Source organism: Scaptodrosophila lebanonensis, unplaced genomic scaffold, assembly GCF_003285725.1.
Source record: "Scaptodrosophila lebanonensis strain 11010-0011.00,11010-0021.00 unplaced genomic scaffold, SlebRS2 tig00000096-arrow-pilon, whole genome shotgun sequence".
Classification (NCBI taxonomy): domain Eukaryota; kingdom Metazoa; phylum Arthropoda; class Insecta; order Diptera; family Drosophilidae; genus Scaptodrosophila; species Scaptodrosophila lebanonensis.
The window spans coordinates 2,683,049-2,755,137 of NW_022060567.1; the positions used below are offsets into that span (position 1 = coordinate 2,683,049).

At 37.8% G+C, this 72,089-nt stretch overlaps 1 protein-coding gene and 2 non-coding genes across 3 annotated transcripts; 2 read left to right on the top strand and 1 right to left on the bottom strand.

The window, feature by feature from the left end:
* Nucleotides 1–28,036: 28,036 nt before the first annotated feature.
* On the bottom strand, nt 28,037–28,108 carry Trnat-cgu. The gene has a single exon. It is a non-coding gene; the product is annotated as a tRNA-Thr (tRNA).
* A 459-nt stretch (nt 28,109–28,567) lies between these two features.
* On the top strand, nt 28,568–28,639 carry Trnap-cgg. Its single transcript has one exon. It is a non-coding gene; the product is annotated as a tRNA-Pro (tRNA).
* Nucleotides 28,640–29,628: 989 nt separating this feature from the next.
* LOC115627521 lies at nt 29,629–44,646 on the top strand. The gene is given in 4 exon segments (XM_030523221.1): nt 29,629–30,020; nt 30,114–30,511; nt 31,199–31,324; nt 42,062–44,646. Coding segments are annotated over 4 exon segments (1,695 nt in total). The 5' UTR covers nt 29,629–29,672; the 3' UTR covers nt 42,885–44,646.
* The last annotated feature ends 27,443 nt before the right edge of the window (nt 44,647–72,089 follow it).

Sequence of the window (72,089 nt, forward strand, 5' to 3'; positions counted from 1 at the left end):
TCAGGATAATAACTTGGCACCTATTTAGACGACCACTTCTTTTGGCACTATTTTTATGCTTCTTCTTTTTTCTGAATCCAGCATTCATTATAAATTATTATTTAAAAATAATCGATCGGAAACAGCTCAATTCCATCGTTCTAGCCCCCTACTACGTCAACCTATACGATTAAAAAGTATGTCGGAAAGAGAAACTATATTTATTTAAAAACGAACTCCTATGCGATGTAAAATCTACATTCGAGCAGTGGAGAAAAGTAATAAATTGTAGGTTTAATTGCGATATAAATGGAAGTAACGATGCAAAATTTTGGTACATTATTTACAAGTACTTGTAAATATAAGTAAGTACTTGAAATGTAAGTATTGATCATTTTGATGGGATTTGAGAAAAGTGTATATGTATATGTACTTCTACTTTGCCTATAAGGATAAGAATAAAAAATTAGCGGCATAATATGTACATATGTACATAAATTTTTACAAGCTATTTCCTTTTTCATGTGTTTTATTGAGTGATAAATATGAGCATCTTTCAAAAAGTTGATAAGTAATTGAACATTTTCTTTATCAGGGTTGGAGTAAGGGGAAATGGGGCTTATAGTAGTAAAGTATTTTGTTCTTAGAGAGTTAGAGAGTTGTCTGCATACTTAACTGAAGAGGCCAGCAAAATTGTATGCCAGCAAGAGCTGTGATGGGAACAGTGCTCGTCTCCATGTAACTGTTCCGGGACTGTTCCGTTTTTGAACTGGTTCGCCTAATCAGGCAGCTGCGAGGATTAGTGGCGGGGTGTAGTGTGGTGTGGGAGAGTTTTTCGGTGGAGCTGTCACCCTTTCTTGCGTCGCTCTGACAAATTATAGTTATTTATAAATGAAATGTTTGTGAAACAATATGCGAACCTTTTCCCTCACACACACACACACACGCACACGCACACGAAGTGCATGCAAATCAGCGCGTAATTAAATCAAGTTCTCCCCCTCATGCTAACGTTCACATGTGTGTGTGTGTTTTTTTTCTCGTGTTCGTGTGTGTGTGTGTGTGTAGCTGCCAGGGGTGGCAAATGCGTGTCACAGCTGCTGCCACCACACGCTGTAAAAATGTTCAAAAATGCTCGACTTCGGCCACGCTCGAACATTTTTTCACACACCCTACCATCCTTCCGCTGTCCTCCCCTCCCTTGTCCTGCTCTCCTTCGTCCTCATCGCGTCGTAAATTTCGATGTGGCATAATTTTTATTTATATTTTTGTATTTTGTTTTTAATGCCTTGGTTGCCTAATCCGTTGAAGCTGAAGTTAAGCCCCGAGGGGTTGCTTGCAACTTGGATTGCGTGCAACCCTTTCAAGACGACAGCGAGGCACGCAATGCTGTTGCTGTCTCTGTTGCACCTCTCTAGGCACTTGCTTGCGTGTGTGTGTGTGTGCGAGTGTAGAACTGCACATGATAATGTCATAAAATTAAATGGCCACACTTGTTGTCGCCGCAACGTTGTTGTTGTTTTTGTTGCTGTTGTTGCTGTTGTCGTGCTTTAATTAGAGTTTCTTTCTGCCGCTGACGCTGCTCGTTTTTATTGCCACACACACACACTCATATACACAAACGCACACACGCATGCACTTGATTGCTGCAAAAGAAGAAAATTTCCTTGTACTGGAAACTGCAACAGTACGCCGCTATAAATATTATAATTATCAAAAAGTGCAGCGAAGTCTACAGCCAGCAGCAACAACAACAACCACACGACGTCTCTGACGACGACTCTGATGATGGTTGGGGCGGGGGGAATTGGGGGGCAAGTGCGGCAGCAGAAATCGTAATTGAGTTAATTAACACGCCACAAAAAGCGACGGGCACTAGCTGTGTATCAGGGGAGGGGGAGACAAAGGGAAGAGGATGGAGGGGCTTGCGAGCGAGCAGCAGGCATTTAATTGCTTGTCCAAAATATAATGCCAACAACTACAAGAATAATAACAACAACTACAACAACAGTGCCAGGCTGAAAGGGGAGACTTGTCGTGGCCTTCCGCCCAAGCAACATGTTGCTAAGAGTAACAGCACTTGCTGGCAACACGCAATGTTGCAGGTGTGCGCGTACTGTGTATGTGTGTGTGACAATGCGTACAGATGCAGAGACAAAGACACTTAACCCCAGTCCGACCAATGGGGCACAATTATACACGTTTCGTTTTCCGCTATTTACGTAAATAAAAAAATTGCTTTTAAAGTGTTAACAAAAAACTAAAAAGAATAATAATATAACATATTCATTTTAATTTGTTGTTTCCTCTTGATATACAAAAATGAAAATGTAGTTAGCCACCATTGAACACATCTGCAAATAGAAAGCTAAGCAAGTGCCTGTGAAAATACTTTCAAAAAGTCATTTAATAAGATAAACTATAGGGGTACGGATACATACCGCATATATGGATGCGCTCTAATCCTTATCAGCTCATTGGAAAAGCTGAGATTTTCCATCACAGTTAGAACTACTAACAACATTCTGAATACATTTCCATTCTTATTTGGTTCCCATTTACATATGTATATCAAAAAAAAATCAAATTATATCAGTTTGTTTCTAGGGCAGCTATACTTGTATGTTATAGTGATCTACATATGTGAAAGCTCCAAGACTGTTGGAGAAGTAGTGATGGATACAGATAGATGGGCAGAGCATGCTGACAAAAGTTCATTTATGAGAGGAACCGTAGATCCAGGATTTGAAAAAGAAGTACCGCCATTTAAGCAATCATAGCCAAAAATGTAAGCGGCATGTTGCATTTGTGAAAAGTTTTATTAAAAGCTAATGAAAGCAACAACAACAGCAACGCCCAAAAAGAGGCAGCAACGACAAGGCCACAAAATGATGACTCGTTCATGCCTCTCTGCCTCTGCAGAAAGACAAACAACAACAGCAGGAATGACGACAACAACGACAACCGACGACATCATTAAAAGTCTAAAAGCTGCTACAACAACAACAACAACAACTACAGCAGCAACAAACAACAGCACCAGCAACATCAAGTACAGCAAAAACAATTATGGAACTCATTGAAGCCAATTATTAAAGAAAGAAAAAAAACGCCTAGCGCGAGAGCGCGCTGCGGCCATGAGATCCAAGTCGACTGCGCCACCTCTCTCTCTCTCTCTCCCTCTCTTTTCCTCTCTTGCTCTTTTAGCAACATACTTGTACGGTGCCGGCTGCACAATGCTGGCAGCCTTCGTATGTCTGTTCCAATAAGCAAGATTAGGAGGCAAGGCGGAAATATGCTTGAAATAGTCTAAGAGTAAGGGAGAATGATACACTCGAGCAAAGCCGACTGAGAAATACCCTACATCTTCCAAGCAATCTTCCCAAGCAGCTGCAAAAAGGAAAAGAAGGCGAGATGGAATTGTTTCGTTAATAACTTTTCTTAGCTATAAGCGATTTTAATTAGTTTTCAAATATACACAGATCGCGGGGGTAGATTATTGAAGAAATTCTTTGTTGTTCCTTATTTAATCTATTAAAATTTTATATCGAAACATTATTTATTGTGTTCGCTTTCTGAAAAGCTATAGGGCCTGAAATGAAAATTGTTTGCATACATGAAAGCAACATTTCGTTTCGAGTACCATGCGAGTAATCGCCCTACTTTCAATACCAGAGATATTTAATTCTGGTTGCTCCTCAAAAATTAGAAAACAAAAATAAATAGGTATACATAACATAATTATCTCTCCTCCTACCACCCGAAGCCTTCAAAAATCCTCCTGTAGATGGCTTATAAATTTATTTCGATTGGCAGCACTGCCTTCTGCGTGCAACAAGTGGCTGATAGAAATGAAGAGAGAGAGAGAGAGAGAGAGAGAGAGAGAGAGAGCGCGGGGCTGAAAAGCAGCTCCCTTGTCCTTGTTGTGCGCAGCACAGTAGCAAAAAGGGCTACAACAACTATTACAAAACAGCATTGTTAATGAAGCGGCTAAGGAATTTTGCTGTTGTTGTTGTTGCTGCTGCTGCTATGAACAGACCAAGCGAGCCAACAAGAACAACGACTTGGGCGTAGTGCGCGCAACTTCACACATAAATGGGAGCACCGGCAACAGCAGCAAAAGCAGCAACATGTGGCAACAGCAACATGCTGTGCCGTGGCAGCACAGTGCGACAATTAAGTTTATAAAACATCACATAAAAGGCAAGAAAGATGTCGTCGGCGCAGCAATAACAAAAACACATCATGGGCAATGCTAAGCTGCTGCAGAGCTTAATAATGTCATAAAAATTAGAGCGGCGTATTAATTGGCAATAGCAAATACACTCCAACTACACTGGCACACTGGCTCAGAAGCGAACAAAATGTCTTCTTATATGAATATACTACCAATTTCGAAAATTTCTAAAACAGACACACCAAAAATGCCAAATAGCTTCACAGTTGTTCACGGTAGTCTATGTGTTAACCCTTCCCTCCGATAACTTGGATGTCAAATTGCGCAACGGAGCTCATACTTATAGACGTCTATGTATGTACAGTGAAAAATCGCTCAATGGACACCTCTTTTATTCGGACACTCTCTTAGGCGGACACTTTTTCTAAAAAAAATTAAAATTTTTATTAAATAATGCCCGATGCATTTAAAAAATAATTTATGCATATGATCGATGAAAAAACTTCAACAAATCCAACGCAGATCCATCTTAAGGCGAAATAGTGCGTCATAATAATGAACGTGTGGTCGACTTTATATGGAAAAATTTTTTCTAGGGGGGGGGGGGGGCAACGGCCCCCCACTGCCCCCCCCCCCTGCGTACGCCCTTGGTATAATTGTTATTTAAGTATCCCCTTAAGCGGATAAGCGGAAAGTCCCCTTGGCTGGACAAAAATTGGCCGACCGTGATTGGCCGTCCGGCCAAGAGAGTTTTCACTGTACATACTCGTACATTTGCATTTTCAGCGGGCTTCATGTGCTTAATGCACTTCAAAAATACACAAAAATACTAGGACCTCTTGTCTTAATAATAATAATTATCATCATAAATGTTTTGATAAGCCATTGTTTAGTGATCATTATTTTTATTGCGGTATTCTGTATCGCAATCAACAAAAACTATGCATGTAGAAATATCCTGACCAATTATAAAATGCAGGTTTCATTTGTGAGCTGCACAATTTTCAGTTTTTTGAATAAAACTGGTGAGCCTTCTTAAGATGATGTTTCTGTACCCTACTCTAGATTATATTTTTTGGTTGTTTTCTGATGACTTTAAAAATACGTTTTCGAACTAAATCCTCTTGTCTTAAAAATGTTAATTATCACAATAAATAATTTGAGATGCAATTAATGATAGGAGTAGGATTTGTAAGCCTCACACATGTCCACATGTATTTAGATGCATGTACACATGTATGCAACCACTGTGCAGCGCAACAGCTACAGCAACAGGGACGAGCTGCGTGTGGGAGCCTAAGCAACATGTTGCCATTGCCTAGAAGAGTCATTTCATTGTTGTTGCTGCGACTGCGACTGTGGCTGTGACTGCAGCCTGTAGATGTAGCTGTTATTTTTGTTGTTGTCATCGTCGCTCAGCAGTTGGCGGCGCACAGTTGGGATTTATTTTTATTTGCTGGCAACTGCCTTATGTATTTTGTTACTGTTTTTGCGCTCTTTCGATTTTGTGCTGTGGCATTTTTTGCGCTTAATAAGTTGCAATTTCGCGCAAATAAAATAAATTGGCAGCCAATTAAGCGCATGGCGCATGGCGAGGCAGCGGCAAACAGCAAACCAGCGACAACAACAACAGCAACAACAACTGAGCCGGCAGCATATCAGAACAAAAGCATAAAGGCAGCAAATTAAATATAAAACCAAAACAAAACAAAGGAACAAAAATCAAAGCAAAACAAAGCAGCAGACAAGGCAACTAAAATAGCGGAAGCGACGCAAAAGCAAACCGAAAATCAAATTTAATTAACGAAATGAAGTGGTCTTGTCGATAGAGGTGTGCTAGAGGGGGGCAAGGAGAGCGGGTAGTGTCGAATGTATACAGTGAAGAGCCAATTTTCTCGTAATTTTAATTAAATGAAATCAAATAATCAATAATGGCAATGGCATATTAACAATAGCATCAATAAACATTAACAATTAAAGGCCACAATGTGAATTCATAAATGAGTCTGGATTAGCAACATGCTGCCGCAACATTTCGAGCGTGAATGTTGAGAGTATGTGGCAGTCAGACAGCCAGTGTGTCCATCTGTCAGTCAGTCTGTCTATTTGTCTGTCTCTCTGTCTGTCTGCTTGTCAAGTTAGTCAGCTGGTCAGCTAGCTATGTCAGTTAGTCAGCCAATTACACGACAAAATCTTATGATCGTGCAAATTGTATTTTTATTGGCAATTATTTATTTATTTCGTCAGTTGCATTCAATTGACACTCGCCGACAACGGAGCGTTCTCATAATTTGGCCACTGAAGCAGGTATGTACCTTTTGAAATGGATTTCGTGACATTGGCGATCATGGAACCATTAGTTATTAGTCTCTTTTGAATAAAACAAAATTGAATATGAATGTGAATTATTATTATTATTATTATCAGACCATTAACACTATAATAGCGCGATACGCTAGAAGAAGAAGAAACCATTTCCCCTCACTCCAAACATTGAGTTTACCTCAAGTTCTCCAGCACTACCGATCATTCCGTAAACAATGAAGCTCATTAGAAATAAAAACAATTTAAAAAGGTTGTTATTTTAGGTTATTATTAAATTAATTACTTTGACAATTTTTAATCATGTTTCTATCATGGTGGTTGCGGCGTGATTCGAACCGAGTGCATACTCAAGGAACAAATTCACAATAAATTAAAACGATTGACGTGAAGTGCTACATAAAATTCACATATTTTCTCAAACTAAAATAATAACAATTGTAAACGATTTAAAATTACATATCCTTCGTCACAAAATAAATCTATAAATGTTTTTTCTGTTTGTCAAAAGCTTTGACGAAAACAAGGGTAGAGTTAATAAATAAATATAAATTTAAAAAAAATAAAAAACCATAAAACTTTCTTTTATTTCCGATTAAAATGTAGGGACCAAACAATTTTTCATTGATTGTTGTATTAAGTTTATTGAATGTTTTTTTGCACTTAGTATAATGTATTTTTGTAAATGTACTATAATTATAAATGTACATATATTGGTTTTATTTTAGATGTACATACATTAATATAAACATTAACAAATTAAAAAGGCATGTACATTACAAAAGCTTACATTATCTTTTAGTTAAAATAATTAATATAATATACATTTGCTTTGTTATATGAGGCATTGCATTTAAAATTCCCCACTTGGTTTCCTTATCGCATTGCAGAGAATGCAAAAGTTGGCAAAGCCTTGAGTTTGCATTTCATGCAGCATCATTCGTTCGTTTTTGCGTACTCTTTTGAGTTTTTATTTTCAAAATGATATTCAATTAATTGCCGCTTCGTTGTTGCTGCTGTTGGCTGTTTAACGACCTTTGTTTGCATCACTTGCCGCAGCGCACTCAGCAACCACAACAAAGTTGCCTCATTCATTCATCAATTATCAACACTTATGTGTGTATGTATGTACGAGTATATACATATGTATGTATGAACGTACACTTCATTTGTATGCAAGGCAATTAACAATTAAATTGTTGACAATTACTATGCACATTTTGCACAATCGATTTATTTTGTTTAGAGTTTGCCTTTGCCATTTTGTTGATTATACATTCATGCATTTATTTTTATTATATTTATTGTCGCCTTAAACTGCGCAAACTAATTAAAAGAAACAGCAGCTAGCGGCAGCAACAACAATAATAACTACTCGTATACATAGATAGTATGGCAGTGACAACAATTGATTGCTAATTAATGTTAAAGTCTTTAACAGCGCGCTTTGCTGTTAATTAACATGTTGGGTCAACATTTGGCGAATTCTGCATCTTACGTAAGTGAGTATGTGTGTGTAATATGTAAAAATTCAATTAAACGCAAATGACAGCCAACACAAAATAATTGAAAATTTAATTAAGAAATAATACAAAAAAACAATGTGTGCAGATGAAAATTAATAAATAATAAAAAAAATAATAATAGAAATGAAAATTACACACACACACACACACACACTGCGCCCCAATGTAAATACTGTCGGTTCCACTTGAGTAATTTCACATAAAACATAGCCAAGCAGAAAGGATATTAATAAACCGACATAACCCGCACGCACACACACACACACACACAAACAAACAGACAAGTGGCCGATGTTGTTGCTATTGCTGGCCATTGCTGTTGCTACGCGCTGCACCATAAAGTAAATCACTGTCCAATGTGTAAATAATTTCCATTTGAATGAGCAATTGTGCATTTTTCCCACACACACACACTTACTAGTAGGCTGCTCTTTTCGTTTGCAGCTCCTGCCGTCCAACGAACAGTGGTACAAATTCCTTGTGCGGGCTTGTCGGACGTCCTTCTTGAGGATCTGTGGACAAAATCTCCTCAGACATAAGAATTGCAAAAAAAAAAAAAAAAACCAAAGAAAGTACCTTCAAAATTTTTTATGATCTCTTTAACTATTGACTTCCGCATCGTCGTAGAATATATTTATCTATCGTTGATTATATTATTAATGTATGTAATAATGTACATAAATGCAAATATTTGTAAATATTTACACCTAAACAAGTGTGTGTTGATAATTTCAATTGAAATAAATTATTGATATTTAATAACATTTGCAGTGATAGATGTGAATCGACACCACTGTGCGCCGTCGTCGACGTCGTCGTTGCCGCGGTCGCGTTTAAAATCACATGAAATTTTATTAAAATGAAGTAAATACGGTGTAAACGTGCTGATAAAATGTTCGTGCTCAGCTATGTAGAAGGAAAGAGGAGACGACGCAGAAACGAAAATTTCCACACATGCACATCCGCGCACACATAGGATTATACTCGTATACACACACACTCACACACACACACATATGTATGTACGCAGGTATGCACTTGGACATGCAACTGTCGCTGGTTTGCCTGCCAGCAGCTGCTCCCTACACGCGAAGAGCTTCCCGAGGTGAATTGAGCTTTTGTCGAAAAAGAGAGAACCGTAAATGGAGACGGACAACTCTTTAAATGTTATGTGAGTGCCTAACGGCTTATGTTAGCATTGCTCGTCCACGGCCACCAGCATGCCAAATTCTCTCATTCGATCGACGGCTTATAATGGTGTTGCTTATCCATAAGTGAAATTCTCTCCCCCAATATTAGTGCCAGAAGTTATCCGAAGTGAATTTTCTTGCTTTTAAATTGTATTCCTGCTTTTTTACTAATTGTCTCAAACAAAATAAGTAGTAGACGATAGAATACCGAAGTAGTACCGAAGCTATGTATTTATTTAGTTTATTTACATAGTTTAACACATTCTAGTTTGTTTTAAAGCAGATTTTTAATTTTTTATTGAGCATTTAGTACTTTGAACTGCATCTGCATGATACATTTTGTTTCTTAAGAAAATAAAGATGATGTTCCCGAAATGTTGCCATTGAGCAGCGCATTAAAAATGTTGCCGCCAACCGATTCTCGAATGATGGGCGATGCAGCATAAAATCGCTTACATATGTAAATACATATGTATGTATGTATAAATTGCAGTTGCAGTTTGCGGAGCCTGTGCATGTGTGTGTGTGCGTGTGTCTCTTGTTGTGGTCAACAGCAAAGTGCCGGGCTGGCCTTTTAATATAATGTTCCGCTCACCTCTCTGTTATTAATGACGACAATGCAAAATGTTAAGAGCAGGGGGGGCGCGAGAGCATTTTACTTTATTTATTTATTATTTTTTTGATTGCTTGCCTTGCCTTTTATTGCATGCTTCATGATGATAATGATGTTGTTTTTGTTGCTGTTTTTGCGGCTGCGGCTGCCTGTTGTTAATTATGAGCATATGATGCTGGCAGTTAACCGTTATTTAATGTGCAGTCAATGCAGCGTATGCTCCGCCATGTGCGTAAAAGCGTCTGTAATTTTCATTTGGCTTGTAAATGTAATTAACTGCAACTGAGTGCGTGCGTCTGTTTGGTATGTGTGTGTGCGTGTGTGTGTGTGTGTATACACATGTACATATAAACGTATATGTTTATATGCATGTATATAATACGTATATTTGAGCGTACTGTAAATATTTGATCAAGGTGTGCACATGACTGGCCTAATGAGTCTGTAGTTATTGTTGGTGCTGCTGTTGCCGTTATACTTTGATTTAATTACAACAGTCAATCACTGCTAGGCCGGCGTCCGCCTAAGTCAAAATCAAATAGACAACACACAAATGCAGCGACACTTACAAAACAAATTTAATTCATTACGCGACGCGCTTTTGTTTTGCTTGTTATTGTTGCTGCTCTCAAGTTGTGGCTAGCATTTCATATTGGAGTGTGTTGGCAAACAAAGTTGACACAATTCAAGAGGTAAACGGCAGCCGCTCTGACTACAGCAACACCAACACCAACAACAACAACAACCACGACAATTCATATTAATACCGTCGAGTACATTGACAACTGTTGTACAAGTTGAGCGTCAAGTGCGCAACTAAATGGCCCACAGCAACAACAACACCAACGTCAACAAGTGGCCAAAGCTAGCTAAAACTAGACGCTGAGTCATTCGAGCACGCAAGGCAAGGAACTTGCAAAGCGAAAAATAAAATATAGAAAACCGAAAAAAAAATGCGTACTCTCTTCTTCCCTGCCCCGCTCTTCCACGCTCTCATGTTAGCTGCGCTTGATGAGTTGGCAGGCTTAAGTCACTCAACATGCAACTCACCACAGAGCGCAACATCTTGTCTTAACATTACAGGCACTAGTGGTACCAAAAACTATTGAAATGCATTAACACCTTGCGACCCAGCTCAAGCGAAATACGGAAATTATAGGACAACAAATATTAGTTTCTTACAATCGTCCTTTTTAAAAGAACCAAATAAAATACAAAAGATCTAGGAACTCACCACAGAGCCCAACATTTAGCCTTAAAATTGCAGGCACTAGTGGTACCAACAACTATTGAAATGCATTAACAGAAAATGGCTCGATAGCTTTCTTGTACATAGCATTTATTATAGTAGATTTGTATAGTATTTATGACTTGGCGTAGAGGTAGAGAGATATGGACACATGATAAAATTTACTTTTTGCAAATATAAGTACCCCAGAAACCATTCACGTATTCAAATTTCTTGTTAGAATCAGTGACACCTTTGCAGTTACAAGTATTTAAGTTGTATTTAAACCGAAACCAAATAGTTTTGAGCTATTTCATGAATAAATATTATATTATACTTCCAAATTTTATTTAAATCCAGTACAACCAACAGCTTACAACTGTGTATTCGATCGATCTTACAAGTTCCAAAAGGTAGAGATCATAGTTTTTATGAATTAATTTAGAATTTTTCCAAAGATGAGGATCGAAAATTGGATCAAATTTGAATTAAAATTCACACAATAAAACGGATATGCAAAAAGCTGTATCCATTTCCAAAGTCTTGACAAATTGGTCCTTCAGTGAAAGTCGCTTTACGAATGTCAAGTGTTCAGAATATACGAGTGTCTTATGTTCTTTGAAAATTGGGAACGAAAAGTTTAGGTATACAAGTATATAGGTTATAGAAAAAGGCGCTAATCCGGAAACAGAATAGTACTTGAAATAGAATACGTTTTTATTTTCCGGAAGTTACAGAAATGGAAATAGAAAAGAAAAATAGGTAATATGTATGTACATACTATATTTATAAGATATAGAGACTTAATACGACAAAGATATAATTATATATAGATACATACATATATACTCAATGAACAGAGCTTGTGGCAGATTCGTGGGCTTTATTTGTTTAAATAGAACGTCCGACGACTTTGTGGATGAAGAGTGACAAAATCAATATTTAGTATGATCGTATCGCTTAAAGACTTTAGAAATGTTTAACAAAGCCAGAGCTTATTAATTAGGCGAGCACCTTTATGAAGCTTTACGACACTTGCAGCAGCCACATTGGACGCGGTATGTAGCAGCATGGATGTTGCAGCAGTTGCAGTTGCTGCTCGTGCTGATAATTGTGTGCGGCTTGAAAATGGGGATCGGTTGATCGGTCTGGGGGCATTTCTTGCAACTCCTCAAGCGCTAAGCTTGGCGCGCTTATTTTGCGCTAATTAATGTGTTTTCCACAAAATTAGCAATTTACGCGAAAATAGAAATTGTGGTGAGTGTCTTTGGACTAAACCAGTTGCAGCTGCAATGCCGGACGCACAATTAATTAAGAGTTGACGTTCGTTCTGGTTGCTGCCTCAGCTGCTCTTGTGGTTGCTGCTCTTCTTCTTGTTGTTGTTGCTTTTGCAATTGTTGTTGTTGTTGTTGTTTGTAGCTAGAAATATGTATGTTCCTTGGCATGGCCATTGCAACACACATCACAATCGTATAAGAATCAATGCAATTAGTGGCTCACTACTCACAGCCAGCAGGTGCAGCAGCAGCAACAACAACAACAACAGCAGCAGCAGTAACAACAACGACAACAACAAATGAACGCAGCTTTGAGAAACATTTCCTTTTCGTATCATTTATGATTAGGTGGTCGTCTTCATCGGCATTCGCCGGCGGCGATCAGGCAACTTCATTTAATTACAGGGGCAACATCGCGCATTTGGCCAACTGCGAGCGGTCAAGAGCATCCGCTAAAACGGTTGCAACGCTCCTCCGGAGCTGGCCGCTCTAATTGAGGACAATTATTGCCGCTCGACTCCCGGGGGCAGCCTAGTGTTAAAGCCCAATCGACACTGTCTCGACTCCGTGGCGGTAGACGAACGCTTCTCAATGCAAATTTCCGAATTATGGAGTTAGTTAATTTATTAATGGAAAGTCTACTCTTTGTTCTTAAAAGATGGAGCAACAAAGTAGTAGAAGTACTTTTTTTGAATATGGAAATAAATAGAAAAACATTTCAGGATATATTTTTGGGTGCCAGCTTAGTTGCTGCCTTAATAGAACAAAGGAATTACGTAAGTAGTTGATTGCTGTTTTGAAATAATTGTGAATTGAATTAATTAATGGAAAGAACTACTTTCTGCAGAATTTGTTCCAGAAATATGAAACAACAAAGTAGCAGAAGTACTTTTTTTAATACAAGTATAACAATTTTGTCTAATAAATAGAGTAACATTTCAGGATACCTTAAGGGGCTGCAAGCAGCTGATTGCTGGTTTGAAATAATTGTGAATTTAATAATTAATGGAAAGAACTACTTTCTGCAGAATTTGTTCCTGAAATATGAAACAACAAAGTAGCAGAAGTACTTTTTTTAATATAACAATTTTGTCTAATAAATAGAAAAACGTTTCAGGAACAGAACAAACGATATACATAAGTAGCTGATAACTGTTTTGAAATAATTGTGATATGTTTTCTGTTGTCGCCCCCTAACTGTCACCCATTAGCGATCTGTCTCCCTCTCTCTCTATATATGTACTATATACTTACTTGTATATGCAATAGATGTAGACGCGCTTTAAGTATTTGTTGTGGCAGTACAAGTAATTAGCGAAGAGCAGCGTTCGATGCTTTCACCTAATCAACACTAATGCTGGCATTTGGCTTGCATTGTTGTTGGTGGTGGTGGTGATGGTGGTGGTGTTGTTGTTGCAACTGCAACTTGGCATTTGTATCTGCGACCAATTATACATACTCGTACTGTTTGCTTCACCCTGCAATATTAGCGCATTGGGCTTTGCACATTCGCAGTCGAGGAACTCGTGCGTGCGTGTCTTTGTTGATCTTGTTGTTGTGGTTGTTGTTGTTGTTGTCGTCGATCTTGTCTTCGAAATGGCTTCGAGCTGAGCTGAGTGGAGTGGAGTGGAGAGGAGTGCAGTCCATAAAAGCGCAATTTGTCGTAATTGTTTAAGCAGAAAGAAATAACAGCAACAACAACGGCATACACATAAAACAACTTAATAAAAATTCCACTGCTGTGTTGTACATCAGTTGAGAATTGTTGTTAAGCGGCATCTCATCATCATCATCTCAGTCATCAGCAACATTATTGTTATACGTACTAAGTTGTTGTTGTTCTTGTTGTTGTCACAAATCAAACTTGCGCAATGTGTTGCTGACTCTTCAAATGCCGAGCATGCATCCACAGTCGGACTATTCTATAACGAAAATAATGAAACGGCAATGAAATGGATGCTGATTGGAATTGGATGCTAAGCTTGGGAGCCAAAGTTCCCCTAAAACTGGGCACAGCATTTCCCCTTTCATCAAAAGCGGCTTTTAAAAATTAACCAAAGTTTTTATCTATCAATCTCTCAATATTTAAATGCACTTTGCTGAGCCCGAGAATTGCGAAATGGATTTCATGAAATCGTTTTAAAAAACACAACTATAATTTTGTGCAGTCCACCTTAGAATATTGTTGTACTTTAATATCTAAAATCATTAAGATCGCACTGAATCAGCTAAAAACAATTTCTTTTGTTTGCTTCACGTGGTCTATGTTCGAATAGAAACGAACCACCATATTCTCACAGGCTACAACTGTTAGATCTTCCATCAATTGCTAATCTTAGAAATGCATTAGGAGTTGTTTTTATATATAAATTAATTATTTGTGAAATCGAGCCTTCAGTAACTCTAGGCTCTTCCTCAAAGGCCTGCAAGGTCTTTTACACCATTAACAATTCTTTGAGAGCCCTGTTAATTTAATTCGAACAAGTATACTGAATTTCCTAAGGTCAGATACAATATTTTTAATATTTTAATATAAATTTAAAATATTTTATTAGTTGCACTTTAAAAACTACTTGTTTTAAGAAATTTTTGTTATTTTAATTTTTTTTATTATTTTTTTCATTTTTTTATGTTTGAATGACTATTTATTATTAGCATTTTAATAGTTGCACTTTTAAATATCCATTTGTTTTAAGTAGTTTTGTAATTCTAATTTGTTATTCCTTTTTTTATATTTGAATGAATATTTATTATTATTATGTTTGTATGTTTGTATGTTTCCATGTTTTTAAATCAACAGTCCTTTGTCAGAAATAAATAAATAAGTAAATATATAAGCTTGCAAAATTGCTAATGAATGCAGAAATTCAGCGACAGCTTCAACCTTTGAGTAACCTTCTAAAATAGTTCCTGATCATCTTCATTTTATTGTTCAAGGGATTTCAAGAGCTGCAAGAAGGGCGTGGAGCAGTCGCATTTCCTCATACTGAAGTAATACTGTAACTTTAGGGTTCACTTTAGTTTTTTATGCATTTAGACGCGCTATGGGCCGAGCATAAATCTCACTTACGAGGCGCCAAAGAAAGTGAGAGAAATCTGTACAAATAGATTAACAATGACTGCAATACAAAGCGTCTATGCCCACATATGTTGCCATATCATAATAAACAGCCTAACAGCAATAATAACAATAGCAGCACAATGCGTATAAATCAAATAAGAAGTAAGTAATGTGTTTTTGCAGCAGGGGCAGGGGTGGACGTCCGGGACACCCCGCCACCGACTGTGGCAGGCAGCAGCAGCAGCAGTTGGCCGACGCCGCTTACCCCCAACATTGAACTCTCAATAGCACTAGAACAGGCGTAAACAAGCACACAAAACACGCCACTGACATTCGTGCCAACACCCTCAGCCACTCCCCCCCCCAAACCCCAACCCCAACCCGCACAGTGCCAAGAACAGACTGTACACATGTCTCTGCCAATCGAGCAGGCGACAAAAGATGATGGCAACTCTCATTTTTACAAACACTTACTAAAGAGGGACTAGCTGCTTGGGTATTACTTCTATTTTCGGTAGGTCTGCAGAACGATTAGTGGAATTTTTCCCCCCAAAAATGCAGGTTGTCTAAATATTTTGCTAAATGCAATATTCTCAATAAAATAAAGCTACTACTCGCATAGTCTTCAAATCATTCGAAAGTTTTATTCCGTACTGACGAAACCAGCTTTTTTGTCGGCTGGCAGCTTTCCCATTGAGCTATTTCCACTAACAATCAAAAACATGCGAAATCTATTGGTCGACGGCATAAAGAAATGCCATAAAAAACTGCAGCCCACGTACGAAGGTGGGAGAGGGCAGCAAGGGGAGTGCGTAAGTGTCAAGTGCTTGTGTGTGTGTGCATTTGATTTTGATTGGTATTTATAGCAGTTTAAGCATCACAACGCTGACGCACTTGCCACTGACAGTTGCTCCAACAAGCCCCAATGGCCCAGGGCAACAGCCAGAAGAAGGACATCAGAGCCAACTGAGCAGCGAAACATTCGTCGGACTACAATAAAGCAAACAAATCATGCTCAGATACCCTAAAGTTTACAAAATGTACAAATATCCAAACTGAGGAGTAACGATCAGCTATGTTACAAATAAAGTGTAGGGTAGAATAAAGAGCGTACTCAAAGCATATTGACAGAAAGAGTCGAACAGTAATGGAAGTCCAACACAAAGATAAGATATTTGCAGCAGCTGTGAAAAAGTCTCTCATTATTCATTATGTTGTATAGCAATATCATCTCCATTTCATCTTTGTATCATTACTGGAAAGACGAACAATTTTCCCACAGTTGTCTAATATCCATCTTGTGTTTCCCATCAAATTTTCAACCTAATCTTTTATGTAAATCATCTCCATGTCGTGTCTAACCCATCAATATGAACATGGATGAGAATGTTCTATGTTGATTTTATCATTATCTCTCTCTTGTCTTTTTCACCTTAATCTCATATCATCCCTATCATCTCTTTTGGAAATAAGCTATCTTTATCTGTCTTATCTTTCTCTAGGGTTTCATGTCCTATGTCATATCTACCTTGTCTTTCCCATCAAACTTTTAGTCTAACCCATCAACATCTCATCTCTCTATTATTTTGATCATCCTTCTCTTATCTTTTCTCACCCTTATCTCATATCCATGCCTATGATCTCTTTTGGAAATAAGATATCTTATCTTTATCTCTAGGATTTCATGTCTTATGTCATATCTACCTTGTCTTTCCCATCAAACTTTTAGTCCAACTCATCAATATCTCATCTCTGTACTATTTTGATCATCCCTCTCTTATTTTGAAAATAAGATATCTTAGCTTTATCTCTTTCTTATCTTTTTCTAGGATTTCATGTCCTATGTCATATCTATCTTGTCTTTCCCATAAAACTTTTCGCCTAATCTTTTATCTAAATCATTTCTCTGTCGCGTAACCCATCAACATCTCATCTCTGTATTATTTTGATCATCCTTCTCTTATCTTTTCTCACCCTTATCTCATATCCATGCCTATGATCTCTTTTGAAAATAAGATATCTTATCTTTATCTCTTTCTTATCTTTCTCTAGGATTTCATATTTGTATCTTGTCTTTGTTGTCTCATATCTATCTCTTATCTCTTTCCCATCAACATTTCAATCTAATCTTCTCTAATTGAAGTCATCTTTTTCTCGCGTCTCTCCCGTCAATATCTTATCTTTGTACTTTTTGTCGTTACTTCTCAATCTTATCTCGTATCTATTCCTATCATCTCTTTTGCATATAAGACATATTATCTTTATATGTTTCTTTGTCTGTCTCTTTCTCCATATTTAACATATGTAACATGAAGTTTATTACCGGTTTATTGGTACGATATGTAATTCCATGAAATTCACAAATGGGATCTATTTAGGGTACAAACTATTTACCTGGCCGTATTTAAAAAAGGTTTTAAAGCTGCAACAAAAAAGTAAATTAAATGTTGCCGTTTAATTGTTGAAGGCACTTAAAAACTCATTTTCTGTCTCCAAACTTTTCCAGAATTTGCTTCAATTTTTTGTTGTTCGCTTATAAATTATAAGGAAAACAGAGGCAATACAAAATGAAGGTATTTCTGCCCGGCTCAGCTCAAAATGTTTGCCCCGACCAGCTCAAAACTTCCTCTTGTGTCGCTGCTGTTGTGGTGAGTGGTGGAGGGTAGGGGGTGGGGGATGAGGGGTGAGGGGTGGTCTCTATGAAGTGACCCCTCATCATGGCCTTCTTTGTTTCGTGCTCTCGTGCTTTTTGCCGCTTTGGTGACCATTTTTGTGCAAAAGTCCTTACTTCGTTTGCATTTTTATGGGCATAAAAATTAAAAATGAATTTTTATTGTTTTATGCATTGTGTGTGTGTGTGTGTTCTTTTTTGTGTGTTATTGTTGTATTTGTTTTGTAGTTCTTATGTCGCGCACTTGACATTTTTTGTATTCCTGTAATTTGTTTTTCTTTGTTTTATTTTTATTTTTAATTTGCAAAGAAGCCCTAAAAACAGTTCGTATGCATTGTTTTTGTAATTCCTTCTCCCATTTTTTTTTTGTTTTTATTTCTTGCCGTGCGTCTTTAAACAGTTTTTAGAGTATTTTCACGATAGCACGATGCTTGGAAAAGCTGGCTGTGCATTGAAATAGTTGAAATGTTTTTTTAAAAAAAACAGCAAGTTTTCATTCAACTAACTATTTACCTAACTTAGTTCTCTAGCACTGGCAGCTGTGGCTTCTGGCGCTGTAGCGATAATTACAAAATATTACAAGATCTTTTGACAACAACAAATATAGGCATTGTGTAACTTGTTTTTAATTAAATATATATTACATGTAAAAGGGTGGCTTCTTTTTGGATGGATTTGCTAACAGCAGGAATTGAGGTCGGAAAATATTTTCGACAGTCTTTAAAGTAATGTTCTTTTGAGATTGGTATTTGATTGGTTTTCGTCGAAATAGTGTTGGCTTGCGTGCAATAATGTTAGATTGATTTATACCCGAACATTTATTTGGGTCGTCCTAGGTTTCAACATGCTTATCGGCCAGATTTGCATTTGCATTGTATATCTAGGTATTAATTGATTTAAGAATTTCAAGCAATACACAAGTTGGAGAAAATCACAATACAAGGTTTTACATGAAGAATGAATAACTTTTTCAGAAATTTTGTGATTTTGTATTTTGTATTTTGTATTTCTATGTTGTTGTTGATTTTTTTCATTACATTGTTTATTTGTTCCTTCTTGAAGCTTTGCCCGAAAATGAAGCTTAACGAAGCTCTGTCTCAGAGAAATATTCAAAAACGTAACTTTTTCTTATTCTAAGTATTACAAGTTCGTTTAAGCTGGTCTGTCTTTCCTCGTAAGCTTTTGATTGCGCTTCGACTAGATGAGTTCGTATGGAATACATTCGAAGTTTGTCTGGCTCTGAAATACCTGGACAGTTGTAGATTTCTAGGAACTTTAATAGAACATTACTAGCGATGTCAACGCCGCAATCTATGCATTTGTATTTGTATTAACAAGTTTTTAAACGAGCAATTTAGGGTAATGCAACAATGTGGAAAAAGGGAGACTCATTGGGAGGTATAAGAAAAGCTACAGATAATAAAGGTTGATGGAAGCATAAAATCAACCTCAATCAAATATTCCCAGATATTGAAGTTCAACTGTACTTGGAATTCGCTATTTATATATATTTCAAGGATACATAATGCACAAGTTTCAAAAAAACCATAGCCGATTGATCAAGCTCTGAAATCATGTTTAATTTCTTATATTGTGCTTATGAATATTTTTACTGTCAACATTATTTCGCCGAATAGATAATGAGAATGGGAGGAAATGTCTGGCGCTTGTCTTCGTCGTAGCTTCGATATCCGGCAAAATCATGAATCTATATATACTACATATATGTGTGTCTGAGCTGAGATAAGCATGTCCGTCCGCCAGAATGTCAAGAAATACAAGTTCAGGCAAATGTTGTTTGAATGATTGAAGGCAATTGGAAATAGATGAACTTTTCGTTAGATGATTATTAATAAATTACATCCTTCAAAAGGCTTAATATTCATAAGGACAATCAAATCACAATTGGAATAGTAATAGTGCATTAATTTTTTAATGCCTGACTGTAATGGATAATCATTTAAAATGAATTACTAAAAACTTCGAAGACAAACAACTGTGTATGCATATAAATGAGAGTATAAATATGTATGTAAATATTTATGCATGTATGTGTAATCAGAGTCTAAGGCGGGCGCGTTGCTTGTTTCCGTTTCCGCTATCCACGTCAAGACTCTCCGCTGCCACTTGCCCACAACAGCCACTTGAACGGCCAGCGCTCATTAAAGCCAATCAATATTCACATGCCCTGTGAGCTGTGAGCCGTGAGCTGCTAGCCAGCCATAATAACTGCCATAATAATGCCAATGTCCAACGTTCAACGCTGTCCGCTGTCCGCAGTCCGCTCTCCCCTGTCCGCTAACCACTCGCCTATCGTAGTCGCAGTCGCGTCGGCCTCGCGGCGTTTTCACAGTTTAGTTTATTAAGCGGGTCGTTCGGCCCTCCGTCGAGCTTCTATAATTATGCATATGCATGTGAGCTGTGCTGGCAGCTTGGGAGGGAGGAGGGGGGAGGGGAGAGGGGGGCCGGCGACATTCGCGTTCGACTTTGTCGCAACTTAAACCCTTTTTAACCCCAAATTGCCGGTGGTTCTTTGCGGTTATTCTCCATATAGAAATATATGGAAAATTACAGGTTTACACGCAAGTTAACGGAAGTTGTTGGATCGGGTGCTGGACGGGGCGGGACGGGGCGAGGCGAGGCGAGGCGACGCAAAGCGACGTGGCATGACGTTCAAGAAAGCGGCAAGAAGGATGAAAAAACTGTCGCATACTTTTGAGCGCGCGTGAGTTTTGGAATTAAGTTGATTTTGCGGCCACTTACGTCAGTTATGGCAGCTATGGTTTATTTATTTAGGTTCAGAACGAAAGGTGCCAGTGGTTAGTTCACAAAGACTAGTCGCTGGTAATGGACCCAAAGCCCATACACTCAGATAACAGTTCAACTTCTTCATAAGCATTTCCACTGAAGTGTTGGAATTAAAAGTAATGAATGAGCAAAATTTTGAGAAACAAAACAAAGGGAGAGAAAATTGTACCCCATTCCAAACACAATTTAGTAAAAGTTGGAAAAGCATTCAAGAGATATTAATTGTTTTATAAGTGTTTGGCGAGAAAGATTTCATTAATTCATTTGATAAATTTTTCATTTTCCTGCTCAGAACATACCATGCTTAGGGAGCTCTATCTTTAAATAAGTTTATTATTAGAAATCAGTTTGTTAGTTCAATACAACAAATTTATATTCAAATAACACTAAAATCTTTTTTAATTAAATGTTCATACAAAGAATTTGACAATTTTTACTAAATCGATGTACTGACCATTTTTTAAAACAAACTTTGTAAATATTGAAAAAATATATATTATGAAATTTCCCTAGTAGTTTTTTGTGAAAAACAAATATAAATTTGTTCTTTATTAATTACTTTGAATGGTAAATAGTTTTATCTTTGCTGTGAAACAAACGAAAATGAGTGAGCACATTGTGTTTGAACTTTTCGGATAATAACTTAGAGCTACCTGATATTCATGAGTCCCTCTGTTTAAATTGTGTTTGGCTGCAAGATTTGAAACTGTTACAAATTTTGAAATCCGTCACTGCCTACAAGGGAAGATGAGCGTTGAAATTTTTTAAAAATATATACTTTCAACGCTCCCTGGTACATTGAAAGGGATCTTTGAGTTCCTAAGGTTGGTGAGGACATTCAAGCACACGCAAATAGTTATGGGAATTTTTTATATTATTCTATATTGCACAGTAATTTGAAAATAATGTAAATTATTTGGGTTTTGTATAGTTACGGAGATTTAAGTGCAATACTAAAGATGTATCATATGGACTATTTTTGTATTTGTCTTTAATGTACAACTGATTTAAACTGCCACTTTAGGAAGCAGTACAGCTGTTTAATAAAATATAGCACAATTTTTTATAAAAAGAAAAATATACATACATAGATTGCTTTCTTTCGATGTCGCACTACGAAAGGTTTTATTTTAATTCAACATTTTTTTAGTTCAAAGTTCTTAGAATATTCCTAATTCTAATAAGATTGCTAGATTGTTTTTAGAGAAAAAATAAATTGAAAAGTAAAGTTGTGGAGCAGCCGGCCTCTTGCTATAGCAAGGTTTCACTGCCTGCGATTATTTTCTAATGTTCCGGCAATTTTTCGGTCATGTTTTATGCACGCGGAACGTTTAAATGCGTGTGAGGCTCCGCAAAAATGTACACAAATATGTGACAGCCCCATGCGCCTCTAAGTATGCAATGCCAAATTGTCGTCGCATGTTGTTGCTGCCACTGCCACTGCTGCTGCTGCTGCTGCCACTGCTGCTACTGCTGTTGCAATTATTGTTGTTGCTGTTGTCGTCGCCAACGACGTTGACGGCGTCGTCATGTGTAGCGTATTTAATGACACTAATTAGTGGCGAGGCTCATGTGACAAACGCGTTACGCCGCCAAAGCCGATGATGTTGCTGCCGCTGTTGCTGACATTGCTGCCGTTGTCGTTGCCGTTGCCTGTGCTACGACGACAACCCTTGTTGACAGCCACACACACACGCACACACATATATAAATATATGTATGTATACATGCAACACTTCAACGCTTTTTTCAAGCTTGAAATCACAGAAATTGTTCAAATGCCTGCAACAGCTGTGCGCGCTATGTCGTTGTTGTTGCTGCTGTTGCTGTTGTTGCTGTTGTTGCTGTTGTTGCTGTTGCTGCTGTTTTCCCTGCTAGACCACAGCCAACCAACGTGCAATCAACACCATTTCCAGCAGTGCCCCCGCTTTGGCCCACACACCCCATCGCAGCGTTTTCCACAAACCCCAAGCCTGTTCAGCAACGAAATTTTCCCTTGCCCAACATTTTGCTTACTAATTTGTCAGCAGTGAGTGTCCATGTGTGTGTGTGTGCGTGTGTGTGTGTGTACACTTAAAAATATAAACATTCCATTAAATTTCGACTTTTCATCATTGAAACATTTCAGTATTATGAGTTCAGTGGTTTTTTCGATATGTTTTTTATATTTATTTAAATATTTGATAAAACAAAACTCAAGTACGAAAGAAAACTTAAGTTTTCGCTTAGTGCTATTAAATGTCAGAAAATTTCCCGAAAGATAATGTACAATTACATATATAAGTAGAGTTGAGGTTAATCGAGCTTCAATTTACTTGTAATTCTAGCACTTATTTATGTTCATACAGACAAACAAATGGTCGGAGGAATACGTATGCTTGCTTTTCTTTTCACAGAACGATTCCAAAACACCATTTCACTCTCTGTACCCAGAGGATGAAAGGGTATACATACTAGAAAGTCTAATCACCAAATGCATGTAAAAGAGAAAGGCGTGGCAGATCCCATGTTCTTGTCGTCTGTCCGTCTGTATGAACAACCATATCTTTTGAACTATAACAGCTAGGGAAATCAAACTTGTTGCGTGGACTTGTATTATCCATATGTAGAGCAAGTTTATTAGCAGCCACATAAAGCCTAACTATTTTCTATACTTGTAGTTTTCAATATTCTAAGAATCCAATCAAATAGCAATTTTGGTAATGGTTAATGTAATTCACGTGATTTGTCAAATTCTATTTATTTTGAATGGCTGTAGGATGGAGGGTGTTTTGTTACTCGCAATTTAGGGTGCAATTTTTTTCTCCAAGTGTACAAATTTTCGTATGAGTGTGTGTTTGTGCGTTTTGTCCGTTTTTGAAGTGTTGATCCGCTTTGGTTGAATGTAAGACCGTCTGGTCAGGCAGTCAGTCAGTCAGTCAGTCAGTCCGTGCGTCCGTCCGTCCGTCCGTCCGTCCGGCAGACTGCTACTGACAGCAGCGGCAACAGCAGTCGCTGGGTAGCAGAGGGAGTGATAGAGATAGAGATGGAGACCAGGACCCCACTGACCAAGTCCAAGCCGAATGCACCCCTAATTGGTAATTAATTTATTTTGCATAATTTTTAAGCGGACCCAGCAACGCGAACCTCATCAGTAGACGCACACACACACACACACACACACACACATACAAAAATGCAGCACATTGCACATTACTCGAATACACATACATACATACATACGGATAACTGACGTATATCACGCATTCGCCGCATTGTGCAGCATATTCTGTTTGTTTATTTGATTTTCGTGCGTTTCGTGCATCATCCACAAAAGGTGTCAAAAAGTGCAAATTAAGTGCGAGTAAACGTGCTGAGCGTGCAGCAAATATGTGTCGGTCCGTCTGTCTATTTGTCTGTCTGCCAGTCTGCCAGTCTGTCTGTCAATAAGTCCCACATGCTAGCACGAGTCTGTGCGATAGCCATGTCTGACGTGTCTGTCCGGCTGTGTGTCTGTCCGGCTGTGTGTCTGTCCGTCTGTCTGTCTGTCTGGGCGCAGCACAAATGGTGCATGCACGTATTAACCACCGGACATCGATGGACTGACGCACAATATTTATGTTAAAATTATGAAAATAATTAAGCCCTATACTTGTAGCCCCCAATGGATGGAGTTAAGGTTGAATGAATGCACGCATTGTACAGCAATAACATTGGCAAAGAAAATGCTGACTTGACTTCATTCTCGATTCAGCTACTAACCAGTACGAGTAATGCATGTAAGACGTGTCTGCGTCTTTCCGAGCAGTAAGCAAGGCATATACTTGGAAGACTCAGTGATTCTTCTGTTCAGTCTCTTTAGCGACCCTCTCAAATTTCTACAAGTATGCAATGCCCCTCCAATAAGCAGCTCAAAACCGAACTATTACATCTTTACGAGTGTTTTTCCTAAAACAGTGCTATGTACTTGTATGTAATCTGCAAAAGAGGGAAACAACAACAGAAAAAATAGATCCCACATTTAACAATTTTACGAACAGATGAACAAATTCCTCGAAGGAAAATGAAACAAAGCTGCAAAAATTTGATTTTTTCTTTTTTATAAAAAACGATTTACAATTTACAGACTAGTTTCTACTACCAATATTACCGCATTATTACCTTATTAAAAATTGAAGTGAATACAAATTTTTCATATGTTATGATATTGTATTATATATATTGTACACAAGGCATACGTCTTAAAATAGGAAGATGAAAAAACAAAATGGCGTGTGGCCGACTGATTACTTCAAATCAAGGTTGAACTTATCTCACTTTTTGGGTATAAAAAAGTTCTTTTAAACAATATCTGATATCTATCGCTATCTAACTGAAGTTTTTATTGAAGCTTTTCTGTAGAAAAAGCTCCGTACAGCCTTGATAACAACATCGACAATATACATACTTGTATATATAACATCCGTTCTATATTTTTAGTAAACAATGTTTAGTGGCAAATGTAAACAATTTCCCTAACCGCAATTCATTAGCAATAAAATCTCGCAAAAATTCTATAATCGATATACTAATACCAATACGAATAAATGAATAGTTTTAGTTCCAATTCACATTGCTACGAGTAAATAGCGATTAGTTTTATTCAATCGCACAAGTTCCAAAACGAAGCTCGAGTTCTTAAACTATGTTTTAAACTTTACTGTGTTTTATGTATAGCGCCAACTTTTTTTTTTATACAACAACTTTTCTGTGCAGCCCCATCTTCTTTCTTTCAACTCAATATAAGTTTTCGCAGCGAGATTTACTTTATTAGTTACTTATTTTAACTTTAGGTTTTGGTACGCTTGGCTAGATTTTGTGAAAGATATTAAACCGTGCCACACTATCTTTCCTAATAACTGTATGTTTACGAATAGGAGAACTATTTCTGGCAAATATTATGATAACTTACTATTATAAATTGTCCGATGTTCCTTTGTAAATAATTTAATTGCATCACAAAAAGGTTGAGGAACTCCTATTAAACCACCTTTATTAGGACCCTTACGAATTTGAATATAACCTTAAACTTTCCGCTCTAACAATGTTAAAAAAGCAACACTTACTAATGCACAAATAATTAATGACAAACTTCCATTTAATGATATTAACAATTCTATATAAAACAAGTACTATGTATTTGTAAGGCCTGCCCCATCTCTTCTATAATTTTAAGATAGCTCTGAAACAGTCGCAACATGCAAAGAAATTAGTTGCTTTTTTCTGCACATTTTCAATGCAAATTGAAAACAACTTTGCGAAATGAAATGCATAAATTCATTGGCAACATCAAAAAACTATGAATGCTCAATGAAGGACCATCCGGCCCCCAGCTCCCGGCTCCCGGCTCCCTTCGCCCGGCGCTCGTAACTCCTCTCCGGCAACAATGCATTCAAACCAAATGTAGTATGAAAACTGCACTAAAAACGGTAGTCGCCGGGGCGTTTAGATTTCAATTCATTTGTCTAAACTAAATGCAGTGCAGTTGTCCGATCCCGATCCGAGGCTCCTTCTGGTGGGGCCTCCAGCTGCAGAGCTGCCGCCAAATTGAGTTTTGATGGACCGCGATTCCAATATGCGCTATTGTTGTTGTTCCTGCTGTTGTCCCTATTGTCGTTTTTGTTTGGTTTGGTTTGGTGGGGAGCCAAACGAACGATTTCCGTCGCGTTAAATTTACATAAATTGATTTGATTGAATTTTTATGAGTTGGCCGGGCCATCGTCAAACATCGATGTTTGCTGGTCGCTCGGGGCTATGCCCAGCATTTTTGGCAGGGTCTAATTAAAGTCATTTTTAGCAGCTGCACGGCCCCACCCACACATACTCTTGCAACGGAAAATGCATGCCACAGATGTCGGGATCACAGTTGGCGCAACATCGCAAAATGGCAATATGGCCAAATGGACGATGGTCGGCGGTTGGCCACGACGGCAACGGCGGCTTAATGCAAGCCATTGCCAATGCAATGGACAATAAACTTTCACACACCCACATACATACATACTCGTGTATATCGTGTGTACATACATGTGGCAGCCTACAGACGTCTCTCTTTACAACACATTTCCACGAACAATCACAATTTTTGGGGCACAGCTCAGGAACAAAGTTTCTGTTCTCATTTCTTTTCCTTCAATTGCTACGTAAAAAAATTGCATAAATAGAGAAACATTATTTTTACAGAGTTTTATGTCAAAATATTTCAACAATTAAAAAAAATAGTTAAGTATATGTAGATCTTTCGAGCTACTACGGTAATTTCCACGTAAACCTGTCCTGTAAACCTGTAAATGTGTTCTGTTAGACAGTCAGAAAACTTAAAAAATAAAGCGCAAATATTCTTTCTTTAACTGAAAATTTGCCGGACAAAGCCACATCTTTAATGCTTGATGTCGATTGAAATCTTTGCCTTCAAAATTTTTAAATTAAAATGTTATTTTTATTTTAAAGAAATTAAGTTTTGTTTTCATTACAGACTTCATTTCTGGAATTATAGTATTACAAGTATTCTGTAGTTAAGTGATGTATTAAATTGTTAATTCGCCATTCAAGGCTTAAAAGGGAGGCGACACTTGACCGGAACTAAGTATTTCAGAAATCAACTAAATGTCTGGCAAAATGAGGAGCGAAATTAAGACCCACTCTAAACGCACTAAGCTTTAACCCAAGGAAGTAAAGTACTCTCACTAAACAGCCTCAATACCGCAATTCGCTGTAAAGTAGTTCGACTATAATACGATATGGGCTTGGTGCGAGTAGTGTTGCATAATTTTTGGGTTTTATTTTTTGGGGAGAGTGGAGGTCTTTGGTGCCCTGCCTGCCCTGCCCTGCCATTCTGCTCATCCCGCTCCACCACTTTCTCCTTTGTTTGCTGCCAAATTGTCATTGGATATTTGCCTTTTGGTAAATTGTGTAAAGCACATAAAATTTTGCCCCAGAAACATCAGTGTTATGTGCTTTCATATCACATCACAGACCGCCTACGCCCAATTATGGAATATGTTCCATGCAATTCATTTAAAATACTTAGACTGCCAGAAAAGCGAAACTTAGCATCACCAACTGCTTATATACATAGTATAAAATGCAAGCTGTTGGTGCTTAAAAAAAACTTAAGTAAGCTATAAAGTAGTTGACGTTTTTCAAAAGTCTTGCAGTAGAAAAAATGCCTCCTGTGAGGTTTGAACTCACGACCCCTGGTTTACGAGACCAGTGCTCTACCACTGAGCTAAAGAGGCAATTAAGCGCACTAGAAGTCGCAACCCTAGTTACCAAGCCTATCGCCCACACATGGGCGTGGCAGCCTCCAATTTGTAGCTCTGCATTATCCAAATGCTTATATTCATAAATATTTCATAAAAAATGCGCAACGTCCACTGATAAGCAGTCGAATTTAACAACTACAGTAATGAGCGAATCGCGAGTCATGTAGAAAGAACCATCAAAGGCGCCGGCCGGCACTAGTGTTGCCAAGAACGATGTCGACAGCGGCGTCGCTGTCGCTGTCACCGTCGCTGCTGACTGCTGACTGCTGACTGACTGGGTTGCTAAAAATAGATTGCGAAGGCTGTGTGCGCAGACGAACGTAGCTTACAAGGCAGAAAAGCAAGTGGCGCAAGCGCAGGCGACACACATACACACACACAACTATGTACGGCAGAGAGTGAACTTGTGTTTTGGCAAGTGCTGGCGTCAGCGGCTCGTTGGTCTAGGGGTATGATTCTCGCTTCGGGTGCGAGAGGTCCCGGGTTCAACTCCCGGACGAGCCCAAGCTCTCGGTGTATTATTTTATATTATTAATCAATTTGTTTATTTAATTTTGTTCTATAAACACTACAGTGTTTTTGCTGCACTCTATGAAAAATATCACTTTAATCTTACAATTTGTATTTGTAATCTAAACTTTGTCTCTGAAGAATTAATGGTTTGTCCACTACTTGTATAATGGTCCCTATAGAAGTTTTTAAACCTAAATGGCAATACTTTATAGCAAAATACAGACAGTGGTATAGTTAGCAATGATATAATGGCATTCTTCTAAATACATATTTCAAAGATTCTCTGAGACTTTATTTATGTCTCTACAGTCATAAGAAGTCGATTTCTATTTGTGAATTTTCCCATTCTCTCTCTTCGAGTTTTAACAGTATTTGGATGTTTATGGTTAAACTGATTAGCAAATTTTATTATAGTTCGTGGAAATGTAATTTTGTCAAACAATTTTCAATATTATAAATCATATCTTTGTAATGGGAAAATATTTTAATTTTGATTTGGAGTGTAAATTAAAGTGCCTATAATGCACAGCTAGCATAAGCGTAATATTTTGTATACAACCTGAAGTTGAACACATTTTACAAGGGAAGAAATACTGATACTGCATTGCGTTCCTTAGAAAATAAACCATTTACAAAGCTGCTAAAATGCTTATATGCTTTTGTTAAATGTAATTACTGTAATACTTTTTTCGCAGTCTCACGAATTTGTGGGCAGCGCTAAAAGTATGCTACAATATTTGTAAATACAAAGTTGAAAGAATAAATCATATTTTTGTTACTTTCTATAAATGTATTAATTGTTATGTAGTTATACTTTGGTAACGGTTAAATTCAAAGGCGCTAGTGTTACCCATAGTTCGTTGTCCTAACATTTTGCAACTCTGTTTGCAATTGCATAGAACAGCTGAGAAATGCCGTTATAAACATTCACAATAGATGCACATTTTCGTGTAGTTGCAACAAAAAAAAAAAACGCGCCATTGAACACGCGTGGCAATTTATTTTGGTCGAAAATACTTCCATTATGGCTGTTCCGAATGCGCAGCTGGTTCGAGCTGCTGGAAACATCGTAGCGCTTCAAAGCGGCCGGCAGGAGTACTTTCCACAGCCTCCGCGCACACCGCCTAATCCAATATTTCCTCCGGACTATCAGAGAGATGCACTGCATTTTCCTGAGCGCAAAGGAAAACGCTTCGACTACGGAATGTTCACACGCTTTGACCAGAACAACAACGACGATGACGACTACGGCGATCGAGCTCGGTGCTGCGAACACGTTTGCACAGCACGCTCATCCAAACGGGCCGAACAATTGTCGCCCTATTCCCGATACTGGAACCTAATTAGCCGTCCCAATATCTTGCCTTTAAATGTACATATGTATATAAAAAAAAAACAGAAATCAGCAACTCCCTCATTGCATCACCATCACTCACAGTTCCCCATATCTCTATCTCTCTTGCAGATGATGACTATGGATATAACTAAAACTGAACCCGGACTTGTCGGGCTATCGAATCAACAGCAACAACAACAGCAGCAGCAAGCCGGCCAGCAGCAGCAGCAACAGACCGCAAATATGAACAACAACAATAACAACAATGGACATAGCAATAGCAACAACAACAACAATAGCAGCAGCATTGCTGCGGCAGCCAACAACAACAATAACAACAACAATGGAAGCCAACTATGCGCCGGTTGCGGCAAGCACATACAGGATCGCTATTTACTGCGCGCCCTCGACATGCTCTGGCACGAGGACTGCCTGAAGTGCGGCTGCTGTGATTGCCGGCTCGGCGAGGTGGGCTCCACTCTTTACACGAAGGGCAATTTGATGCTTTGCAAGCGTGACTATTTGAGGTGCGTATGGGTTATGTAGACCCACATATGCTCGTAAGATATAGTGGAATACCACAGTCGTACTCAGGCATAATCAATGCAGGAGACTCGCCACCGAGCAGTGCAGTGCAGCAGTACGAATAGAAATGTGTGTATAGTACAAGAAAAGTTTCCACAAAGTATTGGAAAATCGTACCAAATAGCTAGGGATTAGGTAGTTCTAGCCATTCGTAATTAACTTCATGTAGTCCTTTAAAATTTGTATAGGTCATAAAAACAAATGGTAATGGGGAATTGTTTTCACATTTTTATGTAAGGTAACCCGTGACTTTAAATTAATTAAAAGCAACCTATCCACATGTCAGAGACGTTTTTTCCCCCTAAATATTGTAAAAGTTTAATTATAAAAGTCGTAAGGGAAACATTTGGAGAGACCGCACAAGTATGTTTTTATAGCTTCGGTTTAGTTTACAAAATAGTTAGTCATAAAAAGAAAATCGATAAAATCAAATTTGTTTGGAGTAGTTCGTTATAGCGAAGCTCCTCCACTGGCATCCGTACTGCAGAAGGAAGGATGTTTGATGGTTCAATTGGTCGATGGTGTTTGTTGATTGCAATGATGATGCTGCAATCTGCCTGTATCTGTCTACGTGTATATCTGCTTATCCCAGTTGTTGCTAATGCCATTTTCTCACGCCACCTTTGCAGATTGTTTGGCAACACGGGCTACTGCGCCGCCTGCAGCAAAGTCATTCCGGCCTTCGAGATGGTCATGCGTGCCCGCACTAATGTCTATCACTTGGAGTGCTTCGCATGCCAGCAATGCAATCACAGGTGAGTGAATTTTCAATGCAGTGTACACTTGCAGACACATATACGTATACATACAAATGTACATGCATGGGTGATCATTTAAATATGAGGTGTAGTAGTCGGACAGACATGCATAGTTCATGGATAATGACGATGATAATAAACCCTTTTTTGATAGCACAATTGAAAATTGAATGCGCAGTATTATCGAAGCGTATTTACATTTTTCTCACTTTTTTCTTTGGATAGTTTGTAAAAGACCCAAAGTGTACTTCTACTCTACCAAATCACCAACCATAATTGCTGACACCAGGAAAAAACTTTAAATTGTCTCACTTATAACTTAGGGCTGGAATAGGCTGGCTTAGGGAATATGCATACCAAATTTTGCTGCTCTAGCTCTTATACTTTTCGAGATTCTTGCTTTCATACAGACGGATAGCTGATGATATAGGATAGTTTCAAATTGGAATCTGAAATCGCTGATAATAAAACAGACAAATGCCCTGTACACGGACCAGATAATGAGCATCACCCTTGCAAATTTGAAAACAACATAACTTTCGAGTTGATTAGTATTCATAGTTTAATTTTCTCTAATACTGACCTACAAGTATACTGCTTAATATATCAATGTCGAAAATATTTGAAAACGACTCTGAACCAGATAGATCTTTTTGTTCATATCAGCTATTGGTAATGCCATCCAATTTATACAAACAGCTGAACTCACCATGAATATCAGCAAAGTAAGTTTAGTTAAGACAATATGTTGTGGAAAGTACACTTCAAATGAATACCTCTAAGATTCCTAGCAGGACATATTCCAAAGGTATTGACATTTATTAAACCCCAGTTTATAATGAAATTAATAATTATGCATCAAGAATGGGAAAACACAAATTTGCTATTCTCTGGCCTAAGAGAATCTGGATACCTGATTCTACCTGTTATATTTTCTGAGATCCTTTACCCTTTACCCTTTTCCAACTTTCCGTTTTTACTTTATTTCCGAGTTCGCACACCCCACAGTTTACACAAGAAGCGGATTTTTTATGGTGCCTGATTCTTAAGGAAACCCAGCCCCCCCATTGACACACAAATTTGCGCATAAGGAGCAATAATTTACACGCGGCAATCGGGCACAATCCCTTTTTAATCTTTGACCAATATAAGCAGCCAAAATGGCACTTTAAATTTTATTATTATGGAACACAAACAAGCGTTGTGGCAGCGGGCAGAAGTAGGAGTAACAACAAATAGGCATCATTTACATGTCGGCAATGAAATAAAATTCACATTCGCAACCCCTTTAGTGTCGTACATATTCTATAGAAACCGCACACATTTTTGCGAAGCGGCAACAACTACCCTTTGGGTGCCGTCAACAGATCTCTGGCAAAGGGCCTGGCCCGTGCTTATGAAATTTATGGTATTTGGCCAATTCTCGAAATGTCACTCTGGAGAGTTTTAAAGTGTGTGCTCCTTATTCTGAATCCTGTATACGATTTTCCATTGTTGTCGCTGCACTCCGTCGCCTGCGCCTTCATGTTGGTCAACCTTTTCGATGCGGGCCTACGTCCATGCATTAATAATGAGATGGCGCACATATGCACGCGTCTCAGCACAACTTCCTCCTGACCTGACCACCCCCCATTCTGCATCTTCCTTTTTACATTAAATATTAAAAATGCCGCCACACGGCACACACACCAAAAAAAAACCATAAAAATAAAAAACCAAGTATATTTATTGAAATAAATGTTAAAACATATTGGCATATTGTAAAAATCGCACGACCCGAGACCCACACCCCCGCTTGAGCAGTGTAGACCATTGTTTGGTCGCTTGGACTTGCAAAAAATAAATGGAACAGTGTGTACCTATTGCATTTAGGTACAATGGGAACGCCAGGGGGTGGTGACTCTGCCACCAAATCATTCCCCCTCTCCATGCACACTACTCGTATATGTACATATGTGCATATGATGTGGCGGCCAATTTTCAATTGGCAATTGACTGGCGTTTTGTACTCGCATTGTGAAATGATTTTATGCAATATTTCCATTCGATTTGTCTTCTTTATTGTAGAATTTGACAGCATTTACGAAGCCTTTGTCCGTGCACATGAACAATTCCACCATTCAATTCCATTGAATGTGATATTGGATCACATGCTGCTGGCTAGCTCTGGATTAAATATTGAAAGTTTGTCCATTGTTTTGTGGCCGATGCAAGAGTGCAATTCTCTCCTGGAATCAATTCTCGATTCCCAACGATTCTAAATTCCCACTGAATTACTTTCCCAGACTCCACCTCACCCGCTGGACCTTCCATTCCGTGTCAACTAATAATAATTTCCAAATAACTTAACTTTTATCTTCGAAATTAGAAAAATGTTAAATTATACAAATTATTTTGTCTTCAAGGCTCATGAACTGATTTACTAATTGTTCTTTTAGGACACATCTTAGATCAAGCAACAATAACAAAAAACCAAAACAATTTAGAAGCAATTCCCAATAAATTAGTTCTATTTCTATTATCAAGTGGGGAAAGTGTTCAGCTTAGTGGGAATTTAAAACAAATCCGCAACTACTTGCTCCTTAATAAACATATATATTAAAAGTACCCATAAATATATATATTCTTGATTAGGATGACGAGTGTCTCTCTGACAGACAGTGTGAGCTTTAAGAGCTGAGGCAGTTTAAGAACAAGTCTGCAGAGTCGAGTCGGCACGGCTCTAGCATTGTATAATGTGGTGCCGCCTAGATCAATTTTTCCAGTAAATCTAAATCGCAAAATGTAATGTAGAATTTGGAATAAAAATAAATAAATTGGCTATTGTAACTATGTTTTAACCTTTAGTCTTTAACGATTATTTGATTGGCAACAATTCAAACGACAAACAACTTTCCCTTTCCGAAATCCAGTCGTAGCCTTCAAGTGCAGGATATACATATGACAAATAGTGGCATCTTTAAAGTGTAAAACTTCATTATTAGAGTGTGTCATATTCAATTTAACGTTGAACCATATTAAATATTAATATCCACACACTTCAAAAACAAATAGTTAAATTTATTATATTCCATAGTAAATTATAATATTTTTCTCAACTTTAATTTGAAGTTTTTTGTAGTCGATTTAAATATACTAGAAATATATTAAATTTCAATTGACTAGAATTCTCAACTCGGTTTTCGGCGGTTGTGTGGTATAAATACATATTGCAGCAGATTCGCTTTCAATATTAATATTGATTCAAACTATATCCGTGTACTAAAAGGCATAAAATTAACATCAAGAAAATTAATTCATAATAACAAAGGAATTTTAGAATTACTTTCTGCTAAAAATGGTTCTATACAAAAAAATGTTGTATATATACATAGAAATGAAATATGCATCATGGAAATGTCAATATTGAAAAGAGTTACAAAATCAGTAGAGTAGTGTAAAAAATATTATATTATTATTATAAATATAATTATAAAAAATAAACCTTTGGCGTGAATCAAACCCATGTCTTCACATCATCACTTGTGATTTAATATCGTCACACTTTAAATTTAATAATTTAATATTAAAATTAAAAATTTAAGTGTGCACACTTCATACTTACTAAAACACACGATGGTGCAAAATCGATGGTAAAAATATTTAAATCTACGTGTAAATATTGAAATTTCCGTGTTTTTTTTTATCAGTGAATTTTCATTGGCCATCGAAAAACCATCATTTTCAATCGCAACAAACATTTAAATGGCCTTATTTATCTTTATCTATCTAGGGAATGGTACCAATAATAATATTGTTAGGGATAGTTTCAATATTATGTTATTTTTGAAAAGTACCATTCACGGTTGTAAATCACAATTAGAGAGTTCGAACATTGTCGTGCATTTTTATGAAGAACTGCAATTTGGGAACCATTCTCTTAATAACCCGTAACCAAATAGTAAAGGGGTATATAACCTATGGAATTAGAAACCCCATATGGCCTTCTTTTTCCATGAAGGATAGAGCCTTGTCTGTCCTTATGAATACTATAGTTAAGGAAAGCAAATGAGGAAGTCTATTAGAAACCCCATATGACCTTCTTTTTTGCGCGTGTATATATACGTGTGTATCCTTCGATTGAAGGAGTGAAATACGAGGACTGCAAGTTTTAAGCAATTCGGGTCGTTTGTTTGTTCGAAAGACAAAGTTATGTTGCGAGAATCCCTCGAATGTGCACGTATTCCAAGATATTTAAATACATAACTGCAGTGAAGGTCGAAAAAGATGCAAGATGGACAGAGCTTATTTATTTTCCGTTTCCGGTGCTGTCCTGGACTTTATTGACCTGATCAATTTTGCACGTAAATTAAAGGCATTGAGGCATGTCCTTTGGCTCGAACGGCCAGAGGCTGCCACACTCGCTGCCTGCGTCAAATGTTCACGTTTCAAATGCGGGATTTCACTTGCCGTGCGAGTAAACAAAAACAACTCCACAGCTGTACAGCTGTACAACAAGGCGCTGTCGTTGTTGTTGTTATAGTTGTTGTTGTTGTTGCTGTAACAAAAGGCAAAGTGCATTTAAGTGAAGTTGTTGTTGTTGGTATCGCTGCTTGCAAAAGTTTGCATAATTTCCTGTCGTCGTCAGCAACGAGGACGAATACGACAACATTGGACGCCTTCCCCGCCCCACCTTGCCTGCCCATCTTTGTTGTTTATTGTTGTTGTTTGTGTTGTTGTGGCCCGCAGCTTTTTTGCAGCAGCCATTTCACAATTTTTGTATTTCCTGTTGACAATTTTTGTCGTTGGCAAGTCGTTTTTGTATGTTTTTATGTTTTTATTTTTAATTTTTCCGTTTTCTGTGTTGCTTCTTTTGCTTTTTGCATTATGTATGTATTTTGTTTGCGCTGGACAGGACAGCACAGCACAGGACAGGACGCCCGGATGTGTTCGAATCAGCTTCGTCAACGCATATTGATATATGTGCTATGTACATACATTTGTATACTGTGTGTGGGTGTGTGGTACGAGTGTGTAGGTGCGGCATCACAGGTGCGAGTTAAACCAAAAGTTTGTTACTTTGTTGACTCACCAGCTGCGATTACACACACACACACACTCGTACATACATACCAGTTACCAGTTATTTTTCTGCTACTTTGTTTTTGCGCAAGATAAACAAAGCGTTTTTCATGTCGACGCACACACACACACACACACACACACATGACCACGCCCATGCCCCCGCCCCGCGCACACTCAAATGAACTGTCAATCGATTTGTTGCAACCAGCGGGCCAAATACAAATACAAAAACAAAAACAGCAAAAATGTTGACGTAAATCAAAAGCCAAATTTCATATCCGTTGTAAGTCTGCTGTAAGCTGATTTAAACAGACGCCCTCACACCCGCCACCGCCCACCCCCTATTCAGGCCACCCTCACCACCAAACGCCTTTGACGCACTTGCCAATGCACTTGTCAAACATTCAACATTCCTCTTTATGATACCCTGCCCTAAAAAGGAGAATCCTGTTGGAGATCATTCAACAATGATTCGATCTACCCATTTCCGTTTGACTCGCTCCTACAGTCTTGAGCTAGAGACACTTATCGAGCCTTTTTCTAAGCAGTCACAATCGATCACTCTTTGTTTTTTTTTTTTTTTTCGAAAATCACGAGATAAGTCAGTTAATGACCAGTTTATAAAAGAAAACAACACACGTAACTAATGCGAAGTCTAGAGTATCGGTAATGGCGATTGTTTTCCTCCAGCATAACGATATTCCCAACATATTCTGAGCTGAGGATATGCGTAGATTAGTGCTTGCCGACACTGCGTTGTAGCATCAATGTATCGATGTTTTATAATTTATTCCAAACATCGATATTATTTTTCTGATGTTCGATGTTTTTTACTACCTTTTTCACGTCAAACAAAAAAACTCGTATGTATGTACTTACATATAAAAATTTGTTTTTGTATGTAGATTGAAAAAGATTGACAGCGAACCTGAGGAAGTAGAAAAATGAGAAAAGGATAACAAACATTAAGTTTATGAATAAGCTGAAAAAACTAACATGAAATACATTATGTATTAATTTAAACTTTTGTCAAATTCGCCAATAGTGGAAGTTCAATACATCGATATATCGGTGCTCTTTGCGCAAAACATCGAAACATCGATGTTTTTCCAGCACTAGATAGCAAAAGCCATATCAAGTAATTATAGATCGATATTTATCGAAAAAGCGATATCACATTATCTTTAAGAGCAAATAAAAGAATCAAATCGTTGGTAAAAAGAAATCAAATCAAATCATTGTTGAGAATATTTGTTTCGTATGATGTGAACTCGTCAAGTGCCTTCTCATCGCTTACTTAGCGACAAATACAAAATGTTCAAGCACATATAAGCTGGAAATATCAAACCCAATCTCTTGGGTATGTCAGACTTCTATCCCATAGCCCCCCTGCCACATTCCATCTGATTTCATTGTGGTCGGATTCGTTGCCTGTTTTTTTTTTAGAGTTTTTGCACACTTTGGCGGGCTGGGTGCCATCGGTTGGTTAGCCAACAGCATTCCAACATTTGTGTGGGGAGGCGCTCGGTTTCGCATTTCGTTTGCACATGCAGGAGGGGAGGAGAGTCTGGAGGATTGAGTCGAAGGTTCAGTGAAATCGGAATCGGAATCGGAGAGAGTTGGAGGTTTCGCTGGGAGTCTGTTTTGCTGTGCTTTGCTTTGCTTTGCTTACTTTGTGAGGTGCTAACACAAATATTTTGACAAAAGGCTTCATGTTACACACATGCAAACACATAAACACTACATATGTATGTATGTACATATGTAGGAGTATATACTTGTATTTTGTGGGCTTCTGTGTGTATTTGATGCAGATGTTGCCATGAAGCGAGTGCGAGTGCGCTGCAACTTCATTTTTCCAACTAACGCACATTTCTTAAACAAATCCGATAATTTGCGAATAAAATAAATAAAATATCAATTTATGGGAAGTGTAATAAATTTATTTTTCCTTTCTACATAGCTTTGGAAATAACGAATTCATTCCATATGCTTTCACATGTTACTTCCGGCTTGAGCTGACATTTGTAATGTCTTCTTGGACTGTCCATCATATGTTAATGATCATTACCCTTCCTCTTTCTCTGCAAACAAATCTCAATTTTAATCACACTTCCAAAAACTTCTTTGTTTTTGGTCTCATGATAAAAGCATATTTTCTTTTTTAGCCATTAAATCTTAAGCAGCCACTGAGTGTCTGCTGGCATAGAGCTAAAAGAAAAGTGTCTGATTTGTATTATTTACTTAATTCTTTTTATTTAGTTGCTCGTTTGACTGGATCAGCAATCTGTCATTGTCTATGCTTTAGAGAAGGACAGACTAATGGTTCGTTTTTGGAAAGGCTTACACTTACGCTAGGACCTTACTGCAACTCTTGAAGATGTGGATGCGGTAACCTGTCCCAAGTGCCAGCTTCATTCTTTGCTTAAGAAGCGTAGTCCTCCATCTCCTTCTTGCAAAAAGAAAATCAGAACCAAACAATGCCAGGACGTTCATACTTCCTTACTTTCTAGGCGACTGATTCTTTTTTTTAAGTTTGTTTAGACAATAGGACACTTCACACTTGGGAAAACATTTCATTGTCATTTTAAGCGCTGTATGGAATGAAGAACCCAATCAACATCATTTGTTCAGAATACATATAGGATTAATCAATATCTTGTGTTGCATTATGTTGTTCTTAAAAACCTTAGGGAAAAACTTTTTTCTAAAATATTCTAACAAAACGCTTTTCACTCATGAACAAATAGCGGGATTTATTTAGGTTGGGGAGGTGGAAAAACAGGTCCGATATCTCTATATATTTAAATCAGCTTGTCGCGAATGGCTGATTGGCGCACAACCCACAGCCCAAAGTTTCCTTTCATAGTGTAAGGGAACACTAAGAAGGGCACGGTTTTAGAAAATTCACACTCCAAAGGGGAAAAACGGGCTCCAACGTTTGTATTAAATATCAATTTAAAATTTTTATCTGATTAACTTCAAACTCGGTTGGTATACTTCCAGAAAGAAATAAAAACCTTTTTGGCAGTAGTTTTTTTTTTAAATTTTCCTGGGGCCTGAAATGTGGAAAAAGAATATACATTTGCTTTTAGTTTCTGGCCTGCAATTGCTGAGGTGCATACTATATGCATGTATAGTATAAGAACTAAGTGTACGTTTGAGTGTGCTGATTAGTCAGCTTCAGCTATCGCCGCTCCATTTGGATGCGGACTCGGGGGAAAAAGTTGCGTCTGTCTATGCACAAGATGTGCATTAAATGTTGCCCGCTGGCAACACAACTTGTGCCCTTTTTCCTGGGCCGGGTCCGTTGTTGTTGTTGCCCCATTCACTTGTTTCTGACAGTGCGACATTTGAGCGTTTATCTCGCTTCCTTGCTGCCTTGTTGCCTTGCTGTTGCCCTCATTGTTTCAGACAACTTTATGCTCAGTCGCATTTGCGTTGACAGCCGACTACAGTTAACCGCTGTCAATTGTCATTTTCTCTTTGTGCACGGCATGTTTTGCAAGTTAAAACATGTGGAAAAATCGTTTCCGAGTCTCCGCCCCAGTCCACCACAGCCCTGAAATGTATGCTATAGATAATGCAAATACACTCGAAAAAATCCGCCGAACGGCAACTGAAATCAAAACCAAAATATATACTCCATGCATAAATTTATTGGCATTTTCTTCTGATATATCCAAAACATTTACCTCCACTTTGCATACAAAACAATACTTGTATATTACGAAAGCGAAATAAATCAAGACTGTTTTAAGGTGTTCTAAAGGAAGTTTGATGAACCCATCACTAGCTGCTCAACTACTGGCCATTGCTCCTTTTTTTCGAAGAGCATTTTCAAGGAATCCACAACATTTTCCACGAACGTTCTTTTTCCTCTGTCTTGTTCATTATTATGCAACATATTTTGTAAGTAATAGGGGCATATTGTTTTAAACGATTGGAACAGCACTGATTTTTAATTTAGCAAGTCCCTCAATTACGAATTGTTAGCTTCGAAATGACAGTCTAACAGTTTATTTTTCACGACTTAAACAACGTATTCATACGAGTAGTCAACAAATGCCAGTGTTGTCTGTAAGCCGGATGAACAGTGTCGCCAGCTGCTCCCCTACACTAGAATACTTACGCTTCTTCGCTGCCTCGGTAATGGCGCATTTTTGAAACCTTTGTTGTTCGGTCAGCAGTGACAGATTGACTATAGTAGCTTCGGTTTCCACTTGAAGGCAGACCTAAGCAAGAGATCTAACAAAAGGCATTTTATATTAACCCTTAATCCTATACCCGTAACAGCTAAAAGGAGGCGTGGCAGGCCCCACGATCCAGCCCTGTCTGTTCGTCCGTATGAACACCTACATCTCAGAGGCTATAAGAGGTAGAGAACTCAAATTTTGTAGACAGATGCCTTCCTTATATGTGTACGCAGCAAGAGTTTTCTAAATTTGTTTTATTGTATTGGAACAATACCTACAACAAAACATTGAAACATTTTGTATTAGTCAATTAAATAAAGGCTATAATACTATTAATTCGGTTCATTTAATATGGAATTTCGGATAATAATTTTATAACGGACTACGAACAGTCTGGCATTGGGAAAATTCAAAATATTGCTCCATGAAATAATTGTGTTGGTCACAAGCTAGTTGGGAGAATTCTTAAGTGCAGATCCGCTTAAAGGAGAGTACAAATTTGCTCTATTAAATATTTGAATGGTGGCCAACACTATTTCAGTGTTGAATAAGAGTACCTGAACTCACGATATCGGGTGCGTTACGCACCACCCCGAGTGACGCCCTAGACGCCATTCTGAGAAAACTTCCAATACAGCTCATGGGGAAGATGAACGCCACTTTGGCGGCTCTTCGCATGAGGGAAACCAAAGTCCTGAGAGGAAATGTATCCGTATCTTCACACTTCTTTTTACACCATCATTCCTTCTGGGGCAGATTGGAATCCTGGCCCCCAAGAGCTTTATTAAAATCTTCACAGACGCTTCTAAGCTAGATAACCGCATTGGCGGCGGCGTCTTCTGCACTTGGCATTCAAAAATCTTTCAGATTATCGGACCACTGCAGTGTGTTCCAGATAAAAATCCTAGCTATCCGCGAAGCTCTCCCCATATTGCCAAGCTCGGCTATAAATATCAGAGAAGTCGATTTCAATGCAGAACTGTCGCAGATCTCTCCCCGAAATGGCGACAGAGTTCTCTGTTTAGCTCATGTGGGTGCAAGGCCTTTCTCTCTCCTTCCGGACAAGGATACCGATGGCCAGCTGTGAACTATCTGTTCGAAACCACTGTGATCAGAGGCAGGGCTTCATTATAACGATTTCTGTAGAAGCGGTCGGGACGAGGAGGAGGAAACAGTAATCCAACTCTTCTGCTACTGCCCGGCCATACTAAGGACAAGACAGTGATTTTAAGGAGCTAGCCTCCTTCCAAATCTTTTGGCATTATCCAAAATGAAGCCGAAGGATCTATCTTAATTCGTGCAGGCTACTGAATGGTTGAAATATATGCGTAGATATGCAGGATAGAACGGGCGGGATTTTTATACTGGCTACCACACCTATCTACCTATCCACCTACCCATCTATCTACCTATCTATCTACCTATTGGAATCTATCTAATTGGAATTGTTTTGAATTGATTGATTTCATTGCAGATTCTGTGTTGGCGATCGATTTTATTTGTGTGAGAACAAAATACTCTGCGAGTATGATTACGAGGAGCGATTGGTGTTCGCCTCGATGGCCAACCATCCGATGTTGAAACGTCACGTCAGCTCTCTGGGCCAGGGCTCGCCGACGGGTGCGGCTGCAGCTGCTGGCGGCCTTCTGGGTGGCGGACCTGGCGCCAATGGTGGCAATGGCGGTGGCGGCCCGGTTGGCGCCGGCAACGGCAATGTCATGGTGAATGGTCCCCGTACCCCGGGGGATCACAACAACAACAACAACGGACCGCAGACGCCCAGCGGTGGCGTGGGCTCCCCATTTGCCGCTGCAGCGGCGGCCGCTGCCGCTGCACACATGAAGAACTCGCTGGGTGCGTCCAGCTAAAATAAAGTCATGGGCACAAGCGTCAACGGCGGCGCCGGCGCTGGCAGTCAGTCACACTTCTACGGCGCAGGCGGCAGCGGACACAACAACAACAGCAGCAGCAGCAGCAGCAACAGCAACAACATCAACAACAGCGTTCATTTCAGCATGCAGCACCAACACCAGCAACAGCAACACCATCAACAGCAACACCATCAACAGCAGCAGCAGCAGCAGCTCATCAACCTGGGACTCAGTGGTGTGGGCCTGGGCATGGGCATGAGTGCTGCTGCTGCCGCCGCTGCTGCTGGGCTGAGCGGCAACGTCTGCGTCGGCAACGGCAGTGGCAGCGGCAATGGCAGCGGCAATGGCAGCGGCAGCGCCGGCGGTGTTGGCAGCATGGGCAGCAGCTGTAAGCGCTACCAAAGAAAATTCTATAATCGCAATTGAGCGCCCGATCGTTTCGCGAGTTGCCCAAACACGCAGATTTCAAGATTCAAGTGACATCTATGTTATATACGAGTATACATACATATACTTATGTCTAGGAATATATACAAATATTGTACACGAATAGCTTCTATATGTGTATGTACCGTTAAGTGTAGTTACATATTTTGTTTTGACTGAGTTGAAGTTAATTCTACATATTTTTTTTACCCAAAACTATTCAAATGGATAATCAAGTGTGTATATTGCATTCGTATGATAAGTACATAAATACTATATACAGATGTACGAGTATGTACTATATATGTAGGAATGTAGACATTTTAATTAGCCCATTGCCCGTTGCTCATTAAACATAAGGCGACAATATTAATGTAATGCATTTTTTCTCTCGTTTTTTTTTTTTAAAGCACTTGTAAATAATTTGCGTGCAATTGCAGAATTGCAGATTTGTTGACGTTGAACGAAAAGAAAAAGAAAAACAAAAACAAAACAAAAAACATTAAATAAATGAACAGTTATTTTGTAGACATTCTTAGTTGAAAGGAGAAAATTATTATAGATGCGCATATTTTGTGTTTTAGTTTTGTTTTTAGGAGGGACTCTCAAAAACTACAATTCAATATCCAGTTCTCATTTTTTACAATTGTTGACTAGACACTTCTCTCCGGTAGCGCTTAAAGCGAATTTCCAGTTACAGCCACCCGCTCTTAAATTGATTTTAATTTAGTTATAAGATCACATTTGAATTTTGTGTAATTTTTAAATCTGATTTTTACTTAAGTTTTTTATTTTTATTTTTTAACTCTATGCCCAGCAACGCTTGAAGCGATCAACTGCGGCCGGCGGTGCCAAATTATGAATTTTATAATATTAAAAACCAGTGCCAAAAAAAGTGAAGAAAACAACAACAAGAACAACAGCAACAGAAAGAAATAAGGGAAAACTAGCGGCAATGTGCGAATCGACTTAAATGCTTTAGATTTTTATTTATTTCATTGTATTGCTATTCGAACACAAAGCTCTGCTGCTCATCTCCTTTGTAGCCCACAGAAAGAAAGCAGAAAATCAATTGTTAAACATCCCCACCGACGTTTTATGTAACATTTATTTCATTCAACATTTCAACAGCTTATTAGGACTTGTTAAATTTTCGTCTACATTTCGAAAACTCAATACTTTGTAAATATTTTACATAAACCACACATTTTTTTGCATATGCTAAAAAGTAGTTCTTTTAGTGCTCGCTCAGTGAAGTGAAGAACATAATGAACATATAAATAAACGAGCTGCAACATTGTTGATTATTATTTAAGTTTAGTTTAGTTTAGTTTAGTTTAGTTTAGTGTGAGGCTAACAATTTATGAACCCATTTTTTTTTTGTTTTTTTTTTATTCATTCATAGCATAAAGAACAAAGTAAAATACGAGGCAAAAGCTTGCAAACGCAAATGTATAAAAAAAGTTGACATAAATGGAATGGCATCGCTCAGTTTTTGCATGCCAGGCATATTATAAATAAAGTGTATTTATTGAAACTCATTCACCCTTTCATTTCAATATGTGTGTATTAGAATTGAAGTTAAAGAGACACACAAAAAAGTGTGCAGGCTCGTCGTACAATTCCATGCGAAGAGTGCAATATTTTTTCATGAAAATGAGCGCAGAAGAGTTTTAAAAAATGTAACAAAACTAGCAAATATAATATGTGTATGTATTTATGTGTATATGTATTCAAATAAATGGAAATATCTATAATGCCACACATACATACATTTAATAAAAACAAAAAAAACCCCACACACACACACACACCAAGCGAATGAAATTGTCGTGTAAATTAAGTCTTAGGCAGAAACAGAAACAAAATGCTAGCAGAGAAAAACCAAAGTGTAAAAGCAACAAATGAAAACTAAATCTACGACTATGCATTAACTTGAAGGGGAGAACAAAAACAAAAACAAGAAGAAAACAAAAACAAAAGCAAAGCAAAAAGCAAACAAAAACAAACAAGAAACAAGAAAAGAACAACATAATTAAACGTGCATACATAATACATACAATACTACCTACCTACTTACATCTTAAATAAATGTTTAATGTATAAGTAAATCTATTTTTTTTTTGCGCAACTCGAAGAAATCAAAATATTTAGTATATGTACCATATGACTATAGGGCTGATAATGTTAGTCGGTAGTGAGGCAAGAACGGGAACGCTACAAAACGCAGATATAATAAATAAATAACTCAGCAGACAGTGCTGATGGAACACAAAAACAAAAACAAAAAACCCAAAAAATAAGCATACAAATAAATGTATTTAACAAACATTTCAAAATACCAAGACTTCTTATTTGCCAGGCGTGTGTATGAGTGGAAAATAATTAGTGGAAACTAATTTACCGATGTGCTTCATACCCGATCTATAAGTTCAATGGACGTGTCTGTGCTCCTGCTTGTCGATATTGAACAAGAAAGGATTAAGGCTTTCCTTTTGGGAAAATTGAGTAAACAATACTTTGGAGCGCCGTGTATGAAATTTCAATGGAAGGTTTTGCTTTATATAGCGCAGTAGCAGCATAATTCTAAATAGCGGTTTTTCGTACATCCCTAGGACAAATAAAACGCCGAGAAATTGCCAATAACTACATATGATCGCATACTGCTCATATATTACGAACTCTGCAGATACAGCTGTACATTAAATACCCTTTACCCATTCCAACAAAAAGAAAATTAATTTTTAAAACCTTAAGTCGATTAAATAAAATAAAAAATACATTGCTTTATTGTGTACTCTTTCAAAAGCATTTATTTACATCGGCATTGTGTCTATGCGTGTCCGTATAATTAAAATAAACGATTTTAAGAGATATCGGTAAGCCAACCAATCAATCGTCGGCTGTACCCAAAGGGTGAAACGGTATACTAGTTTTGTGAGAATATGTGTAACACACAGAAAGAGGCGTCCGTTTGTCTGTCTGTATGAACGCAAGGATCTCAGCAAGTACAACAGTTAGAGTAACCGAACTTGGTATTCCGGTTCTTCTGAGCCCTAAGCAGATCAAGTTTGTTTATTTTTTCTGATACACCCCCCACTCCCCCACAATTCATGTTTTTTTTGCATAACTCCCGTAATTTTTGGAATTTAGTACTCGTACACATATGTACAGAGTATTTCAAAGTCGGGACACCCAACTTTAGCTTCTCTAATTTGTTTTATTGCAGTTTTTGTTTTGAACAATACTTTTTAAAAAATCGTTGACAAAAATAAAATCATTCCCATTATCACCAATAAAGCGATTGGACATGGATCGGATATTTCTTTTCATCCAATATAGATATTACTAAGCACAGCCTGATAAACAGATTTACCAAGATATAACACTTACATAACTGAACTTCCTCGCAACATGGGAAAGTGAAGTTTAAGTAAATTGTAATTATTTGTAGACCCTACATAAAGAGATTTTGGTTCAGCACAATATTATTATCAGTTTATATAACCTAGTTCTTGTTGTCAGTGACATTGGTATCCTTTTTCCTTTTTTTTACAAGTATGGCACTTCTCTTCTTTTTATCGTGACCACCGAGCGAAGCAGATTTGTTTTCCTAAACTTTTGCACAGATTACGATATGCTAAAATTTGGTGGAGGCTAAAAAAGGCCCCAAGTGTAATACTTTTACAGGTGAAGGATTTTTAAATAAGCTTTGTGGAAAAGCAAATAGGTACCAGTATGTGTAGCACAATTGTGGTTGTTTGCAGGTACTTTTTATTCTCGTTTTGGATGCCAGTTGTTGTTGGCGAGAAATGGATTCTGCATTGGTGCCCATCCGTCTAAGGGTAATTCTCTTAATATCAGGGCTATTTCATTGCTTAGTTGCCATGCTACACTATTACTTTTCCTCCTTCTTGCACATTTTATTTTATTTTTTATACCCTGTACCCAAAAGGTAGAAGGGTATATTAGTTTTGTGCCAGTGTACATGTAACACACAGAAGGAGGCGTGGCAGACCCCACAAAGTGTATATTTTCTTGATCAGAATGACAAGCTGAGTCGATATAGCCATGTCCGTCTGTCCGCCTGTCTGTCTGTCTGTCCGTCTGTCTGTCTGTATGAACGCAAGGATCTCAGAGAGTATAAGAGCTAGAATAACCAAACCTGGTATCCAGATTCTCCTGAGGCCGAGAACGGGAAAGTTCCCGATGCACCCCCCACTTCCATGCGATTCACGATTTTCTATAACTCCCGTTATTCTTGGAATTTGAACTCAAATTTGGTAGTCCAGTTAGTAATTATATATCCGTATCCGTTTTATTATGATAGTTATGGCCATATAACCAGGCCCAAGCTCTGCCCGCAGCTGTATTTGTTGCTGCTTTACACAAACACGCATAGACACGATTCTGACATTATTCTGACTTTCAGTCCACCTCGTTGTCTTTTAACCTGTAGTTTTGATGGTAATAGAACGAGCAGAGTCTTGGACCTGTAGATGAAGAATGTTCAAAGCCGCTCTGTCGTTTTCCAAATAGTTTCGATAAATCCTGATTATTTCATATTCAAATATTTTTATAGAGGGATGGAGGACCGGGCTACGCAGTAAATATGATGGATGGCCGAGTAGTATCTAAATATCCGAGTATCCAATATTCACTGTTGGGTCCCTAACACAGAGGTGGAACTATCAGTATTAGGGAGGAAAAACACATGTACACGTACATCTACTTAGTTGTAAATTTTTCTCATTTCTGAACATCTAGAGCATTAAAAGACATCGCTATAAATATGAACAAAATAGGGAACTCAAAGTACGAGTAATCTACCGAGAATTGTAATTATAGTTGATGGAAGAGGAGGATACTTAAATTTGAATGGCTGTCGCGGAAATATTAGATGAACTCCTAGACATTTGTTCGACTAGAAATAGTCTGCGACTTCGGATAGCTATAGCCATGGATGAAACAAATGTCGTCACCGAAAGGACTGTTCTGATGAATTGTGAAAGCGCTGTGCAATTTTCCAATAACTGTAACTACAATATAAATGGCTCTTATCTAAGCGCAAGTGCTCGTAATATTTTATGTGATTTGAACATTTTTCAGCATTTTATGATTCACTCTGAACGAGGTCCCATGCTAAATTGAAACATCACTTTTATAGATTTCTCCTGCCAACGAACGAATCAAGGACCGAACAGCGCTTCGTTATGGGCAGGAAAAAGAAAAATGACAATGACGACGGCAACATTTTGGCTGATAAGAAGGACATTTTCATAAGCATTATACTGATTATGACACTAGGCAGAAACAAAGGACGGCCGCGTTCGCGAACGCGGCGTAATAAAACAAAAGTGCTGATAAGCGCAGCCTCGAAGGAGTCTTGGGCGAGCGCCTAAAACTATGCAGCATCCATCGAACTTATGCCTGCAGATATCTGGTGGCGGACACGGCAGCAGGGTGTGTGGCAGCGGAAGCGTGGGGTGAATTAGTTTGCCAGCCTGCTGGCGTCATATGTGAACATACGAGTATAGCGCTATATGCGCTCAGCACACCCACATAAATCGAAATCTATAAATGGCTTTTATTGTTATGGCCTGAAGCGGCGTTCTGCTTGCCGCCCACTCCTCGCCGCGTCTCCTTATTAGAGCCAGAGAGCCAGAAGACGGCAAAGTTTGCTAAGCGCATACATGGCGTATATATTGAAAAGATTGCTTATCGACTTCAGCGACGGCTGCCAAACTTTTGCGGTCGTCCTTAGACAATAGCCCATTCTCACAGCCGCCTTGTCGTCTGCCTTTAAAGTTTCATTTATCAACGCGCCAGTTTTGTCTGCTCTGTTCTAAAATTGTATTATTTCAATTGTACTCGTACGCTCGCAGAACTGGTGGGTGGGTGAATGGCGAGTGGGGAGTGGGGAGTGGGGACTGGTTTGCGTCCAAATATGAAGTATCATTAATCAGTTGAGCATTGAATGTATGTATGTATGTCTGTGTGTGTGTTTACGGATTTGAAATTGGCAACAACAATGCCATGATTAATGGCTGTCAAAGCGAAAGAGTCAACAAATGTCAAATCGTGTAGAACGACAAAGGGGCAGGAGCAGGCGCAGGAGCAGGGACATAGGACAGAACAAAATAGACAAGCAGCCGTTGACAATTGTTGCGACAATATTTAAGCCAATTTCATGGGAAATCACAGCAACAACATCAACACCAAATATGGTTACACATTAAGTGGAACATCTCTATAGGCGCACTCGCAGGGGAACGAAAAGAAAATGGAAAGTAATCATTCAAATTTAAATTTTGCGACAGACTGTACTTTTATTCGAAATTTCGTTTGCTACTCCAAAAAAGGACGTCTTCCCGTTGAACTTTCAATTCCTATTTTTAGGGCATGTCTGATACCTGACGCGTTTTACAATACAGTTCAGGTTTTCGCTACCATCACAGATGGAAGTGACTTTTTACATACGAGTGTGACACAGGGAGTGAAAATCTATTGAAGAGAACTGATCCCATACATGGCTCCCCATAACCTAAGACCCTCACTATGTTTATGGGTTTTGGTACTTTCTGTGCAATAACTCGGCTTCCATCCATCTCATTGCCATGCAAATTTTATATATTAGAATATATTATATTAAAAAAAGATACACATACAAGGTGTATCAACTAAAAAAAAAACAAAGGGTAGGGGGCATCGATTTTTTTAGCACTCAATTTTCCGTCAATAAGACACTATAAATAACTTTTGCAGCTCGAAAAGCTCATTTCCTAGATTCGTTTCGTAAATGCATCAGTTTGTAGTACTCCCATTATTTTTTTTTTTGCATTTTTGGTTTAAGTGTTGCATTTTGTTTGCATTTACAATAGATTTTCAGTGAATGCGTTTCCCTATCAAGGGTCTAGTGTAAGGTCCATTACTACAAAACAGCAACAAATGCAGTGTTTACTTTTAAATTAGTACGCTAGTCATTGAATAAACATATCGATGCCATTAAACCTTAATAATTTATATTATCTAATGTTACCTAATAAATTTCTGCTTTAATGTTATATTATTTATTTGTGCTACAATATTTTATTTAAACAGAACTTTATGTAAATGAAATATTTATTTATATATGTACATATATTTTGAAGTTGTTGGCCCTTTTTATACCCTGTACCCGTAGGATAAAAAGGGTATATTAGGTTTGTGCAAAGTATGTAACATGCAGAAGGAAGCATCTCCGACCCCATAAAGTATATATATTCTGAATCAGCATGGCGAGAGAAATCGATCTGGACATGTCCGTCCGTCCGTCTGTCTGGATGAACGCAAGTATCTCGGAAACGTTAAAAGCTGGAATAATCAAATTTGGTGTCCAGATTCTCCTAGGTCCGAGAAAGGACGAGTTTGTTTTATTTTGGGAATTTTCCCCCCTTCCTTCGCTACAGAATTTCAACACTGTCCACATTTCAAGAGCTACATTAACCAAACTTTGCACACATAATTCCTACACAAGAGTCTACTTTTATTTCAAATTTCTTTTAAATCGGTTAATTCTAAGAAAGGTTATTAGCGAAACAAATGTCGCAATTGATATGATTTTGTATTTGCACATGTGTAAAAAGCACTACAATTTAAAGTGATTACAGATAAGGATTTCAACTTTAATTTGGCAATATTACTTTTTCGCAGAAAGTATAGTTTCACTCCACAATAGACGGGCACTTTGTTTAACTTTTATACAAATATGAGCAACACAAATAAATGTACATAAAAAACAAATTAACTAATACGAATACATTTTGTTTTTATTTAAGCGTTCTACATACCCAGGCCTTTCATTTCCACTATTAACATTTACATATTTTTCAAAATTAAGAAATTGACAAGCTCGCAAAGTTAGCAAACAATTTCTCACCATCTTTGCCAAAACCTTGCAGCCTTGCTGATCGAACAACTGATTTTGAAGTGTTATCACTATTATAGTACAGTGTTGCATAAAGATCACAAGTATTTATGTTTTTGTTGTAGTTAGGGTATGTGTTTTAAGAAAGTAATATCAAAATAAGAATTTGTTTCCATGCAATTTTTGAATTTATGCCACCTGGCCCAATGTGCAGTGTAAGATACCCAATGCCCCGAATATAAATCATAGAGTAGAAGAGTGGAGGATAATATGAGCTGGAATAGCAAAATGTACGCAACAAACCAAAATTCAAAAGCTGTTGGGTTCTGTGGGATAATATATTTATATAATGCTATGAGTCATATATGTATAAGAAAGGTGGAGTGTAAGGGGCTCACAAAAGGCAATCGTTTTGGAAATTATGTGAGGATAATGCCATATTGGAAATAAGTTTTAATGACGATTGTACACTGGAAGTAAAATATTGACACGAAAGAATAACTAACCGATGAACTGAAAGGCTAATAATGATGCCTTTTCTGATATATACATATGTATATATTGCAAGTCATATTAATAGAAGCCAAGTCGCCAGAAAGTCCTGCAAAGCGATACAGATATTACGAGTAATTGGAACAACAGCAGCCACTGCCACAGAAATGGCAGGGACATTAAATGTCCAGACGGGCGCGCTTTTGAGGCACCCTATTGTTTTAATTTAAAATAAACAAGGACATTGTTCCAAGCAATTACAGGAATATCTATTATGATGAATTCGTTTACGAAATGCGCTGCCATGCCAAGCCATAGACGACCATCCACCTATTATGGCCAACAACAACCACCATCCAGCACCACATACCCTCCTTGAACCCACTCTTCGTGATTACCTCTTCTTGGCACTGTCAGCTGTAATTGTCAGCCCTTCAGCATCGGGTTAAGAGGTTACCAGCAGATAGAGCGAGAGAGAGAAAGAGAAAAAGGGAGAAAGGGAGAAGGAGCGGGAGCTTGAGGAGCATCAGCGCTTGACAAATTCCGCGCTGCCTGCTCGCATGCTTAATTAAATGAATTTGCGTACAACTCTTTTCATGTTTTTAATTATGCAAATATTCAACATAACTCAGTTGCTTTGACAAATGAAGCAGCATCAGGAGCAGCACCCGCTTCGGCAGCACTCGCTCAATGCGACAAGCTTGGCCTAAGCCGCAGCAGCTTAGCCAACTGAGAAGGCGGCATCGACAGCGTCCTTTGTAATGCGACAACTGACGCAACTTCAAAGTCGGAATGCGCCTTAGCTGAAGAGCTCAAGCAACAGAAATAACTTTCCCGAATTGTTTGCATAAATCTCTCAAGTCAAGCTGCCGAGAGTGCCAGGGCCAGGCGACTAGAAATTAGAGAAAGCCAACAATAACAATCAGCCCAAAGCCACATCAGAGTAGAAAACCTTTTCCTGTGCTTAGACAGCAAATAATTTGCACGCAATTTTCGCAATCGCAAGTTAGTATGTCTAGAATATAAAGTTACTTAAATTAAAACCAATAACAATTCTAAACTAAAATATAGTTTTTTTCTCCAAAGAAACTTTTTCAAAACCTATTTGTAGGAAAACAAGTGACAATGCTAAAGACTTTGAAATACTCTGTACTTATGTATGTGTAGAATATTTATTATAAATTTAAAACTTTTTAGAAAACTTGAAAAGAAATCTGCGCAATTGTAATATTAACTATTTTTTATCGCCTATACCTGCTTGAGTATTCGAACTCACTTAAATTTTTTATGTCTGCACATTTACATCAGAATTGTGTCTATGTTGTGAATGCGTTTCTGTGTGTGAGCATGTGTGCAGTACAGAGTTGCGCTGATGGCAGAGCTTGGACATTTATCGCTTTTACTTCATTTCGAACTGGAGATATTTGCAAATTTCGTTAAAAATTCCTCGAATTACGAATTATGGGAAATCACTAATTGCGGGGGAGCGAGAGGTGCAGAGTATAATTATTTGCATCTCTGGCAGCAGCTTGACCTACGCAATCGAAAAGCAAATGAAGGCAACAGAAAGAATTTAGCAAATAGGTGATCAACCGAACGATGCAAGCAAATAAAAGAAAAGCAAAAGAAAACTCTTACCCTTCGTACAGCTATTACACATTTTGCAAAAAAAAGAAACGTATTCCAAATAGAAAAGTAAGGGCATAAATAAAAACGAACGAATCAAGATCATATCAGAAGAAAGGCTCAGAAAAACAAGACTAATGAATGCAAGAGTAAAGGAGAAGCAGGAGAAGGGCACATCAAAAGCGAAAGTAAAGCAAAGAAGAAGTGTATTCGCAGCTTGCTCTTATAGTTTTGAAGAAGAATGTAAATACTGTATTGGAATCTGATCCTTCAAAGCTGCTTAGAAAAGCCTGTTTTGACACTCAGGCAGCTATCTACCCGATTAGTAGGATACAACAGAAGACACAAGGATAAATTAAAATTTATGAAAAGATCGCCTTAAAATATATCTGGGGATGAAACATCGCCATCTGGCTATCTGGCTAAAAAGAGAACAGCAACATCTATGCATACTTCAGGGCGCTTCATGCGACGAAGAAAATAGGTAAATAGTAAGAGAGTTTTAAAAGCAACTACGAAAAAATTGTGTACTAGGCTAGTGGATCTCTCACTAGGCAGAGCAAACTGGCAACATCATGCGACGCCTTAGCCGTGTAAATAGTATCCTGGAGGACATGATCTGCATCCAGAGATATTTAAAATAAATCCCTCCAGGACACTTAAATGTCATTGAGAAGGAGAAAGGAGCACGCGTTACCACGCAGCATACAATCCTTCTACATTTCAATTTCAAACAACAATGCAATGCTCGAGTCGTTCGGGGGAAGGTTGCAAAGCACAAACAAAAAGATAAATAATAATATTTATTTGTTCGTATCTGTGCAGTGTAGAGTCAAGTCAAATCAAAAAAAAAAACATATATACATATATAAGTATATATACAGAGCATGTACAGATATTACAGATATTAGATGAAGTAGGATATGAAAATTTACAAATTTGGAAAGAGCAAAATTACGAGAGCTATGTAGAATCGCTAAGCTAATACGTAATTGAAAAAACAAGTATAAAAGCTAAAGTCGGGTGTCCCGACTTTGAAATACTCTGCACATATGCTTACAATAACAAATGCATTCGGACTGCATTTGTATGCCATTTTATCATTTGGATGCAGCGCATAAAACCCAATAACCTGGTCAACATAATACTTAAAATTGTGATTTCATAAATTTGTGAAATGTTTGCATTAATTTGCTAATTTTTTAGTTCTTTATACTAAGGAACAAAGTCTACAAATATTCGAAATTTATTTGGAAGAAAACCATATAACATGCATTTTTTGTTAACATCAAATTGGATAAAAGGGTTTGGTATACTATTTGGAGGAGTGCAGTGGCAAGCATGATTATAAACTGATCCTTTCATTGGCACAAACACCTACACACATATGCATACTAAGTATGTACATGTGTGTATCTTCTAGTTCCTTCGAAATGTCTGTCGTCGAGCCGGGAGCTGGCAGAGTTTTGTTGCCCGCTTCGGGGATCCACCTCCACGCACTCAATAAAACTGTCAACTTGACTGGCATTACACGCATCAACAACATGCATGCCCTTAGGCAACACTTTCAACAACAATAACAACAACAAAGGCAGGAACAGGAACAAAACAAATACCCCTCACGCACACAGAAACACCAATCATGACACCCCAATGTGAATAGAGTACCAACCACCCGCTCCACCCCCCTCCCACCCCTAGCCCCAACTCCAGCGCACAAATTGTCAAGTGATACACATAACTCAAGGAGGGAGGTCAAAGGCGACGGCGACGGCGAAGGCGTAGGAGTGGCTAAATGTCAAATTTCCGTCGTCAGAAAACTTTCTTGACGATGCCTCGACGTCCTGGCGCCCTTTGAGTGTGACTGTCAGTCTCTGTGTGTGTGTGTGTGTGTGTGTGTGTGAATGGGTAGACGAGTGGATGTTTGCCTAACTCTCCGACTTGGAGAGCAACATGAAAACGTTTACGCCCACTTTGCTTTCTTCTTGCCTTGCTTGTGGTTAGTGGTGTTGTTGTTGCATTGTTGTTGTTGTTGGGAGCACACTCCATGGGCCATCACCACCACCACCAGCGCCACAACCAACAACAAGTAACAAGTAACGGAACACCCGAGCCTTGCCAGAAAAAAGCGTCATAGTGTTAAATGTTAAATGTTAACAGCGGCTGTTAAGCAACAGCCAGCTGTTAAGTCAAAGCTACTTACGTATGTATATTCGTGTGTTGCTCTTGGAGGCGTCACCCTCCCGGTGCTTACAACATTTTATAGTTGCGCTTTTGTTGCCTTCGCTATCTGATTCAGACAAACTAATGTCGAGCAGCAACCCCATGGCTCCCCCCTCTCCCCACCCCTTGTTGTTACATGCAACGAACCTCTTTGTCTTGGTCACTGTCAGCGTTACCTGCACTGCTAGTTACGCTCTTGACTGATATTTATTTGCTAGGGTCATTTTAATGATTTAATTACAAGTAAGTGACTAAGTCCTAAATGCAAATGGGTGGTGGGGTAGAACTTTTAAAGATCATTAACATGTACGTCACAGCAAGAACTCGACCTCTCACTTTTGTTATTAACTTGTTCTCACTTAATTTGTATCTCAATCATTGCACATACTGGTAACGTACTCGTAAACTCAACGGCAACAGCCCCCCCTGCCCCCCCTGCCACCGCCTGCTTACGCCCCGCCTGTTTACGCCCTTGAGCATTACAATAATTAATTTAATTAATGATGCTTGCAATTGATTTACATACTTCCCATTTTATCTGAGGAATCCAAATGCATGAACAAAACTCAAAATTATATTGAGCACGGAAAGTGTAGAGGATTTTAGAAATACATCTTTAGAGTCCCTAAGCCATAAAGCCTTCTTTATCATTTATTAATTAATTCAATATAAAAGCATGGCGTCCCATATTCCCAACATACAATGAAATGCAACCAAAACTAACTAAAAACAAGAAAGGAATGCTAAAGTCGAGCAGGCTCAACTCTTAAATACCCTGTACCACCCCACAAAAAAGTAATTAAATTAATTAATTAATTTAATTAAATTAATTAACTAAATTAATTTAATTAATTAACTAAATTAATTTAATTAATTAACTAAATATTAACTAATTAAATATAAAATATTCCATGCATGCATACATACATTTACAATTACATCAGAATCGTGTCTATGCGTGTTTGTGTACTTGTACATATGTATGTATGTGTGCATTGAGCCTGGTTATATGGCTATAACTTTCTTTCCGATCATTCTATCATAATGAGACTTGGTATACGGTTATATAATTACTAACCTAATGTGACTACCAAATTTTAGTTCAAAATTCCAAGAATTACGGGAGTTATAGAAAATCGTTAATAGGGGGGGAGTGGGGGGGTGGATCAGAAAAAATGAACAAACTCGTCCTTTCTCGGTCTCAGGAGAATCTGTATACCAAGTTTGGTTATTCTAGCTCTTATACTTTCGGAGATCCTTGCGTTCATACAGACAGACAGACGGACAGACAGACGGACAGACAGACGGACAGACAGACGGACAGACAGACGGACAGACAGACGGACAGACGGACAGACGGACATGGCTATATCGACTCGGCTTGTCATGCTGATCAAGAATATATATACTTTGTGGGGTCTACCAAGCCTCCTTCTGTGTGTTCCATGTGCACTCGCACTAAACTAATATACCCTTGTACCCTTTGGGTACAGGGTATAATAAGAATAGTGGCTTAAGTCCATGTGGAGTAAATAAAATACATTTCGCATTCAAAAATGTTGAAAATATATATATTTGATTTTTTTTAACTGAACTTATTAAATGCAAATAATAAAACAACAAATATAAAACACTTATATGCATATGCTTATTTACAGTTTCAATGTCAAAATTTGACATCTACTTTCTGTCTATGTGTGTGTGCACTAATTTATTGCCAAATTTTCTCCAGAAATTCCAACAATTACGAGAGCCACAGAAAAACACTACTTGCGGGGAAGTAGAAGGGTACATCAGGAAAAATGCACTGATGTCCTCTCTCCGACCGGAAGAATTTGGATATCAAATGTATAAGTACATGCATTCCGATATCAACGCACTCATTGAAGAGTATGCTCAACAAAAGTATATATTCTTTTTGTTGGGCTATCATTGGCCCTTCTAGGTGCTACATACATTCGCACTAACCTACTAGAACAAGGTATTAATGTTGTTAAATTAAAGGGATTAGGGCACTTTTTAAATACCCCTGCAATTAAGTTGAAGTAATTTATCAGAGTAAGGTGCAGCTAAAGTAAACGTTGTACTTCACTTAAAAGCAATTAAGCTTAGAAGAAATAAAATGCTAGTCTATTTATAAAAACGAATTTAAACTCCTTTTCATAAATATGACAATAAAACTACATACGTGTTTCACGATATATATTTCTGAACTGCAAAAGTATTGCATTTTATCAATATAGTTTCCGGATTTTCTTATTACTCTAGAGCCTTCATTTAGAGCTAAAATCAGGCCGAGGTGAGTGAAACTTGTATTATTGTAAGGCATTTACCACAAATATATTATTATGTATTGACGGAATCATTGCTCTGATTACTGTTGAGCATATGGATTATGTTCTAAAATGTTGACCCTATTAAGCCAAACTGCATTTATTTCATTGTATCCATCTCACAATAAGCAGCTTTCCACATTTTCGGTGATGTGTTGCCGTAGAGGTTTATTGTTTTCAACCACATTGCACAGATAATTTTAGTGCCTTATTCCGTGATTCAAACGGCTTATCGAATACTGGATTTAACTGAAGTTTACCAATAGATCGCGGACCATCTTGTTAATATTACTGTATTTATATATAATAATTTTTTGAAGAACAGTGCGCGTAAAAAGAAGTTGGTCTCAATGGGGACGAGAGTTGCTCTATATCCTTTGTAAAAGAAGTGCAGTTCTCTTGTAGAGAAATATAATTTTGGTACAGAGACTATGATCTCTCCAGGCGAAGGCTGGGGTCTTCCTCGTTCCTTTGCAGAGCCTGCATTCGGCGTCAATACGAGTAGACAAATTTATTTTCCACCCTAGGAGGATTCAAGGTTCTCCTCTTTGTCCCTCTTTGACGCGATACATGATTTCACTTGGCATAGATCTTGGTAGTATCTAGTCAATTAATAGTTTATTCTCTTTCCATGCCAACTGTTCAGCCAATTCGGCTTATCCCCAAATGGTGCCGCAAATGTTTTGTCATGTCTCTGGCAAGCCAAACTCAATTTGTATGCAGGCGCCATAAATTAGCGTCGCCCGAAACTTGACTTGGGTGGCAAGCGGAGCTATAATATACACAAATAGACAGAGAAATAGATAGATAGAGAGAGAGAGAGTTCAAAGGCAGACGCTTCACGTGCGCCACTCATTTGTCTCCCGTCAAGTGAGACCGACGCGACGCGACGCTTGAAGGGGAATGGGGAGCGGGTGCGGGCGCGGGCGCGGGCGCTTGGAACTTTTTAATCTCCTACGATTATTCTCGCATTTGCCATTTGTTTACACAAACATACGAGCGAACTTTAGGGGGATGGTAAAGGGGGAGGGCGGGGGAGAGAGGGGGCTGGCCGTGTCTATGTTTGAGCTTATCAAATAATGGCAACATTTGCTGCGATTCACTCGCCCCGCACACACGCTTTCACTCGCACTCTAATCGCGGTTAATCTCAAAACAAACGTTTGCCAATTTATTTTCCACTTTAGTCTGGCTGTGCAACTTTTGCACCACCCGCCCCCTCTCTCCTCTCCCCCTCTTCCTCGCCCACTCCCACACCCACACCCACTGGCACTTTCACCCTCCCAAACAACATTTCGGCTCAGCAACAGCTAATGACTTAATTTATCTGCCACAGGGCTTTCAGCGGGCGCCAAATTAAGTTGATTGTTTCGGTTTCTGTCCTGTTCTGTTCTATTCGGTCTGTTTCTGTTGCCAGCGCCATCGTCACCGTCATCGCCAAAAGTAAATGAACCGCCGTGGCTGCCGCCTTGAGACACCCGTATGAGACGGCATTCTGGACGCCCACGGGCTGTGCCTGATTACATTTACTTTCTTTAACTTCATTTTTCCCCAATATAGACGAAAAGACGTTGTCGATGGCCTTGTCCTTGTTTTCCGCCGGCCAAAGAAAAGCTGCCAAAAGTGTTGGTCAATAGTGATGTTTCGTGTCTAAGAAAATAAACGTGACTGATATACAGCGAGAATCAGGGCCCATCGATAGTTCAGGAGCAGGGTATAGAAACGCACTTTTAGAATTTGCATTCAGATAACAAACAGATTTATCATAATGGGATGCATGGCCTTTGTAGTTAGAGAATATACTTCAATATACAAGTATATAAATATATTTATTTTTTTAACGAAATTTCTTTTGAATAGTCTCTTATAAATAAGCGCAGAAATTTAATTGGGGAACAGGTGTTTGAGGGAATATGTTTTAAGAATTTAATATATTTTATGACTATAATATACCAATAAAACCAAAACTAGCTTATTACACAGAGAACAAAAAATTTGCCTTCAATTGAATGTGAAGGAAAGCTGTTGCTACAAAAAAACACACTTATATATATAACACAGTTATGTAATAGTCCATTTACATTAAAAATAAAATAAAAAAGTATCCTAGTACAAGTACTTATTATTTAAAGTAATCTTTAAAGATATGAAAAAATCAAATCAATTAAAATCATTTGTAGTTCTGAGCACATGCAAAGCCTTAAGCCTGTAATATTGTCAATAAAAGATGGGTTTTCTGAATTGCTTATTCTAAAGAAAAAGGCAGCTTTTCGCTCTCGAACTTGACTGTAAAAGATGTAAAAACAACAAGAATGGAATACTAGAGACCTGTAAATCTAAACAAGAAAAGAAATTTGTTTTAAATAAATAATATTTTTAAATTACTTAAATTTATCAGCACATTTGTAGAGACGTTTGTTGTTTACAGTTTTAATTGCATGTATTTACATCGGCACTACCCGGATGCAATTATCGACTTTGATTTAAAAATCCAGCAATTATAGGAATTCTTGTGAGAAATAACTGAAAGCGGAGGAGTCGGGAGCTGCATGTGAACAAAACTTTTCGAAAACTGGGACGGCAATTTAAATTATTATTGCTCTTCTACGTTCCTAAATTGGATTACACTTTTAACTCTTGGGTACAGGGAAAGAAGGCCAAAAAGATGGGGTTTGAAAATATTACAAATACGCTGAAAAGTATTTAACTGTTGCTTGCTAGCTTGCCTACACCCAATACCTTCAATGCAGGAAGTACACATATATTTTTGACTTTTATTGGGGACACAATTGCTAACTAAAATTTTTTTCGTTAGTCCCTTCGATATTGGTTTTTTATATACATTCTTGCATACTGGAAGGAATAGTTTCTACATGTGAAGAAGCATTTGCAGCTCGTAAAGTTTTGAGATTTTATTTGTTTTGCAAATCTAAAAATGTGTTGAAAATAAAAAGGAAACTATTTTTTTCATTAAATAATTTTGTGTTTTATTACACAATCGATACTCGTTCTATGGAAGCTTTTGATGCCGACCATCGATTGTTAGCCATGTGATGGGAATTCTCACGCAGCCATCCCTACTTCCCGTATGTGCTTCGCCGTCTTGTTCTGGTTCGTATTTATTTTATTTTTTTCTTGGGGAGGTTGTAAGGTTAATCGTTTTGCAATCTGCCGATGATTGCGTATAAATGCTTTATCCAGTTATTTTGTGTAATCTATAAATGCCATGTTGTTGTTATTGTTGTTGCAGTTGTTGTTGTCGTTGTTGTTGCTGCTGCTTAGGCGCTGAGCCATGCATTGGCCTTTTGTTTTCATAAACATGACAGATATTAGCAAATCTATCATTGTCATTATGCTTCGATTGTTTCCATATATCTTTTGTTACGCCGCCGTCGTCGCAGCAGCAGTAACAACAACAATGACATGCATACATATGTATATACATACATACATACATACATACATACATACATACATACATATGTACATAACAGCAGGCGCAGGAGCAATAACAGGGCGCCTGGTGATTAGCAATGGATGTCTGTGGGTGTCCATTTAAACCGAACAATTTGTTGCTGTTGCTGTTGTAGTGTGTGTGTGTGTGTGTGTGTTTGTGCAATTTGTAAAGGCCGCCTCATGGCGCCGCCTGCCATCGACATGCACATAAACACACACACATACACATTGCGCTGATTGTTGTAATTAATCGAATTAACAGCATCAATACAACAATACAACAATACGGCGACTGCCGGACAGCTCTCTCAGCTGACCCTTTCTCCTCCTGCTTCTACATCCACATCATACTTGTAGTACGCACAGGCAAGGCGTCTCCTTCTCTCCCCTCCCCTTCCCCTTCCCCTTCTCACACTCTCTCCATCCTGCGATGCGTCGTTTGTTATGCCAGACTTTGAATGCGTAAGCGCCTGCATTTGACACTGATTAGCTGTAGAGTAGCTTTTCCATAGCGGCTTTATGCATATGGCTATTGCCCCTGCCCCTGCCACAGCCACAGCCACAACCTTTGCCTCTTGTCTCCTGCCCCACCGGACGCTTCTGCTCATACTCAACCCTTAAGCGAGCGCCTTGATTTATCTCATTAGTTGGCTGTCCATTGGCTATTTTGTGGTTTGTGACACGGGCCGAAGGAGCCTTTGTGCCTTTGAACTTTGCTTCGTTGTTTAATTTTTATACGGCGCTTGATGTGGGTGTCCTTTTGGAAGGGGCTGAGCACGAGGAGAGGGGCGAACTGCTGCTAACTACAAGGCAATTGCAACTACGCGCGAGTATTCTAGTTTGTCGAAAGCAACTCTGAAAGGAACAAGGCACACACAGTTTACACAAAACTGCAAAGATTTAAGCATTTTAAAATCAACCCAATTATTGTTGTTATTTTTAATTGCATAATTAAATAGTTACTACGCTTGAACATCTGCACATACATATACATACACGAACAACTATCTACACTTGCTGGCTCTACAAAATTAATTTGGCTTTATACCGATTTAAATGTTTTCTTTTATCAATATAGAAAACTTCTTGACGAGTTAAGAACCTTGGCAACATACAATAATTCTGATATCAATTGTTTGTCGAAAGAATTCAGACTGCTTAATATTTTGGATACATATTTATTAAACAAGAAAAAGAATTTGCTAGGCATATGCTCGAGTCGAACGGGATCAACCCTTAAATACCCACAAAAAGGAATAAAATTTAAAAAAATATTTTCAAAACTATTTAAAAAAATGTAATTAATTAAATAAATAAAATTAAATAAAAAATATTCAATGCATAAAAACATAAAAAACACAAAAAATGTTTTAAAAAAAGTTGATTTTTATAGTCCACACCTAAAACGTACAAGAATACAAGTATAGTATATTAGGTACTAGCAGGTATTGCCCGTCTTAACCCGGCTCAATATGTTTCAAATTGTATTTATTTTGTGTGTGCATAACCTACCCATATGTTTTCACCTTAAAGGTTACCAGTAGGAAGGCATTTAAGGTATTTAAATGAACATTTTCTGTTCTTGACAAAAAATTGTTCAGTAGTCCGTTACATTTTTGTTCTTGACAAACTATTTCGTTAAACGAACATGACCACTATAACTAATATTTTTTAAAGCTCGTTTTCCCCCCGTTGGAGCTAGAATTTTCCAAAAGCCTTTCTTAGTGTGCTCCTACACTATGATGGATACTATGAAACGATACTTGAGTCCAAATTTAAATTCACATTTGAGTCTTTTCGTGCCATATTGAGTCAATATGGAATATGAAACACGGCACACGTCAATGCCGTGCAGCGATGAGCCACGATCAAAAAGCACTGGCATCGATACCATCAAACTATCGAAGTTTTGAATGCAATAAGCAGAATATTTAAATAATGAAATCGAATTATTTATTGAGATCAATAAGAACAAATCATATACATACATACATACATCTGCCCGCAATGCGAAGCAGAATATGCGTAGGTCCGTTATTCGGTTTCTGCTTTACTATCGCTTACGCAGTCGTTGCCTAGCGACGGTAACTGTAACATTTTGGCGTTTTGCCTTTGCAATTAACATTAAATGGTCAAAACGAAAGAAGAAGAGCGAGCTAATGACTTGCAGTTGTTGTTGTTTTTAGAGCATTATTTTTTTTTACAATCAAACAACTGTGTTCGATTGCCCAATGTATACAATAATACGAATGTACATACATGCTATATTCATACACAGGCATACATACATATGTACATATGTTTCTCTTTACTTTTTCAACCGTACGTAGAGAACCGCACACATAGACACGAACTGTTGCTTGTTGTGTGTGAGTGTGTGTATGTGATGTCCCCAACTATTTGATATTTGTTGTTGCTGCATAAAGTTATTAATGAAAACACTAATGCCTAATGCACTAAACAAAGAAAAAATTACTTTTAAAAATGTTATATAATTTTCAATTAATTAACATTTCTTGCTCTGTCAGTGCAAGACATATGTAGATACATATGTACATAGATGTGCACATACATATGTATCTATGGACATTCACACATTAGTGTCTCACATTTTGCTTTGGCTATTTCAATCGTTTGCACGCAACTACACGAACAGCTGTTTGTATGTGTGTGTGTGTGTGTGTGTGTATGTATACTTAGTTGTCCCCAACTGTTTGATATTTTGTATTGTTTGTTCTGCCTGCTTTTCCAAAATGCATATTTTGAAAATCCTTGAATGCAAAGTTGTAGATTTAGTTACGTAGATTACATTATCCAAATTTTAAATCGATCGGACTAAATTTATAACACAAACTTTTCATTTGAAATAATGAATAAATATTAAAACCCCAATAATTCAAGCTCCAACACAAATTTCGAAAATCTAAGTATGCAGTTTTGTTTGTATTCTTTAATTGATTTTAGAAACTAAGTTTTAAGTCGATCGGTTGAAAAATGCGGATTTTTCAAACAAACTTTGGAGCTATTTTTCCCCCCTTTGGAGCTCGAATTTTCCAAAATCCCTTCTTAGTGCGCATCTACACCATGATAGGATACTTGAGCCCAAATTTCAGCATCCTAGCTTTTACCGTGTGGGCTGTGGGCTGTTGACGCGGTTTGCTTTTGTGCCCCAACATTTTTTTACAGGAAAACTCCCATATTTTAGGCCCCAAAAAAAATATCAAAAAACCAAGTATACAGTTTTTCTTGGAATTGTTCTGAGAGTATACAAACTAAGTTTAAAGTTAATCAGATGAAAACTGTAGATTTTTCATACAAACGTTGGAGCCTGTTTCCCCCCTTTGGAGCTCGAGTTTTCCAAAATCCCTTCTTAGTGGGGACCTAGACTATGAAAGGATACTTTAGTCCAAATTTCAGCTTCCTATCCTTTACCGTTTGGGCTGTGCGTTGATCACCAATCAGTCAGTCAGGACAAACTGTTTTATATATATAGAAGAGTGAAATATCCTTTATCCAAAATAACTTCTGGCGCTGAGTTATTTGCGTCCCTTGGAAGAAGCAGAGAGAAAAAGAAGAGGAGCGAACCGCCTACTGCAGAATGTGGGCGTAGTGCTCGAGTGATATTGTTTTGCTATTAATATCTGTTAGAATTTCCCGATTTGGATGACATTTAAAACAAAAGAGAATTAAATTTTAATTACAAAGTTTGCACAAAGTTTGGTTTACTCGTATGTAGCTTTGGGAACCTATGGGTGCAGAGTCTACAAGTGCTGAGATTCTCTTCTTCTTGCGTATTTTCTATGATATAGTGTATTCTGTTTATATTATACGCAGCTGAACATTTTTGTTCCAAAAAAAGCTTGCCTTTCATATATATTCGAATTTTTCTCAAAAAATCAATTAGTTTTCAAAAAAAAAAAACATACTTCAGCGACAAAACAAATAATTAATGTTTTTACCAACCATTAAAAATAACTAAGTGTTTAGTTAATTCATAAAATACAAATATTTCGGCTTGACAGAATAATAGGTGTGTAAAAACAAAATTTGTAAAAAATGTTGAAATTTTCTTATTTATGGTCCCATATTGTACTGAATTGATTAGAGGACACTCCATACCCTGAATATCCGCCATTATTCTTGGTGACTTTTTCGATTCCTGCAGACGTAAAGAATACTAACTTCTGACAAATCTTGGAAGAGATATTATACCAATATTTTGCCATAAAACCTAAAAATTCATTGCCAGATCAATGGGATGGTCTGAAAAGTTCGTAACGAATGCTCTCAAACCAGAAAAATCGATCGTATAAATACAGCGGTTAACTAAATATTGCATTCTCTTCCCCATTTGTACATACATATTGAAAATATTATTCAGATAATTATTTATTCGAGCATTGCTATTACTGTTTAAAATTATCGATAGAAGCTTTAGCTACTTACTTGCAGTAATTTCTATATTCTTCACTGAACATTTTAAGAGTGATAGGCCAAATATGTTTATAATACTTGTATATATAGAACATACATATTGGTACATATATAAATATGTTTTGTGTAAATATATATACATATATATGTTGTTGTTCACGTGCTATGAAAATTATTGAGTAATGGAAGAGATGGATAATATTTATACTTATAGTACATATGGCAGTTTTTTTTTTATCACTATAATTATTTTAATTACGATATAAGTAGTTTTATTAAAAAAAGAAGGAAAATCGAACAGCAGAGCTGATAAAGGGAAATGAAATTTAATAAAATAATGAAACCAGTTAACTGACTCATCATTAATTATTTTCCCAAGTGGAACAATTAAAAAAAAGACAATAGTAATATTTTATAATCTTATTGGTGTTTTCGTTTTGGTGTGTTATCTAAAATATATGTAGCTAAGCAATATGTATTAATGTAGTAATATAAATCAGTATGTGTTTTCCAGAGTCTTTGACAGAATAAGTTTAGATACACACATATAGTAGAAGACTATATGGTTAAATTGTCTTCCTCTGGTTCTCTTGTGGAAGCTTATTATGCTTCCATCATATCCATCATGAGAGGAGAACGGTGTTACATATTTATTTTCGTGCCTGCAACTGCTTTAATGCGTTTATTTATTTTTCAAATACGCGTTCCCCCCGCTAGTTTATGAATTTAATTGAGTAGAACAGCTCGATAGCCACATTGCATTGCAGGGGCACTCTGCTGGCCTCAGACGCCATTCTAATTTATGAATGCCATTATATAATTTACTTACTCGTGTTCGAGCATACTTGCCAGCTGGCAATGCTCACAGAATTCAAAATCGAGTCGAACTTTTGCAGCCTGCTGCGGCGATATACGAGTGTACGAGTAATCCATTAAAAATTGCCAGCAGATAGAGAGAAAGACAGAGAGAGACAGAGAGAGGAGGAGTAAGAAGGAAGGAGGAGAGTTTCTGCGTTATCTGTTAAATGTCTGCAGCAATCAAAATGGCACAACTACGTGGTGCCCCTTCCTCACCCTTCCGTTTGGCGTTGCATGGCGCGGCAAATGTTGCGCCTTTATTGCCTGTGAAATTAGTATTTATGAGTGAGTGAGCGGAAGTCGAGGACGAGGCGACGTCAAAGTCAGTCGTCGCCTTCGTTATAGGCGTCCTGGGAAAGCAGGCAGGCAGGCGGGCAGGCAGGCAGGCAGGCAGGCAGGCAGGCAGGCAGTCAGGGAGCCAGGCATTCGGCGTGGGCAGGATATTAGAAATGATTAAGGCACCTGAAACATTTGCAATAAAATTGAATTATGACTTTTAATATTGGCAAAAGTCGGCGGGCGCATCGTGGCGCCAAAATTCCAACCCTGTCCTTGTCAGTAGAACAGTAGAAAAAGCCACCACCACCAGCACAAACGGTGGCAAATGTTTTTAGAAAGTTCTCAAAAATTATATAGAAAAATGCCAATTGCAATTTACTTTAATGGCAAGACAAAGCAAGAGCGTTATGCCATAACACTCTTTCAGCCGTTCAGTCAGTCGTCGACGGGCCATATGGCTGCCTGGCAATTAATTTGCATTTTTAAATTGCCAACTGGACGGCAGCGGCAGCGCACACCACCTTGGCGTCCCACCCATAACGTCTCGTCGCTGTCCCAAAATCGAACAGATTGCAATAATTACAACAAAAAAGCAGTACAGCAATAACAGCAGCAGCAGCAGCAACAACAACAACAACTTGGGCTAATGGCAAAACCGTACAGTAAAGGGTTAATGGCAATCAACTTGGCACCGCCAAAATTTTTATGTGAAATGCATGGCGCATTCTTAATGAAGCCACCGCGACGTTGCTTTGGCCAAAAGGGGTTACAGCTCAAATTAATGAAAATAAATTGCTATTTGCAAGTGTGCACCAACAACAACAACAACAAAGTGTCCTTGCAGCCACTTGACTTAGCAACAAGCCAAGGAGGAGCGAGCACAAGGCGCGAAGGTAAAGAAACGGCAAGCAACGAAAAAAAAGCCATAGAGAAATGAAAAGCACAAGAAAATAAAAAATTGTCTTCAGCCAAAATTTAAATAAATCAAACCACAAGCTGCTTAGGAAAAAAATAAATAAATAACACTAAGGGTGCAGTGTGCTACCAGAAGGAGCAAAGTAATTTCCATAATTAATTTCTTGAGCGCGCGTTCTCTTTTCCGCCTTTTTAACGCATTTTCATAATTCGACGATTTTTCGAGGGCAAGTGCATCAAGTGTTGCGCCAAGCCAAGCAACTCGTCCATCCAACCGAGCATAAAACCAACCAGCCCCATCATTAATAATCAATTTTTAAATAAACCACACAAAAGTATGGAAAAAAAGAGGAAAACCAAATGCGACAGACAACAAAGGGAGCGAGTGTAAGAAAATTTCGAATAGACTCGCAAAAGTGGAGCCGGCCAGGGAGGAAAGTCGCATGCGCTTCAATCAGATAGGATGGATTGGTGGAATTGCATTTAGGAAAAGAAGGAAGAATAGTTGTAAGTGTTTGGAAAGGCAATATAAATGCTTTACATAATCGAATAAGGAGATATACTCGTATTGACAGATAAATAGTTAAATCTATCCTTTATTAGGATAAAGTCACTCAAGTGCCTTTTTAAATCCCCACGACAACAGACTTATTTCCACTTATGAATTATTTAAAAAGCTGCTTTTGAAGCAACTATTTTCGAGGGCCATTTTATTTTTGTAATCTCAATACTAGTGTTAGGTTACTTTTAAATAAGTTCGCTAGTCATTAAATATTTAGATCGATGACGATAATGTTATGATGACGATAATGTTAAATACATTTCGAACTTAATGTTATACTTATTTGTTCTATTTTAATTCTAACATAACATTTTATAATTAAACTTTTTATTTATATATAAATTAAAAGTTTTATTGGTTCTTTAATGGAGAATATTTGAAAAAACAAAATCGGCAATTTTAGTACAATAGGTATAGCTTCTGATAAGGAATACTTTTTGTTTGCGGACATGAGAAATCTGCTTCCATAATATGTCGTTTAGAAGAACTAGCTAAATCCGATTTAGCTGTAATAAGATGTGATGCTGATATATTCTGCACATCTAACTGAATATTATTATTATGAAATCACACATTTATATCACATCCATATTGCAACCAAAGCTCCGTAAGTTCTATTTGAGTTGAAGCTCGTTCTATTAAATCTTTATAGAACATCCAGATCCCATCTGAAGAGAATTATGTGTTAAATGGTTTCATCAATTTATGACATTTGCTTTTTTCTTTAAAAACACAAACATGGTAGATTCGATACTTTCAACGCCAATTCGAACCAACTTTAAGATACAAACATACAAATATGCAATATTTTACCACACAGTGGTACAATAATCACAGCCTTGAGAGTTTATTAAGTTGATCAAGCTAAAAAAAGCCTTGGGTTTCTTTGGGGTCTTTAAGAATGATGAGCCTTTTATGGAACCATAGCTACATACATAAATACTTCACACAGTGTAGGGCAACAAATGGCAACAAAGACCCCAATGCTGTTCATCACTTCCATTTCTGCTTTTATGTGTTTTGCTCTTTTTGAGTTCGTTGGAAAAAATCACGCTTTAATTAACCGCAATTATGTGCGGAGTCGGTGGAAGGGGCCCACTCGACAAAACGTCTTGGCCACCGCTTTGGGGGCCGACGTTCAGAGTCAATAAAGCAAATGGACGCGACGGCCGACGCTTGCTAAAAAATCAAGTCAAATTACGTGCTTATGAACGAGAAAATGTCGAAATGATTTACCGTGCATAATCGCCACGTATACGGTACGACGAGCCCAAGGCCAACAACCAACAGCCCCCAGGACTCAGCTTCTGGCCACCGACCACCATTAAGGAACTGAGCCGAAAAAGGACCGCCGCCTTAAACCGCAGCTGTTGACGGTTACGCCTGGATCTGCTGGCAAAGCAAAGAAGTAGAATTAAAAAAATAAAATAACAAAAAAAACGCCGGAGGAATACAAAAAAATTAAAATTTCATTTGTGCGCTCCTCTCCTCCCCTGATCCCTGGTCACGGAGATGAACAACTGAACAGCCTGGGCCGTTGCCTTTTCTTTGGCTTGTTGTAGTTTTTCCAATTGTTGCTGCTGTTGTTGTTGTTGTTGTTGTTCTTGTTGTGCTGCTGCTACTTGTGCTCTTGGCGTGTTTGTTTGCCTCTTGTTTGCTTGTTTGTTGGTTTGTTTGCTCGGTTTCATTGTTGTTTGTTTGTTTACTTAATACGCTCGCCCATTTGGACTTTCCTCGACTTCGCCGTCGACATTTTCCATTTTTTTTCTTTTTTCTTTGGGTTTTACAAAATCTAAATGAAAACCATTTCTTGCTCTCTTTCGATTTGGTTTTGGGCAGATGCTGAAATTGATGTAAATGTAATTTATTACTTTTTCATTGCCTATACATTCAGCTTTCCTTCTTTTCCCCGCCTTCTGACTGGTTCTGGTTCGGCGTCTATTGACCTCGTAATTTATTCTGTGCCAAGTCACTGGCGACTGTTTGCCGGCTGATTATGGCTGATTAGACTGATTTGCATGAGATTTATGAAGGGTCTGATCACTGAGCTCAGTTCCCCATGTGTAATTGTAGATGCCTTCGCGGCTTTTATTTTTTCTGAAGAGACTAGCATGTTGCTGCATACTATAACACTAAATGATAAAGTTTATTGAAGCGACTGTCACTGAAAAACAATACTAAAAATGCCAGTGGATATTTGAAAATCACTACCAAAAAGCTGTACGATCGCTAATAAGAAGGCAATTCTACGTATATAAAGTGAAATTTGTATAATTAATAATTTAATTTCATATATATCAAACGTTAATAAAAATATGGGAAATCGCCTAAATAAGTCCCAGAAAAGTATTAATCCTGAATTGAATATTCAAAAAAAGGCAAAAACTGTGAGAGAGGTTTTAAATCCCATGCGCTTAAAATTCAGTAAGTAATTCATAAATTTGGCCTGACCTAAACAAATTCTAATGTAAAAGAAAGAAAAACAATGATTGATGATTGAATATCATATGATTTATTAAATGTTTAATTTACTGATTAGTTAAATTGAAATTTCATGTAGAGGTAAGAAATTAGATATAAATTACGAGGTCAAAATGTTGCAATTTTAAGTTGGAATTATGGACAGCTTTGATGAATTGATGTACCGCGGCAAGGCGGAAAACAGTGAAAAATAGAATGATGCATGTTGCCTGGGAAATAGCATAGTATACTATACTTGTATATACCAATTCTGTTCAATGTAGCCATTTTCGTGATCCAGGCTGTCATACATAAGCATATTGGAAGACAAAAGCGCAATTTACTGTCTTATTTTCAAGATAGATAAGCTGGGGTCTACATAAATAAACAAATCGAGCAGCCCAAATCAATAAACACCTTATTCTGTTTGTACACGGTAGATTGGTTCCAAACACAACCGTGTAAAAAAAGATGTTGATCATATGCAAAAATAGGTGATTGGTTCCCTATCTCTAAATAAATATATATGCAATTTTTAATTTTCAAACCGTATCCAAATCGTGTAAAAACAGAATTAGGTGTATTAGATAATAATAATAATATAATACGCTTATATTGTGTGATTCGGCACTCGACTCGACTCGATAATAGCTACTGTTGCCCTGAAAGCATTTTCAGTATTTAGTTGTTTGTCTAATTCTTTGATTTGTAAAAGTCGGTAAAATATTGGAATTTATGTAAGTTGTAGATGGGTGGCTGCTTACATTAAATGTAGTGCTTTGGACTTTTTTTTAAAAGTATTCAAAGGTATGGGTCTGCTTATGTCTGCGGCTAATGAGAAAAAATGTAAGCCATATTTCAGTTAACGAGCAAATGCCTCTCTGCAAATTGCAGTCGAGAAACTCAATGATTTCAAACTACCGTCCTTGATGGAAGAATGGATGAAAGACATAATAAACTGATATGTGCACAGTTGACACTACTACTTGAACGAACAAGGATAATCCAAACAAAATGTATAATCTCATCGGTAATTCAGACTAAAGTTTGTGTAGATTCGGCAATGATCTTTAGCTTTGATCTACCTTCGACACATTATCCTTTTTCGATGTTTCAATTTATAAGAACGAACATTTATAAATTTCTGCATTTATTCCTATTAGATTCGCAATTAAAAGTTAAAAAAAAAACAAATTTTATATATTGCATTCTTTTCAGTTGAACTCCTCAAAATTGGTTCAAATCCTTATTATACGACTCTTTTTATACTCTTTCAAAGAAAATAAACATGATATGATAAATCGATATGCCCATGTCCGCTTGTCCATCTACCTGTTTATTTGCAAGCTAGACTCTCACTTTTGAAGCTAATGAGTTTCTTTGGTATATTCCTGCAAGAGATAAAACTATATCTGCCATATCATCACAAACATCACGGACTAGTTTAAATAAAGTCCTCCAACTAATTTGTTTATAATATAATTGACATTAATTTGCATATGAAGAATATTATTGATACACAAATATTCAACAAATTGGGTTTATGTCAGAGCCCGATAACAGATAGTTGATCTCCTTAAAAAATAGTTGTTATTTTAATATTGTGAAGATACGAGTAGTGTTTTGTAGTAACGTACATACTTAGCTAGATGTTATCCTGTT